The following is a 72,089-nucleotide window of genomic DNA, read 5'->3' as shown; positions in this document are numbered from 1 at the left end:
GGACGAGCGACTGCCGACACAGAGGTAGCTACAGCCCTGGACTACCGTACTGCGTCTGCTGCTAATATAGACTGGATGATAATGATATAAAAAATATATATATATCACTACTGCAGCCGGACAGGTATATATTATATAATGACGGACCTGCTGGACACTGTCAGCACTGCAGACTCCTAAAGTAAGCTACTAGTATCAAGAAGATAGAAAAAAAAAACACAACAGGTAGGTGGTATACAATTATGGATGGACGAGCGACTGCCGACACAGAGGTAGCTACAGCCGTGGACTACCGTACTGCGTCTGCTGCTAATATAGACTGGATGATAATGATATAAAAAATATATATATATCACTACTGCAGCCGGACAGGTATATATTATATAATGACGGACCTGCTGGACACTGTCAGCACTGCAGACTCCTAAAGTAAGCTACTAGTATCAAGAAGATAGAAAAAAAAAAACACCACAGGTAGGTGGTATACAATTATGGATGGACGAGCGACTGCCGACACAGAGGTAGCTACAGCCGTGGACTACCGTACTGCGTCTGCTGCTAATATAGACTGGATGATAATGATATAAAAAATATATATATATCACTACTGCAGCCGGACAGGTATATATTATATAATGACGGACCTGCTGGACACTGTCAGCAGAATGCGTTTATAGAATAAAAACACCACACGACGAGTGTTTAACTTTTTCAGGCAGACAATCACAATATACTGGTGGTCAGTGGTCACTGGTCAGTCACACTGGCAGTGGCACTCTGGCAGCAAAAGTGTGCACTGTTAATGTACTCCTGCTATAACTGCTCCCCAGTCTCCCCCACAATTAAGCTGTGTGAGCAGTGAGCACTCAGCACAGTCAGATATACATAGATGATGCAGCACACTGAGGCTGAGCACAGATATGTGTATCGTTTTTTTTCAGGCAGAGAACGGATTATATTAAATAATAATAAAACTGCACTGGTGGTCACTGGTCAGTCACTAGTAAACTCTGCACTCTCTGAGTACTCCTAAGCTCCAGTAAATTAAGTGTCTCACTCTCACTATCTATTTCTATTCTAAACGGAGAGGACGCCAGCCACGTCCTCTCCCTATCAATCTCAATGCACGTGTGAAAATGGCGGCGACGCGCGGCTCCTTATATAGAATCCGAGTCTCGCGATAGAATCCGAGCCTCGCGAGAATCCGACAGCGGGATGATGACGTTCGGGCGCGCTCGGGTTAACCGAGCAAGGCGGGAAGATCCGAGTCTGCCTCGGACCCGTGTAAAAAGGCTGAAGTTCGGGGGGGTTCGGATTCCGAGGAACCGAACCCGCTCATCACTAATGCGGTCACCATAATTCATCATACACTACCTCCAGCTCCCCCCTACAGAGTTTCCCCGTTTTATGAGTCACTCACCTGGCTGCACAAGAAGCGCTGGAGACTGTACCCAGCACCTCATCCGGATCCCTAAGAACTGCCTGAGAGGAGCTGCGAGCTGCCCCTGCAGCACCCCCTACAGGCAGCCAGTGTCACGGCCAGCCACTAGCTGTCAAAGTTAGGATGCAACAACAGCTGCCTGCATGGACACAGACTGCCTGTGCTCGGTAGTCTAGGTAAAAAATAAATAAATAATTGCTGCAGTTCCGATGGATCGGCGAATAGGGGGATTTTTAGGAGCTTGGAAACCCCCCCTTGCGTGCGCGTATGAGTACAGCAAATATAATAACAAAACCACACAATTTTCAAAGTTGATTAAAAGACACCCCACCACAAACCCTTATTCATCCATTTATTCAATTAAATTACTGTACATGTTCTTTCAAATCAAGGGGGTAATTCCAAGTTGATCGCAGCAGGATTTTTGTTAGCAATTGGGCAAAACCATGTGCACTGCAGGGGAGGCAGATATAACATGTGCAGAGTGAGTTAGATTTGGGTGTGGTGTGTTCAATCTGCAATCTAATTTGCAGTGTAAAAATAAAGCAACCAGTATTTACCCTGCACAGAAACAAAATAACCCACCCAAATCTAACTCTTTCTGCACATGTTATATATACCTCCCCTGCAGTGCACAAGGTTTTGCCCAATTGCTAAAAAAAATCCTGCTGCGATCAACTTGGAATTACCCCCCATGTCTGTCTTTGTTTTATTAACAACATTTTTGTTCTATTACATTTGGACCACTCCGGTGCCAGACACAGTGTTCCCTGTCTTGTTCACAATCTACCCCCACCCTCCACCCCGCACACCTTCCTCCTGAAAGTTTTGTTAAACCACAGCACCTTTCAACATGGAACTGATAGCCTCTTGAAGAGGAAATGATTTCATGTGCCCCACACATTTCCTGTTCAGGTAAATTAAAGATATCAGCCATGATTTAAGAGTGGATCCAAAACCAAAATACTACCGGATCTAGACACAATTTTGATGTGTATTGATTCATTGAAATACACCATAGGAAGAAATATGATAGAGAATATTTTCATTGTCCAGCAGCTGTATTTCAGCATGTAATGTGTGATACAGAGGGAGATGTATTAAGCCTTGGAGAGAGAGAGGTAAAGTATACACCTATGTGCTGTTTTACAGATTTTGCTTGAAAAATTACAGAAGCTGATTGGTGCTTTACCTCGCTCCACTTTATCTCTCTCTAAGGCTTGCTATACAGTCTTGAGAGATATTTGAGGAGTACAATCACTATTGTGGTATTTATGATCTTGGCTATGATGTCATTTACTGTATTTGCATTTTAAGTTCTTAAGCCGCCTAAAGACGGTGCAATATATCTAATAATATGGACTATATAGTCCATATTGGTAGAAAACACCGTGTATATCGCACCTTGTGGAAGCACCTTGCTTTGCCAATGCGTAGTCCCGTGGGATCAGCATCGCAAAGGCAGGGCCAATATTGACTATGGGGGTCATTCCGAGTTGTTCGCCTGCTAGCAGTTTTTAGCAGCCGTGCAAACGCTAAGCCGCCGCCCTCTGGGAGTATATTTTAGCTTAGCAGAAGTGCGAACGAACGGATCGCAGAGCGGCTACAAATTTTTTTGTGCCGTTTCAGAGTAGCTTCAAACCTACTCAGCGTTTGCGATCACTTCAGACTGTTCAGTTCCTGTTTTGACGTCAAGAACACGCCCTGCGTTCTCCCAGCCATCCTGCGTTTTTCCTGGCATGCCTGTGTTTTTTCGAACACTCCCCGAAAACGGTCAGTTGACACCCAGAAACGCCCACTACATGTCAATCACTCTGCGGCGAGCAGTGCGACTGAAATGCTTCGCTAGACCTTGTGTAAAACTGCATCGGCCATTGTGAAAGTACGTTGCGCGTGCGCATTGTGCCGCATACGCATGGGCAGAAGTGCTGTTTTTTTGCTTCATCGCTGCGCAGCGAACATTTTCAGCTAGCGATCAACTCGGAATGACCACCTATATCGGAGGTTCAGGCCTACGGCCACAATACAGTCAATGGGGGTAATTCTGAGTTGATCGCAGCAGGAACTTTTTTAGCAGTTGGGCAAAACCATGTGCACTGCAGGGGAGGCAGATATAACGTGCAGAAAGAGTTAGATGTGGGTGGATTATTTTGTTTCTGTGCAGGGTAAATACTGGCTGCCTTAGTTTTACACTGCAATTTAGATTGCAGATTGAACACACCACACCCAAATCTAACTCTCTCTGCACATGTTAAATCTGCCTCCCCTGCAGTGCACATGGTTTTGCCCAACTGCTATCAAAATTCCTGCTGCGATCAACTTGGAATTACCCCCAATATCGGCAATTAGCCTGCATCGCACTGTGTGTAGGTGGCTTTATCTGACCTGTGGTATCTGCAGTCAGGACATCTGCTGCACCCCTCCAAAAGCAATACGGGTTATGATTTTCAGGATAAGCCACGTTTACATCCTAGTTGGAAAAAAAGTTCCTAAGCAAAGTGCAAATGTCCAAATGGTATGAGAGTTGATAGATGCAGCGAATGTATTCTTATCCAGGTCTTGCTAATTAGATGATTTTTTTTTAACCAGTGTTTAAAAGAAACTAAGAGATACTTTGTATTTCAGGCACTGAAAGGACTTCAGAACGCCATTCTTCTGAACTGACAAGGATGGTTTTTGATCTTGTTTTAAGAAACTCTTTTATCCTGCTCAATCAAAAAGAAATGCACAATTAATAAAATGCTCCAACAGCTTTTGTGTCGCCTATGATGTCGCACTGGATGAAGGAAACATTTCCTTCCTTACAGTACTGAGATAAAATCTTTCCTCTCTGATATTTTGTTCTCAGAGGTCTGGTGTGAATGTGTGCACAATGTGTGCTGTATTGTATGAGTTTGCTGTAAGCCCATACATACACTAGTATTCCTGTAGATATTTTGACAACATACAGCACATAAAACTTTACAGATAACGATGACTCTAGAACAGAGCTGGCCAAACCAGTCCTCGAGATCTACCAACAGTTCATATTTTCCAGACCACCTAGCTGGTGCACAGGTGTAGTCATTACTAATTAAGATGTGCTACATTCATTCCTAATTGACAATTCTACAGATCTCCTGGAGGCCTGGAAAACATGACCTGTTGGTAGATCTCGAGGACCGGTTTGGCCAGCCCTGCTCTAGAACATGCTTATGACTTTCTGCCCCATGCGGAGCGTGCAGCCAGGTCAGTATAATAGGGGTGTAGCCTCAGTATGGGTGACCACGCCATTGTAGCCCTACACCCACTATTCAATGCCCAGCAGGGGATGGGTCTATGATGATGTGATTCTGCACAAATCACATCATAGTCCTCCCCGGACCTCCCACTTTCATGGATGGCTGTGTGGAGCTCCAGAGAGGGGTGCAGGGAGAGGGGTGTGACTCTAGTTCTGCTAGACTTGTCTGCCATTCCAAGGGGCTGGGAACACCACATGTTTTTCGGGAGCCTTCCAGCCAATCCGGGAGAGTAGGCAAGTATGCTCTAGAACAGAGGTTGGCAATAAACAGCCCTATGGCTGCTGTTGAACCACATATCCCAGTATGCCGTGACACAGGTTTAGCATGCCTTTATAGTAAATTTGTGGCAGGACAGGCTGGGATGTGTAGTCCTATAGTAGCTGGAGGGCCACTTATTGCCCACTCCTGCTCTAGAACAGCATGAGCACTAATGTGAAATAATTCTAGAGTGCATATTGTCTCCCCTTAGTGGCCATTCACATATGTACTTTTTAAGTATGGATACAAACTGTATATGGGATTTAGTTATGTGACCGACGATCAGGAGACCACCGGTCACAATACAGACACCGGGATCCTGCCCCCAACAAATCCCGATAGTCGGCATGCCGACTAACAGGAACTATTCCCATTCATGGGTGTCCACAACACCCATAGAGTGGGAATAGAACCTGCAGCGAGCACAGATTGCCACCAAGCCCGCAAGGGGGCTCCGTTGGTCCCCCACCAGCCATCTAAAGGCCCGGATCCTGGCATCGGTATAGCATTGATTTAACGGTTTGCTTTCCTTGTCAGGATGGCAGACAATTTTCACATTGGCTAGTTAATTTGTGCTGGGCAATCCTTAGCACAAAGCTACCATAGTCCAACTGACTATGCAGCCACGTGGTCCGGCATTGTTCAGCCCGCCTACAGAAAATATAAACCTTTTAGACTCCTCCCACAGCTCTAGCATTATTGACAGGTGTCATTCCCATGTTTTCCTCATTCTGAGTCTGCTAACAGCCTCCTCCACTGATAAAGATGATTAGAATAGGTGCTCTGTTCTATTTATTTGCAAGCCTTCGTTACAGCCACACAGGAGTCTAGTAGCTGTCAGAGGATATCTGCTAAGCTGGGAACACTATGCAATTATCTGGCAGATCATCTGCCAGATCTGGCTGGTTGGAATGGCAATTGACCATTTGCTCCCAAACACTGGAATATGGGCAAAAAAAACGTTTGTTCAGACAAATTGGTTAAATCAACGGCTATGAGGGCTGAATTAAAAAGGGCAATAGTAATAATTGCAAAACAAGTCTGATTTTTAAATCCAGTCCATCAAATGTATTTGTAGTAAATGTAAACCACAGCATTACATCGGTCATGGATCAATGAGTCAACTGGATTAGCTCGACAGCCACTGTTGGTTGACATGGACATGGTCGACATGGGTAAAAGGTAAACACCATGAAAAGGTCCTCACAGGACAAGTCGGCACATGAAATGGTCGACATTACTTTTTTAAATGTTTTTGTTGTCCTTTTTTTTTTGCGTAATATGACCAGGAACCCCAATTAGTGCGCTGCGTCCTCTTGCATGGCTCATTTCACCCAACATGCTGTGGGCAAGGTGCCTCGTTCTGCTAACGTTGCACTTGGCATGTGTTACTATTCACAATCGTAGTCCACATGGATGGTAAAGCATGAAAAGGTTACAAATAAAAAAATTGTAAAAAGTCATATTGGGCTTTTCATGTGTGTCCAGTGTCGACTTTTTTATGGTGTCACATTTTTTCCATGTTGACCACGTTGAGTGGTAATATACTTTATATTGATTATAAGAAATTGATCCCGGAAGCAGGTCTGGGAGCAGTGACTAGCCGTGCCTGGGCTAAGAAAGTCAGGCATTAATACTTTTCTCACTATACTCTGTTTAGTTCTTTGAAAACAATGCACCAGCGAAATCCCATGACATTGCAGCAATTTTACATATGCGCAATTGAGTGCATCAGATGCCAATCAATGAAGTAATCTTATTTAAGATTCTCTAATGCATTGTTACTCAGTTTTATCCCCTGAAAAAGTCCTATACCATGTCCTAAAGGATGAAACACGTTGGCATACATACTACCCCTGCATGCAGTTGTCAGATAAGCATAATATGTTTTTTTTAGAATTGTACTTATAACATTGTGGCACATTGAGTGGAGTGCCTTTTTTGCAATGGGTGTTGTTATTAAGTTTTTGATACCAAAAAGCTAGCACATGTTTCTGCACATGTGCACCAGTCACTACAGTATATATTTTTATTACATGATACAATTATATCCATTTCCCTCCTTGCCTTTAATCGACACTGCTCGTCGAGTATCTGCGCACCAAGAAGGATAACTAGAGGATGGGCATGAAAGATACTGCTACGAGAGTGAATTGTTTATTGTTTTGGTATGCGCATATGGGATCAGTACGAAATCCCGCCGGACGGAATCCCGGCGGTTGGAATACCGACACCGGAATTCCGACCAGCACAATCCCGACAGGGGGGCGAGCGCAACACAGCCCCTTGCGGGCTCGCTGCGCTCGCCACGCTGTGGTCACGGTGCCTCGCTACGCTCGCCACACTAATTTATTCTCCCTCTATGGGTGTCATGGACACCCACAGAGAGAGAATATGTCGGGATTGTGCCGGTCGGTATTCTGGTGACGCTATTCCGACTGCCGGGATTCTGTCCGGAAGGATCTTGACCGCATCCGGGCTCATATTATGTCAACAACGAAGGCGCATATATTGTGAGATAGAAGCACTAGTAAAGTGATAAATGGGAGATTTGATTGTGCCAGGTTTCTGTGATATGTATTTTAAACTGCCACAAAATGTCTGTTTCCACTATACAGACTTGATTAAAGATTGGGCTTTTACTAAAAGCCACATAAGGGGTCCCAGGGTACGGGTGTGAGAGAGAAGGGAGAGCTTCACCAATAAAACTCATTTTGGGGTTTTAGGTCTTCAGCGTGAGAGCAAGCTAATGAGTGCCTGCCACTGTAAGAGGCTTATATAATCTATGTCAGGGCTTGGCTCAAGGTCTCACTACCTGGGAAAACAGGCACCAGGCCTATTATGAGACACTGTGATTTAATGACTGTAAGTACTCTGCATATGCATGTGTTTGTGGTAGGTGCATTAGGTCCTACCACTTTGAGAGACGGAACCTATGATGTTTAGTTATTGTCCTAGATGGGCTAGGATTTATTTTGGTTTTGGTTTTGTACTGCACAATGATACTAGCCACGGCTAGATTGCACAAAGACCCATGACCAGTGTGCTGTTTTCCTAGCTGCTGTGTTTGGAGGTAGCCACCCACCCCTGTCCTGAACTCCTCAATACAGTATATATATATATATATATATATATATATATATTAAAAGAGAATAAGTAAAGACTCTGAAACGTTGATAAGCAACTTGGGATCCATTGTGTTATTTAAAAGTCATCAGAGTGCCGCCCTACAGACAATCTATCTATCTATCTATCTATCTATCTATCTATCTATCTATCTATCTATCTATCTATCTGTCTATCTAAGAGAGAGAGAGAGAGAGACAGGAATAGGAGTAGTTTTTCATATGCTGGAGTTATGTTTAATAACAACTAGCTGACTCTAGGATTTAATAATGTAGATGGACAGTTTGCTCAATGCAGCTGGATTTAATGTAAGATAGCAATATAATTTATTGTTGCTGTGAGCTCTTTGAATCAATTATCACTGGGATTTATTTCTGCAAATTTCCTGTCATTGTCTTTCTGCTTTTTACTAGATATTCAACCATGAATTGTGCCTCAAACTCTTCCACGTTAGTGCCAAAGATGCCGTTTCTTTCCCTGACACTCTGGTTTAAAAGCGTATTGGGGCCGTGTGAAAATTGCCATCATCTTATTATTAATAGCTTTCAGTTTTAATTTTTTTGGTTCAGCAGAAACATACCCGCCTGGATGAAGTTATAACATGACTTAAATCTTTGTACCTCTTATGGAGCTGATTCTTATTTTTCTTACTAATGGCAATGGTAGGAGACAAGAAATTCACCAGCATTTCACAGATGCTTAAATCAAGATCATGCAGTTTTAACTATTTTTTTGTGACATAAGTTAGTTTCACGGTTGTTAGTAATGATGCCACATGTGGAGTCGAAGATCTGAGTACTGTAAGTGTGTAAATCTTTATTACCAGGGCCGGTGCAAGGCTTCTCAACATCCTAGGCAAAATTTCAGCCTGCTACCCCCCCCCCCCCCCCCCAATCCCCAAACCACACACCGAGTCTTAATACATACAGGAAATGTGGTAAAACCCAGAAAGCAGGTTTTTTTTATCGTATTTTAATGTTAATACATCCCATCCAGCTGACTCTTAGTGGGAACTTCAGGACAGATTGTTGCTGTAATGCTGTAGGCGTTCTACCCAGGGTGCACGAGAACTGCTAGACCAGGGCTGGAGTAAGCCTTCAGGCAGCCTATATACAGTATATCTATACAGTGGTCGAAGTGCAAATTTTGAAGTGGGTGTATGGAAAAGTAAAGGTTGGAATTATGCGCGCCTCCGGAAAAGGCGAGTGGCCACTCAAAAGGGGGCGTGTCCTTCAGTGTAGTACCCCTTATACTAACTAGTACTGGTGCTCCTTTCACATTATAGCACACAGTATGAGCCAAAATCCACATTATAGCACACGGTATGAGCTGAAATTCAAATTATAGCACACAGTATGAGCCGAAATTCACATTATAGCACACGGTATGAGCCGAAATTCACATTATAGCACACAGTATGAGCCGAAATTCACATTGTAGCACACTGAATGAGCCGAAATTCACATTATAGCACACGGTATGAGCCGAAATTCACATTATAGCACACGGTATGAGCCGAAATTCACATTATAGCATACAGTATGAGCCGAAATTCACATTATACCACACAGAATGTGCCGAAATTCACATTATAGTACACGGAATTAGCCGAAATTCACATTATAGTACACGGAATGAGCCAAAATTGACATTATAGCACAAGGTATGAGCCGAAACATGGGGGACAGGGTGTCACATGCAGGGGGTGTACAGAGCACCATACATGGGCAGGAGGGTCATCACACAGGGCAACAGGGGTAGGGGAGCACTGGGTGACATACACACAAAGGCAGTGGGGGGGACAGGGGGGCACAAGGTGTCACGCACACAGAGGGAGGGTCCACACACATGGGGAATGGGGGGGCAGGAGGGCAGAGGGCTCTCCAGCAGTCACTCACTGCCGCCATGTCCAGTCAACCTTAGCTTGAGCTGTGGGCTGTCACTGTCAACAAGGGAGTCCCGCAGCGCGGACCCAGGCAGAGCCCGAAGAGGAGGCCGGCAGCAGGAGGATTCAAGCACCAGCGTCTATGCAGCCCCATGGTGATGTGGCCGCCCAGTTAAATAATTGGAGGAATCTTGGCACTGTCCATGGGTGTCTGCTGGAGGAGGGAAGGGGGAGTGTGTGTCCGCCGTAACTGCTGGGGAGTAGTGTGGTTCAGAGCTCCGGCACCGACTGCCGTGACTGGGAGCAGCGGTGGGGGGAACATGAGCACGCTCAGCCATTTAAAAAAAAAAAAAAACTTCCGGGTCTGTGGAGATGTGCCGGTATGCCATGCCGCCGCATACCAGCCCACTTCGACCACTATATATAGTATGTTGACTGTAGGTGGGGAACAATTGATGTTACCTCACTCTATACTTCAATACCACATGAAAAATGTCTATCTTGTTTGGAAGAGATTATGAAGAGTGACCTAGAGATGAATACGTCTAGAGTACAGTTCCTCTTAGATTGTGTCAAGTACATTTTTAAACATAATTACTTCACCTTTTTGGAAGAATCCTTTATACAGGTATGTGGTGTGGCGATGGGGACGATTTGTACCCCCAGTGTCGCCAATTTGTACATGGGTGAGTGGGAAAAGGGTCATATACTAGCTAATAATCCCTTTTTCGATAAAATCGTCATGTTCAAACGCTATATCGATGACGTCTTGGTCATTTGGCGTGGAACAAATGACGAATTCAATGAGTTCGTACAGTATTTAAATATCAACGAATTCAATCTTCGATTTACATCCAATTTACAAAAAGAAAAAAATAAGAATTTACTTACCGATAATTCTATTTCTCATAGTCCGTAGTGGATGCTGGGGACTCCGTAAGGACCATGGGGAATAGCGGCTCCGCAGGAGACTGGGCACATCTAAAGAAAGCTTTAGGACTATCTGGTGTGCACTGGCTCCTCCCCCTATGACCCTCCTCCAAGCCTCAGTTAGGATACTGTGCCCGGACGAGCGTACACAATAAGGAAGGATTTTGAATCCCGGGTAAGACTCAAACCAGCCACACCAATCACACCGTATAACCTGTGATCTGAACCCAGTTAACAGCATGATAACAGAGGAGCCTCTGAAAGATGGCTCACAACAATAATAACCCGATTTTTGTAACAATAACTATGTACAAGTATTGCAGACAATCCGCACTTGGGATGGGCGCCCAGCATCCACTACGGACTATGAGAAATAGAATTATCGGTAAGTAAATTCTTATTTTCTCTAACGTCCTAAGTGGATGCTGGGGACTCCGTAAGGACCATGGGGATTATACCAAAGCTCCCAAACGGGCGGGAGAGTGCGGATGACTCTGCAGCACCAAATGAGAGAACTCCAGGTCCTCCTCAGCCAGGATATCAATTTTGTATAATTTTACAAACGCATTTGCTCCTGACCAAGTAGCTGCTCGGCAAAGTTGTAAAGCCGAGACCCCTCGGGCAGCCGCCCAAGATGAGCCCACCTTCCTTGTGGAGTGGGCATTTATAGATTTTTGGCTGTGGCAGGCCTGCCACAGAATGTGCAAGCTGAATTGTACTACAAATCCAACGAGCAATAGTCTGCTTAGAAGCAGGAGCACCCAGCTTGTTGGGTGCATACAGGATAAACAGCGAGTCAGATTTCCTGACTCCAGCCCTCCTGGAAACATATATTTTCAGGGCCCTGACAACGTCTAGCAACTTGGAGTCCTCCAAGTCCCTAGTAGCCGCAGGCACCACAAATAGGTTGGTTCAGGTGAAACGCTGAAACCACCTTAGGGAGAAACTGAGGACGAGTCCTCAATTCCGCCCTGTCCGAATGGAACATCAGATAAGGGCTTTTTTAGGATAAAGCCGCCAATTCTGACACGCGCCTGGCCCAGGCCAGGGCCAACAGCATGACCACTTTCCATGTGAGATATTTTAACTCCACAGATTTAAGTGGTTCAAACCAATTGACTTTTGGAACCCAAAACTACATTGAGATCCCAAAGTGCCACTGGAGGCACAAAAGGAGGCTGTATATGCAGTACCCCTTTTACAAACGTCTGAACTTCAGGGACTGAAGCTAGTTCTTTTTGGAAGAAAATTGACAGGGCCGAAATTTGAACCTTAATGGACCCCAATTTCAGGCCCATAGACATTCCTGTTTGCAGGAAATGTAGGAATCGACCCAGTTGAATTTCCACCGTCGGGCCTTACTGGCCTCGCACCACGCAACATATTTTCGCCAATTGCGGTGATAATGTTTTTGCGGTTACATCCTTCCTGGCTTTGATCAGGATAGGGATGACTTCATCCGGAATGCCTTTTTTCCTTCAGGATCCGGCGTTCAACCGCCATGCCGTCAAACGCAGCCGCGGTAAGTCTTGGAACAGACAGGGTCCTTGCTGGAGCAGGTCCCTTCTTAGAGGTAGAGGCCACGGATCCTCCGTGAGCATCTCTTGAAGTTCCGGTTACCATATCCTTCTTGGCCAATCCGGAGCCACGAATATAGTGCTTACCCCTCTCCATCTTATCAATCTCAGTACCTTGGGTATGAGAGGCAGAGGAGGGAACACATACCCTGACTGGTACACCCACGGTGTTACCAGAGCATCTACAGCTACTGCCTGAGGGTCCCTGGACCTGGCGCAATACCTGTCGAGTTTTTCCCAACGGTTTATAATCATGTGGAAGACTTCTGGGTGAAGTCCCCACTCTCCCGGGTGGAGGTCGTGCTGAGGAAGTCTGCTTCCCAGTTGTCCACTCCCGGAATGAATACTGCTGACAGTGCTATCACATGATTTTCCGCCCAGCGAAGAATCCTTGCAGCTTCTGCCATTGCCCTCCTGCTTCTTGTGCCACCCTGTCTGTTTACGTGGGTGACTGCCGTGATGTTGTCCGACTGGATCAACACCGGCTGACCTTGAAGCAGAGGTCTTGCTAAGCTTAGAGCATTGTAAATGTCCCTTAGCTTCAGGATATTTATGTGAAGTGATGTCTCCAGGCTTGACCATAAGTCCTGGATATTCCTTCCCTGTGTGACTGCTCCCCAGCCTCGCAGGCTGGCATCCGTGGTTACCAGGACCCAGTCCTGAATGCCGAATCTGCGGCCCTCTAGAAGATGAGCACTCTGCAACCACCACAGGAGGGACACCCTTGTCCTTGGTGACAGGGTTATCCACTGATGCATCTGAAGATGCGACCCGGACCATTTGTCCAGCAGGTCCCACTGGAAAGTTCTTGCGTGGAATCTGCCGAATGGGATTGCTTCGTAGGAAGCCACCATTTTACCCAGAACCCTTGTGCATTGATGCACTGAGACTTGGCTCGGTTTTAGGAGGTTCCTGACTAGCTCGGATAACTCCCTGGCTTTCTCCTCCGGGACAAACACCTTTTTCTGGACTGTGTCCAGGATCATCCCTAGGAACAGAAGACAAGTCGTCGGAACCAGCTGCGATTTTGGAATATTGAGAATCCAACCGTGCTGCAGCAACACTACCTGAGATAGTGCTACACCGACCTCCAACTGTTCCCTGGATCTTACCCTTATCAGGGAATCGTCCAAGTAAGGGATAACTAAAATTCCCTTCCTTTGAAGGAATATCATCATTTCGGCCATTACTTTGGTAAAGACCCGGGGTGCCGTGGACCATCCATACGGCAGCGTCTGAACTGATAGTGACAGTTCTGTACCATAAACCTGAGGTACCCTTGGTGAGAAGGGTAAATTTTGACATGAAGGTAAGCATCCTTGATGTCCCGAGACATCATGTAGTCCCCTTCTTCCAGGTTCGCAATCACTGCTCTGAGTGACTCAATCTTGAATTTGAACCTCTGTATGTAAGTGTTCAAAGATTTTAGATTTAGAATCGGTCTCACCGAGCCGTCCGGCTTCGGTACCACAACAGTGTGGAATAATACCCCGTTCCCTGTTGCAGGAGGGGTATCTTGATTATCACCTGCTGGGAATACAGCTTGTGAATGGCTTCCAAAACTGTCTCCCTGTCAGAAGGAGACATCGGTAAAGCCGACTTTAGGAAATGGCGAGGGGGAGACATCTCGAATTCTAATTTGTACCCCTGAGATATCACCTGAAGGATCCAGGGGTCTACTTGCGAGTGAGCCCACTGCGCGCTGAAATTCATTGAGACGGGCCCCCCACCGTGCCCGATTCTGCTTGTAAAGCCCCAGCGTATACTGAGGGCTTGGCAGAGGCGGGAGAGGGTTTCTGTTCCTGGGAACTGGCTGATTTCTGCAGCCTTTTTCCTCTCCCTCTGTCACGGGGCAGAAATGAGGAACCTTTTGCCCGCTTATCCACGAAAAGACTGCGCCTGATAATACGGCGTCTTCTCATGTTGTGAGGCGACCTGGGGTACAAACGTGGATTTCCCAGCTGTTGCCGTGGCCACCAGGTCTGAAAGACCGACCCCAAATAACTCCTCCCCTTAATAAGGCAATACTTCCAAATGCCGTTTGGAGTACGCATCACCTGACCACTGACGTGTCCATAACCCTCTACTGGTAGAAATGGACAACGCACTTAGACTTGATGCCAGTCGGCAAATATTCCGCTGTGCATCACGCATATATAGAAATGCATCTTTCAAATGCTCTATAGGCAAAAATATACTGTCCCTATCTAGGGTATCAATATTTTCAGTCAGGGAATCCGACCACGCCAACCCAGCACTGCACATCCAGGCTGAGGCGATTGCTGGTCGCAGTATAACACCAGTATGTGTGTAAATACATTTTAGGATACCCTCCTGCTTTCTATCAGCAGGATCCTTAAGGGCGGCCATCTCAGGAGAGGATAGAACCCTTACAAGCGTGTGAGCGCTTTATCCACCCTAGGGGGTGTTTCCCAACGCACCCTAACCTCTGGCGGGAAAGGATATAATGCCAATAACATTTTAGAAATTATCAGTTGTTATCGGGGGAAACCCACGCATCATCACACACCTCATTTAATTTCAGGAAAACTACAGGTAGTTTTTCCTCACCGAACATAATACCCCTTTTTGGTGGTACTCGTATTATCAGAAATGTGTAAAACATTTTTCATTGCCTCAATCATGTAACGTGTGGCCCTACTGGTAGTCACATTTGTCTCTTCACCGTCGACACTGGAGTCAGTATCCGTGTCGGCGTCTATATCTGCCATCTGAGGTAACGGGCGCTTTAAAGCCCCTGACGGCCTATGAGACGTCTGGACAGGCACAAGCTGAGTAGCCGGCTGTCTCATGTCAGCCACTGTCTTTTATACAGAGCTGACACTGTCACGTAATTCCTTCCAACAGTTCATCCACTCAGGTGTCGACCCCCTAGGGGGTGACATCACTATTACAGGCAATCTGCTCCGTCTCCACATCATTTTTCTCCTCATACATGTCGACACAAAAGTACCGACATACAGCACACACACAGGGAATGCTCTGATAGAGGACAGGACCCCACTAGCCCTTTGGGGAGACAGAGGGAGAGTTTGCCAGCACACACCAGAGCGCTATATATATACAGGGATAACCTTATATAAGTGTTTTTCCCCTTATAGCTGCTGTATAGTTAATACTGCGCCTAATTTGTGCCCCCCTCTCTTTTTTAACCCTTTCTGTAGTGTAGTGACTGCAGGGGAGAGCCAGGTAGCTTCCCTCCAACGGAGCTGTGAGGGAAAATGGCGCCAGTGTGCTGAGGAGATAGGCTCCGCCCCCTTATCGGCGGCCTTATCACCCGTTTTTTTATGTATTTTGGCAGGGGTTAAATGCATCCATATAGCCCAGGAGCTATATGTGATGCATTTTTTTGCCATCCAAGGTGTTTATTATTGCGTCTCAGGGCGCCCCCCCCAGCGCCCTGCACCCTCAGTGACCGGAGTGTGAAGTGTGCTGAGAGCAATGGCGCACAGCTGCAGTGCTGTGCGCTACCTTGTTGAAGACAGGACGTCTTCTGCCGCCGATTTTCCGGACCTCTTCTGCCTTCTGGCTCTGTAAGGGGGCCGGCGGCGCGGCTCTGGGACCCATCCAAGCTGGGCCTGTGATCGTCCCTCTGGAGCTAATGTCCAGTAGCCTAAGAAGCCCAATCCACTCTGCACGCAGGTGAGTTCGCTTCTTCTCCCCTTAGTCCCTCGATGCAGTGAGCCTGTTGCCAGCAGGTCTCACTGAAAATAAAAAACCTAAACTAAAACTTTCACTAAGAAGCTCAGGAGAGCCCCTAGTGTGCACCCTTCTCGTTCGGGCACAGAGATCTAACTGAGGCTTGGAGGAGGGTCATAGGGGGAGGAGCCAGTGCACACCAGATAGTCCTAAAGCTTTCTTTAGATGTGCCCAGTCTCCTGCGGAGCCGCTATTCCCCATGGTCCTTACGGAGTCCCCAGCATCCACTTAGGACGTTAGAGAAATAGAGTTTTTAGACCTAGTCCTTGACACTAAGGACTATGTGTCTACTAATTCTATAGAAACTTTCACGTTCTTTAAAGAGGTAGATAGTAATAATTATTTGGATTTCAACAACTGCCATTTAAAAAAATGGAAGAGCAATCTACCTTTCTCTCAACTAATACGTTTGAAAAGAAACTATACTTCAATAGTTAAATTTGAGGAACAAGCTTTAGAGTACAAAAGGAGATTTTTAGAAAAAGGTTACCCTCTGTCCTTGATCGAAGCGGCCATCAAAAAAGCGAGGGCGCTGGATAGAACAGAACTTATTAAGTATAAAAAACGCGATGATAAGAATTTAGTCAAAAATGAGAAGATGTTTTGTCCGTTCGTGACTCAATTCAATTCATCTAGCTACGAAATCCAGAAGAGCCTTAAACGAAATTGGCATATCTTGCAAATGGATCCGGTATTATCACAACATATACCAGTAAGACCAGATATGGGCCCTCATTCCGAGTTGATCGGTCGCAAGGCGAATTTAGCAGAGTTACACACGCTAAGCCGCCGCCTACTGGGAGTGAATCTTAGCTTCTTAAAATTGCGACCGATGTATTCGCAATATTGCGATTACTAACTACTTAGCAGTTTCAGAGTAGCTCCAGACTTACTCTGCCTGTGCGATCATTTCAGTGCTTGTCGTTCCTGGTTGACGTCACAAACACACCCAGCGTTCGCCCAGGCACTCCCACCGTTTCCCCGGCCACTCCTGCGTTTTTTCCGGAAACGGTAGCGTTTTCAGCCACACGCCCCTGAAACGCCGTGTTTCCGCCCAGTAACACCCATTTCCTGTCAATCACATTACGATCGCCGGAGCGAAGAAAAAGCCGTGAGTAAAATTACTTTCATCATAGTAAAGTTACTTGGCGCAGTCGCAGTGCGAACATTGCGCATGCGTACTAAGCGGATTTTCACTGCGATGCGATGAAAAATACCGAGCGAACAACTCGGAATGAGGGCCATGGTGTTTAGACGAGCAAAGACTTTAAAAACTCATCTAGCACCTAGTTTGTTGCCTGTTTTGGACAAGAAGGATGACTGTCCATCCAATAGTACCCTATTGCCCAGAGTGGAAGGATTTTATACATGTGGCAAGTGTAAAGTGTGCCAGTATGGGTTAAAAGGTACGAAAACCTTCAGTGGTTCAAATACGGATAAAAAGTTCAGAATAAATAACTTTATTAATTGTAACACAACATATGTTGTATATATGCTGGAATGTGGGTGCGGGATGCGTTATATTGGCAAGACGAAGAGAGTGCTAAAGTTGAGAATTTTAGAGCACCTAAGAAACATCAGGAACAATGTAGAAAATCATAGTGTTCCACGTCATTTTAAACAGCATCACTGCAGCAATCCAGCCTCATTAAAATTTATAGGGCTGGAACACATACCACTTGACAAGCGTGGCGGAGATAGAGAAAACATATTGAATAAAAGAGAGACATTCTGGATATTTACATTGAACACTTTGCATCCAAAGGGATTGAATGAGGGGTATGAACTTACTCCGTTTCTCAAATAGGTTACATCTCTCCGTTAAGTGTGTAGCTGGCCTAAATAGCCAGTTTCATGTGGTGTCCCTATTAGTATCATTTGCTCTAATAACATGCTTCAAACGAAAAAAAATTCTTTATAAGTTGCTTGAACTGACCTTTTAATTTCCTCCTGAGTCGATATATACGATACAAACAAGAGGCTTTTTAGTATGTGCATAGTTGCTGTGCCATTATAATTAGTCCATCATCTAAACCTGTTGGTGTTGGGAAAAACTCCTGTCTGCTTAATTACCCTGCTGTGGTTGCCAATGGTAACAAGAGTACAATAAATATAGGGTTGGTCAGTATGTGATATATAGAAGTTTGGAATATTGCTTATTTTACTCTAATATAGTTATTGGTTTATGCATAACAATGTGTCTATGGGTAGTGTGAATATTACCTATTAGAGTGCATTAATATTTTTATACTGCATTTACATGATTACATTTCAACAAACAATTTTTTTTTTATATATGTTTTATTTTTTAATATTCCGTACATATTCATGTACTTTGATGCCTTTATGAATTCTCTCCTAATCGTTTTAGACACGTATAAAATGTACTATTTGATAAATGAATCCACTGGTTTAATATGGATCAGCTGCTGTATAGATGATTTGTAGCTGTTCTAAGACATCTTGCATAGGCCAATCAGAGTGCTGCAGGGTGTATATAAATAATGAGATTGTGACTTCAGACCAAGCCCACTGACGAAGTCTGATGACGAAACGCGTATGGGCGTGGTCTGACGTATGGATACTGAATCACGTATGCTGAGTTGTATTGTGGGATAATTTCATGCTGGTTATACAAGCGGTGTTTTAACCGCCTTTTATGGTACGGGTTTTATTTGATCATCGTATTTGGATGTGTTATAAATAAATTGTTACACTTTTAATGCACTATTGGCGCTCCCTGCTTCTTTCAAAATTTCTCGGCATATACATATATATATATATATACACACACACACACACACACACACACACACACACACACACACACACACACACACACACACACACACTATGTAATTTAAGACTCATGCTGCTCCTCAACTGTATGGGGGGAATTCAAGTGTTTTGTGTGCTGGCAGTGACTATATGGTGCCCGATCGAGTAGTTCAAGTGTTGCTCCGTTTGGGCGCACACAGTCACCAGCACTGACATTACTGTTACGATGTTCCGTCATTTTGACGGGCCAGTAACTAGTTTATTATATATATATATACATACTTAGTGATGAGCGGGTTCGGTTTCTCAGAAACCGAACCCCCCCGAACTTCACCCTTTTTACACGGGTCCGAGCCATACTCGGATTCTCCCGTATGGCTCGGGTAACCCGAGCGCGCCCGAAACTCGTCATCATCCCGCTGTCGGATTCTCGCGAGATTCGGATTCTATATAAGCAGCCACGCGTCGCCGCCATTTTCACTCGTGCATTGGAAATGTTAGGGAGAGGACGTGGCTGGCGTCCTCTCCGTTATTATTGAACTTGATTGTGCACTATTGCTTAATTGTGGGGAGGGCTGGGGAGCAGCTGTATAATATAGGAGGAGTACAGTGCAGAGTTTTGCTGATCAGTGACCACCAGTTATCCGTTCTCTGCCTGAAAAAAACGCTCCATATCTGTGCTCAGTGTGCTGCATATATCTGTGCTCACACTGCTTAATTGTGGGGACTGGGGAGCAGCTGTATTATATAGCAGGAGTACAGTGCAGAGTTTTGCTGACAGTGACCACCAGTATACGTTGTCTGCCTGAAAAACACTCCATATCTGTGCTCAGTGTGCTGCTTTATTGTGGGGACTGGGGACCACCAGTATAATATTATATAGGAGGAGTACAGTGCAGAGTTTTGCTGACCAGTGACCACCAGTATATAATATATAGCATTACGGTACAGTAGGCCACTGCTGTACCTACCTCTGTGTCGTCATTAAGTATACTATCCATCTACATTCTATACCTGTGGTGCATTTTAGTTTTGCAGTTTCTGACACAGTGACCACCAGTATACTATATATAATAGCAGTACGGTACAGAAGGCCACTGCTGTACCTACCTCTGTGTCGTCATTAAGTATACTATCCATCTACATTCTATACCTGTGGTGCATTTTAGTTTTGCAGTTTGCTGACACAGTGACCACCAGTATACTATATATAGCAGTACGGAAGGCCACTGCTGTGCCTACCTCTGTGTCGTCATTAAGTATACTATCCATCTACATTCTATACCTGTGGTGCGCCTCTTTTTTTCTTTGCAACATGTGCTGTTTGGGGACAATTTTTTTGAAGTGCCATCCTGTCTGACACTGCAGTGCAACTCCTAGATGGGCCAGGTGTTTGTGTCGGCCACTTGTGTCGCTAAGCTTAGTCACACAGCGACCTTGGTGCGCCTCTTTTTTTCTTTGCATCATGTGCTGTTTGGGGACAATTTTTTTGAAGTGCCATCCTGTCTGACACTGCAGTGCCACTCCTAGATGGGCCAGGTGTTTGTGTCGGCCACTTGGGTCGCTTAGCTTAGTCACACAGCGACCTTGGTGCGCCTCTTTTTTTCTTTGCATCATGTGCTGTTTGGGGACTATTTTTTTGAAGTGCCATCCTGCCTGACACTGCAGTGCCACTCCTAGATGGGCCAGGTGTTTGTGTCGGCCACTTGTGTCGTTTAGCTTAGTCACACAGCGACCTTGGTGCGCCTCTTTTTTTCTTTGCATCATGTGCTGTTTGGGGACAATTTTTTTGAAGTGCCATCCTGTCTGACACTGCAGTGCAACTCCTAGATGGGCCAGGTGTTTGTGTCGGCCACTTGTGTCGCTTAGCTTAGTCACACAGCGACCTTGGTGCGCCTCTTTTTTTCTTTGCATCATGTGCTGTTTGGGGACTATTTTTTTGAAGTGCCATCCTGCCTGACACTGCAGTGCCACTCCTAGATGGGCCAGGTGTTTGTGTCGGCCACTTGTGTCGCTTAGCTTAGTCACACAGCGACCTTGGTGCGCCTCTTTTTTTCTTTGCATCATGTGCTGTTTGGGGACTATTTTTTTGAAGTGCCATCCTGCCTGACACTGCAGTGCTACTCCTAGATGGGCCAGGTGTTTGTGTTGGCCACTTGTGTCGCTAAGCTTAGTCACACAGCGACCTTGGTGCGCCTCTTTTTTTCTTTGCATCATGTGCTGTTTGGGGACTATTTTTTTGAAGTGCCATCCTGCCTGACACTGCAGTGCCACTCCTAGATGGGCCAGGTGTTTGTGTCGGCCACTTGTGTCGTTTAGCTTAGTCACACAGCGACCTTGGTGCGCCTCTTTTTTTCTTTGCATCATGTGCTATTTGGGGACTATTTTTTTGTAGTGCCATCCTGCCTGACACTGCAGTGCCACTCCTAGATGGGCCAGGTGTTTGTGCCGGCCACTTGTGTCGCTTAGCTTAGTCACACAGCGACCTTGGTGCGCCTCTTTTTTTCTTTGCATGATGTGCTATTTGGGGACTATTTTTTTAAGTGCCATCCTGTCTGACACTGCAGTGCCACTCCTAGATGTGCCAGGTGTTTGTGTCGGCCACTTGTGTCGCTTAGCTTAGTCACACAGCGACCTTGGTGCGCCTCTTTTTTTCTTTGCATCATGTGCTGTTTGGGGACTATTTTTTTTAAGTGCCATCCTGCCTGACACTGCAGTGCCACTCCTAGATGGGCCAGGTGTTTGTGTCGGTCACTTGTGTCGCTTAGCTTAGCCATCCAGCGACCTCGGTGCAAATTTTAGGACTAAAAAATAAGATTTTACTTACCGATAAATCTATTTCTCGTAGTCCGTAGTGGATGCTGGGGACTCCGTAAGGACCATGGGGATATAGCGGCTCCGCAGGAGACAGGGCACAATAATAAAAGCTTTAGGATCAGGTGGTGTGCACTGGCTCCTCCCCCTATGACCCTCCTCCAAGCCTCAGTTAGGATACTGTGCCCGGACGAGCGTGCATAATAAGGAAGGATATTGAATCCCGGGTAAGACTCATACCAGCCACACCAATTACACCGTACAACCTGTGATCTGAACCCAGTTAACAGTATGATAACAACGAAGGAGCCTCTGACAAGATGGCTCACAACAAGAATAACCCGATTTTTGTAACAATAACTATGTACAAGTATTGCAGACAATCCGCACTTGGGATGGGCGCCCAGCATCCACTACGGACTACGAGAAATAGATTTATCGGTAAGTAAAATCTTATTTTCTCTGACGTCCTAGTGGATGCTGGGGACTCCGTAAGGACCATGGGGATTATACCAAAGCTCCCAAACGGGCGGGAGAGTGCGGATGACCCTGCAGCACCGAATGAGAGACTCCATGTCCTCCTCAGCCAGGGTATCAAATTTGTAGAATTTAGCAAACGTGTTTGCCCCTGACCAAGTAACTGCTCGGCAAAGTTGTAAAGCCGAGACCCCTCGGGCAGTCGCCCAAGATGAGCCCCCTTCCTTTTGGAATGGGCTTTTACAGATTTTGGCTGTGGCAGGCCTGCCACAGAATGTGTAAACTGAATTGTATTACAAATCCAGCGAGCAATCGTCTGCTTAGAAGCAGGAGCACCCATCTTGTTGGGTGCATACAGGCTAAACAGCGAGTCAGATTTTCTGACTCCAGCCTTCCTGGAAACATATTTTTCAGGGCCCTGACAACGTCAAGTAACTTGGAGTCCTCCAAGTCCCTAGTACCCGCAGGTACCACAATAGGTTGGTTCATGTGAAAAACAGAAAACACCTTAAGGAGAAATTGAGGACGAGTCCTCAATTCTGCCCTGTCAGAATGAAAAATTAAGTAAGGGCTTTATATATGATAAAGCCGCCAATTCTGACACACGCCTGGCTGAAGCCAGGGCTAATAGCATCGTCACCTTCCATGTGAGATATTTTAAGTCCACAGTGGTGAGTGGTTCAAACCAATGTGACTTTAGGAAACTCAAAACAACATTGAGATCCCAAGGTGCCACTGGGGCACAAAATGAGGCTGTATATGCAGTACCCCTTTTACAAACATCTGAACGTCAGGCACTAAAGCCAGTTCTTTCTGGAAGAAATTCGACAGGGCCGAAATTTGAACCTTAATGGACCCTAATTTTAGGCCCATAGACAGTCCTGTTTTCAGGAAATGTAGGAAACGACCCAGTTGGAATTCCTCTGTAGGGGCCTTCTTGGCCTCACACCACGCAACATATCTTCACCAAATGCGGTGAAAATGTTTTGCGGTTACATCCTTCCTGTCTTTGACCAGGGTAGGGATGACTTCATCTGGAATGCCCTTTCAGGATCCGGCGTTCAACCGCCATGCCGTCAAACGCGGCCGCGGTAAGTCTTGGAACAGACAAGGCCCCTGCTGGAGCAGGTCCTTTCTTAAAGGTAGAGGCCACGGGTCTTCCGTGAACATCTCTTGAAGTTTCGGGTACCAAGTCCTTCTTGGCCAATCCGGAACCACGAGTATCGTTCTTACTCATCTCCTTCTTATGATTCTCAGTACTTTTGGTATGAGAGGCATAGGAGGGAACACATACTCTGACTGGTACACCCACAGTGTTACCAGAGCGTCCACCGCTATTGCCTGAGGGTCCCTTGACCTGGCGCAATATCTGTCTAGTTTTTTGTTCAGGCGGGACGCCATCATGTCCACCTTTGGTTTTTCCCAACGGTTTACAATCATGTGGAAGACTTCCCGATGAAGTCCCCACTCTCCCGGGTAGAGGTCATGCCTGCTGAGGAAGTCTGCTTCCCAGTTTTCCACTCCCGGAATGAACACTGCTGAGAGTGTTATCACATGATTTTTCGCCCAGCGAAGAATCCTTGTAGTTTCTGCCATTTCCCTCCTGCTTCTTGTGCCGCCCTGTTTACGTGGGCGACTGCCGTGATGTTGTCCCACTGGATCAATACCGGCTGACCTTGAAGCAGAGGTCTTGCTAAGCTTAGAGCATTGTAAATTGCCCTTAGCTCCAGTATATTTATGTGGAGAGAAGTCTCCAGACTTGATCACACTCTCTGGAAATTTTTTCCTTGTGTGACTGCTCCCCAGCCACTCAGGCTGGCATCCGTGGTCACCAGGACCCAGTCCAGAATGCAGAATCTGCGGCCCTTTCATAGATGAGCACTCTGCAGCCACCGCAGAAGAAACACCCTTGTCCTTGGAGACAGGGTTATCCGCTGATGCATCTGAAGATGCGATCCGGACCATTTTTCCAGCAGATCCCACGGAAAGGTTCTTGCGTGAAATCTACCGAATGGGATCGCTTTGTAAGAAACCACCATTTTTCACAGGATCCTTGTGCAATGATGCACTGATACTTTTCCTGGTTTTAGGAGGTTCCTGACTAGCTCGGATAACTCCCTGGCTTTCTTCTCCGGGAGAAAACATCCTTTTCTGGACTGTGTCCAGAATCATCCCTAGGAACAGTAGACGTGTCGTCGGAAAAAACTGCGATTTTGGAATATTTAGAATCCACTCGTGCTGTCGTAGAACTACTTAAGATAGTGCTACTCCGACCTCCAACTGTTCTCTGGACCTTGCCTTTATCAGGAAAGCGTCCATATTTCTTTTAAGAAGAATCATCATTTCGGCCATTACCTTGGTAAAGACCCGGGGTGCCGTGGACAATCCAAACGGCAGCGTCTGAACTGATAGTGACAGTTCTGTACCACGAACCTGAGGTACCCTTGGTGAGAAGGCAAATTTGGACATGTAGGTAAGCGTCCCTGATATCCAGTGACACCATATCGTCCCCTTCTTCCTGGTTCGCTATCACTACTCTGAGTGACTCCATCTTGATTTGAACGCTTGTATGTAAGTGTTCAAATATTTCAGATCTCACCGAGCCGTCTGGCTTCAGTACCACAATATAGTGTGGAATAATACCCCTTCCCTTGTTGTAGAAGGGGTACTTTGATTATCACCTGCTGGGAATACAGCCTGTGAATTGTTCCCAATACTGCCTCCCTGTCGGAGGGAGACGTTGGTAAAGCAGACTTCAGGAACTTGTGAGGGGGAGACGTCTCGAATTTCCAATGTACACCTGGGATACTACGTGTAGGATCCAGGAGTCCACTTGTGAGTGAGCCCCCTGCGTGCTGAAACTCTTGAGATGACCCCCTACCGCACCTGAGTCCGCTTGTACTGCCCCAGCGTCATGCTGCGGACTTGGCAGAAGCTGTGGAGGGCTTCTGTTCCTGGGAATGGGCTGCCTGCTGCAGTCTTCTTCCCTTTCCTCTACCCCTGGGCAGATATGACTGGCCCTTTTGCCCGCCTGCCCTTATGGGGACGAAAGGACTGAGACTGAAAAGACTGTGTCCTTTTCTGCTGAGATGTGACTTGGGGTAACAAAAGGTGGATTTTTCAGCTGTTGCCATGGCCACCAGGTCCGATGGACCGCCCCTTTATACGGCAATACTTCCATGTGCCGTCTGGAATCTGCATCACCTGACCACTGTCGTGTCTTCGTCTGGCAGATATGGACATCACATTTACTCTTGATGCCAGAATGCAAATATCCCTCTGCGCATCTCGCATATATAGAAATGCATCTATAGTCAATAAAATCTTGTCCCTGTCAAGGGTATCAATATTTTCAGTCAGGAAATCCGACCAAGCCCCCTCAGCGCTGCACATCCAGGCTGAGGCGATTGCTGGTCGTAGTATAACACCAGTATGTGTGTATATACTTTTAGGATATTTTTCAGCTTCCTATCAGCTGGCTCCTTGAGGGCTGCCGTATCTGGAGACGGTAACGCCCCTTGTTTTTATAAGCGTGTGAGCGCCTTATCCACCCTAAGGTGTGTTTCCCAACTCGCCCTAACTTCTGGCGGGAAAAGGTATACCGCCAATAATTTTCTATCGGAGGAAACCCACGTATCATCACACACTTCATTTAATTTATCTGATTCAGGAAAAACTACAAGTAGTTTATTCACACCCTACATAATACCCTTATTTGTGGTACTTGTAGTATCAGAAATATGTAACACCTCCTTCATTGCCCTTAACATGAAACGTGTGGCCCTAAAGGAAAATACGTTTGTTTATTCACCGTCGACACTGGAGTCAGTGTCCGTGTCTGTGTCAACCGACTGAGGTAAATGGGCATTTTTACAAGCCCCTGACGGTGTCTGAGACGCCTGGACAGGTACTAATTTGTTTGCCGGCCGTCTCATGTCGTCAACCGACCTTGCAGCGTGTTGACATTATCACGTAATTCCTAAATAAGCCATCCATTCCAGTGTCGACTCCCTAGAGAGTGACATCACCAATACAGGCAATTTGCTCCGCCTCCTCACCAACATCGTCCTCCTACATGTCGACACACACGTACCGACACACAGCACACACACAGGGAATGCTCTGATAGAGGACAGGACCCCACTAGCCCTTTGGGGAGACAGAGGGAGAGTTTGCCAGCACACACCAAAAACGCTATAATTATACAGGGACAACCCCTTATACAAGTGTTTTCCCTTATAGCATTTTTATATATGTAATCATATCGCCAAATAAGTGCCCCCCCTCTCTGTTTTAACCCTGTTTCTGTAGTGCAGTGCAGGGGAGAGCCTGGGAGCCTTCCTCACAGCAGAGCTGAGCAGGAAAATGGCGCCGTGTGCTGAGGAGAATAGGCCCCGCCCCCTTTTCGGCGGGCTCTTCTCCCGGAGTTTGTGAGATCTGGCAGGGGTTAAATACATCCATATAGCCTCAAGGGCTATATGTGATGTATTTTAGCCATAAAAATGTATTATACATTGCTGCCCAGGGCGCCCCCCCCAGCGCCCTGCACCCTCAGTGACAGTTGGTGACTGTTGGTGAAGTGTGCTGACAACAATGGCGCACAGCTGCAGTGCTGTGCGCTACCTTATGAAGACTGAAAGTCTTCTGCCGCCTGTTTCTGGACCTCTTCAACTTCGGCATCTGCAAGGGGGGTCGGCGGCACGGCTCCGGGACGAACCCCAGGGTGAGACCTGTGTTCCGACTCCCTCTGGAGCTAATGGTGTCCAGTAGCCTAAGAAGCAAATCCATCCTGCACGCAGGTGAGTTTACTTCTCTCCCCTAAGTCCCTCGTAGCAGTGAGCCTGTTGCCAGCAGGTCTCACTGAAAGAAAAAAACCTAACTTAAACTTTTATTCTAAGCAGCTCAGGAGAGCCACCTAGATTGCACCCTTCTCGGCCGGGCACAAAAATCTAACTGAGGCTTGGAGGAGGGTCATAGGGGGAGGAGCCAGTGCACACCACCTGATCCTAAAGCTTTTATTATTGTGCCCTGTCTCCTGCGGAGCCGCAATATCCCCATGGTCCTTACGGAGTCCCCAGCATCCACTAGGACGTCAGAGAAATAATATTGGCCCTCATTCCGAGTTGATCGGTCGCAAGGCGATTTTAGCAGAGTTACACACGCTAAGCCGCCGCCTACTGGGAGTGAATCTTAGCTTCTTAAAATTGCGACCGATGTATTCGCAATATTGCGATTACTAACTACTTAGCAGTTTCAGAGTAGCTCCAGACTTACTCTGCCTGTGCGATCATTTCAGTGCTTGTCGTTCCTGGTTGACGTCACAAACACACCCAGCGTTCGCCCAGGCACTCCCACCGTTTCTCCGGCCACTCCTGCGTTTTTTCCGGAAACGGTAGCGTTTTCAGCCACACGCCCCTGAAACGCCGTGTTTCCGCCCAGTAACACCCATTTCCTGTCAATCACATTACGATCGCCGGAGCGAAGAAAAAGCCGTGAGTAAAAATACTTTCATCATAGTAAAGTTACTTGGCGCAGTCGCAGTGCGAACATTGCGCATGCGTACTAAGCGGATTTTCACTGCGATGCGATGAAAAATACCGAGCGAACAACTCGGAATGAGGGCCATTGTGAGGTGTGAGGTGTTCAGAATAGACTGGAAATGAGTGGAAATTATGGTTATTGAGGTTAATAAAACTATGGGATCAAAATGACCCCCAAATTCTATGATTTAAGCTGTTTTTTAGGGTTTTTTGTAAAAAAACACCCGAATCCAAAACACACCCGAATCCGACGAAAAATTTTCGGTGAGGTTTTGCCAAAACGCGTCCGAATCCAAAACACGGCCGCGGAACTGAATCCAAAACCAAAACACAAAACCCGAAAAATGTCCGGTGCACATCACTAATATATATATATATATATATATATATATATATATATATATATATATACACATACACAGAGAGGCGGCACTCACGGCTGGTAGTTTCAAGAACAAAAAACGCCACACAAGGGGCTTGTTTCAACGTTTCAATTCAACAGAATTTTCGTCAGGATACATACACATCATGAAAAAACTTACCTTATATCCCCTCACCAAATGTGTTCAGGTGTGTTCGCCGCCGGGACCCTGCTCCCCGGCCGCGTCACTCACAGATGACGTCATCGCTCTAAACGGTGCACGCCAGCATCACCATCACCATAGAAACCCGGGGTGTGTATACAACAAAAGGGGAGGGGAGTGCAGCAGCTACAAACATAAAAACAATCAAGAGCATGTATAATATATATACAATGAATTAAATACGTTTAATATCCCATTATTCGAATTGATTAAAGTTAAAAGCACCAAGAACAAATAATACATGATTAGTCACAATCGTTAAGAGACCGTGGACTAGTTAAAGCAAGATAACGGTATCATCTCATTTAAACCTCTAGGATGCACCGTATCCAAACGGTGTATCCAACGAGATTCACAACGTAGCAGGGCCGATCCACGATCCCCGCCTCGCAAACGAGGCGGGATGTGATTGATCATGCGGTACTTTAGACTGACCAAATTGTGGCGTGCCTCTAAGAAGTGGCGTGCCACCAGTTGGTCGCTAGTGCCATTATTAAGAGCCAGTCGTATCGCTGACCTGTGGGCCGTCATACGCTCTTTAAACTTGCGGTTCGTTTTGCCCACATATGCAAGGCCACAGGGGCACACAATCTGATATACTACGTATGACGATTCACAGGTAAGATGATGCTGAATCTGGTACTTTTTACCTGTGCGCGGATGATGAAATATTTCACCCGCAAGCAAAAACTTACAGGTGGTACAACTGCATTTGAAACAACCATTCTTTTTCTGTTGCAGAAAACCCGTGCGGGGTGCCCCTCTACCTGAAATATCAGTCCTCACTAGTATATCTTTAAGGTTTCTGGCACGTCTATAGCATGGCATTAATCTCGTGTCATTTAATCCCAAATCCTCGTACGATTGGATAAGGTTCCAATGTTTCTTTGCAATGTTTTTGATCTTATTAGAGGCTGAATTAAATGTATTAACCCACGGTAATGACAACGAGGAATTATCCTTCTGTTGTTTAGATAATAATGAATTCCTATCCATAGCCAAAACCTTCCTTTTACTTTCCTGAAGAGACTGATAATTATAACCTCTGTCCACAAATTTATTGATTAGATCATCAATTTGAGTTGCGGCTAGTCCAACATCACTGTTGATCCGCAAAATGCGGATCATTTGTGAGTAGGGCAACCCACCCTTCAAATTCCTGGGATGGCAACTGGAATTATGCAGAAAGGTATTCCGGTCAGTGCTTTTGCTAAACACACTGGTATCAATTCTGGGCCCATTCCGAGTAATCATCACATCTAAAAATGCAATCTGGTGTTGACTCATTGTGTAAGTTAATTTAATGGGGCTAGTAGTATCGTTATGACTATCCAGAACACCAGTCAACATCTCTCTAGGACCTTTCCAAAATAACAAAAGATCGTCTATATACCTGGTGTAAAAGAATACATTCGAGGCAATAGATGGATCTCTAAAAAATAAATCAAATTCAACATCAAACATATAGATATTTGCATAGGTCGGTGCGACGGCAGAACCCATCGCACACCCACGATTCTGTAGGAAAAATTTATTGTCATACAGAAAAAAGTTATTCGTAAGAATTAATTCTAATAACATCAATAGCATATCAATATGTGTAGAGGAAAGATCACTTTGAGTAGACAAATTTTTTTTAACAGAGGTCACACCCTCTTGATGAGGAATGACAGTATATAGGCTGGTCACATCAATAGTGACCAACCACAACTCATCCGGTAACACCCCTAAACCATTCAATTTGTTTAACAACATCGTAGTGTCTAACAGAAAATACGGTTGCTTCTGAATCAGGGGTTGTAATATAGAGTCTAGCAGAATGGCAGTAGGTTGAAATAACGACCCTCTCGCAGATATTATAGGACGTCCCGGAGGAGGGTTAATACCCTTGTGAATCTTAGGTAAAGTATAGATTAATGGCACTACTGGAAATTCAGGTATCAATAGATCATATACTTCCTCAGAAATAAAACCCACATCCTTAGCCATAACAAGTACTTCACGTAATTCTTTCAAAAACACTAAAGAGGGATTACCCCTCCATTTACTATAAACCCCAGGTTCATCCAATTGACGTTGTATCTCAGTTTTATAATCTGGCAGATCCTGTAGCACGATGGCCCCACCCTTATCTGCGGGGCGTATGATCAATAACTCATTGTTAGACAGAGATTTTAGGGCCAATCTCTCTAATTTAGTTAGATTCGAGGTGGTCGTGATTCCATTTAATGTGTTCACTTCCTGATCCACCATTCTGATAAAAGTTTTGATGCTGGAATTATTCGACAAGGGGTCAAATGAAGATTTTTTCTTAAATTGAGCTAATTTGCGCGGGATCTCAATAGAGGCAGCTGTAGGTTTGTTCAAAAAATATTCTTTTAGTTTGAGCTTGTGATGTAATTGATTTCTTTCAATTTGCCACTGAAGTGGATCAAATGATTTGCTCGGGACAAATGACAATCCTTTCACTAGTACACTCTTTTCACTGTTAGATAATTCGTGACTAGACAGATTAAAGATTAACTTTTCTTGCTCTTCACGCTTTTGGCTCTTCCACGTCCTTTCCCGTTTGAATTGATCGCCTCTCCTTGTGTGTCTACTTTTTGGTGCTTATTTTTCGCGTAGTCATCCCTAAAGGGATGTTCTTGGCACCAGATTTAGAACTACGAGGTTCTTGCTCACTGCCAGTACTACTGTTGTCAGCGGATGTTTCGGTGTCAGCGAAGGTTTTAGGGTATCTCCGTCTGCGGAAGAACGGGCGTTTATTCTCGGCTGATGTGGAGCCGACCTTGTGAATTTCAAAAAAGAGAAAATTACTAAGGTCGATAAGGACTATGAGAACCATCGGGTTTATCGCTGGTTGTCCGGCTCCACATCACCAAAAAAGTAGACACACAAGGAGAGGCGGGCAATTCAAACGGGAAAGGACGTGGAAGAGCCAAAAGCGTGAAGAGCAAGAAAAGTTAATCTTTAATCTGTCTAGTCACGAATTATCTAACAGTGAAAAGAGTGTACTAGTGAAAGGATTGTCATTTGTCCCGAGCAAATCATTTGATCCACTTCAGTGGCAAATTGAAAGAAATCAATTACATCGCAAGCTCAAACTAAAAGAATATTTTTTGAACAAACCTACAGCTGCCTCTATTGAGATCCCGGGCAAATTAGATCAATTTAAGAAAAAATCTTCATTTGACCCCTTGTCGAATAATTCCAGCATCAAAACATTTATCAGAATGGTGGATCAGGAAGTGAACACATTAAATGGAATCACGACCACCTCAAATCTAACTAAATTAGAGAGATTGGCCCTAAAATTTCTGTCTAACAATGAGTTATTGATCATACGCCCCGCAGATAAGGGTGGGGCCATCGTGCTACAGGATCTGCCAGATTATAAGACTGAGATACAACGTCAATTGGATGAACCTGGGGTTTATAGTAAATTGAGGGGTAATCCCTCTTTAGTGTTTTTGAAAGAATTACGTGAAGTACTTGTTATGGCTAAGGATGTGGGTTTTATTTCTGAGGAAGTATATGATCTATTGATACCTGAATTTCCAGTAGTGCCATTAATCTATACTTTACCTAAGATTCACAAGGGTATTAACCCTCCTCCGGGACGTCCTATAATATCTGCGAGAGGGTCGTTATTTCAACCTACTGCCATTCTGCTAGACTCTATATTACAACCCCTGATTCAGAAACAACCGTATTTTCTGTTAGACACTACGATGTTGTTAAACAAATTGAATGGTTTAGGGGTGTTACCGGATGAGTTGTGGTTGGTCACTATTGATGTGACCAGCCTATATACTGTCATTCCTCATCAAGAGGGTGTGACCTCTGTTAAAAATTTTTTGTCTACTCAAAGTGATCTTTCCTCTACACATATTGATATGCTATTGATGTTATTAGAATTAATTCTTACGAATAACTTTTTTCTGTATGACAATACATTTTTCCTACAGAATCGTGGATGTGCGATGGGTTCTGCCGTCGCACCGACCTATGCAAATATCTATATGTTTGATGTTGAATTTGATTTATTTTTTAGAGATCCATCTATTGCCTCGAATGTATTCTTTTACACCAGGTATATAGACGATCTTTTGTTATTTTGGAAAGGTCCTAGAGAGATGTTGACTGGTGTTCTGGATAGTCATAACGATACTACTAGCCCCATTAAATTAACTTACACAATGAGTCAACACCAGATTGCATTTTTAGATGTGATGATTACTCGGAATGGGCCCAGAATTGATACCAGTGTGTTTAGCAAAAGCACTGACCGGAATACCTTTCTGCATAATTCCAGTTGCCATCCCAGGAATTTGAAGGGTGGGTTGCCCTACTCACAAATGATCCGCATTTTGCAGATCAACAGTGATGTTGGACTAGCCGCAACTCAAATTGATGATCTAATCAATAAATTTGTGAACAGAGGTTATAATTATCAGTCTCTTCAGGAAAGTAAAAGGAAGGTTTTGGCTATGGATAGGAATTCATTATTATCTAAACAACAGAAGGATAATTCCTCGTTGTCATTACCGTGGGTTAATACATTTAATTCAGCCTCTAATAAGATCAAAAACATTGCAAAGAAACATTGGAACCTTATCCAATCGGACGAGGATTTGGGATTAAATGACACGAGATTAATGCCATGCTATAGACGTGCCAGAAACCTTAAAGATATACTAGTGAGGACTGATATTTCAGGTAGAGGGGCACCCCGCACGGGTTTTCTGCAACAGAAAAAGAATGGTTGTTTCAAATGCAGTTGTACCACCTGTAAGTTTTTGCTTGCGGGTGAAATATTTCATCATCCGCGCACAGGTAAAAAGTACCAGATTCAGCATCATCTTACCTGTGAATCGTCATACGTAGTATATCAGATTGTGTGCCCCTGTGGCCTTGCGTATGTGGGCAAAACGACCCGCAAGTTTAAAGAGCGTATGACGGCCCACAGGTCAGCGATACGACTGGCTCTTAATAATGGCACTAGCGACCAACCGGTGGCACGCCACTTCTTAGAGGCACGCCACAATTTGGTCAGTCTAAAGTACCACATGATCGATCACATCCCGCCTCGTTTGCGAGGCGGGGATCGTGGATCGGCCCTGCTACGTTGTGAATCTCGTTGGATACACCGTTTGGATACGGTGCATCCTAGAGGTTTAAATGAGATGATACCGTTATCTTGCTTTAACTAGTCCACGGTCTCTTAACGATTGTGACTAATCATGTATTATTTGTTCTTGGTGCTTTTAACTTTAATCAATTCGAATAATGGGATATTAAACGTATTTAATTCATTGTATATATATTATACATGCTCTTGATTGTTTTTATGTTTGTAGCTGCTGCGCTCCCCTCCCCTTTTGTTGTATACACACCCCGGGTTTCTATGGTGATGGTGATGCTGGCGTGCGCCATTTAGCGCGATGACGTCATCTGTGAGTGACGCGGCCGGGGAGCCGGGTCCCGGCGGCGAACACACCTGAACACATTTGGTGAGGGGATATAAAGTAAGTTTTTTCATGATGTGTATGTATCCTGACGAAAATTCTGTTGAATTGAAACGTTGAAACAAGCCCCTTGTGTGGCGTTTTTTGTCCTTGAAACTACCAGCCGTGAGTGCCGCCTCTCTGTGTATGTGTGTTTACTTAGTGTCGTGGAGGGCACCGGGCCCATTGAAATGCTTGTACGAGTGCCGGTCCATTTTTTCATTCTATATATATATATATATACATATATATATACACATATATATATACATATATATATAAATATACATATATATATATATATATATACATACATATATATGTGTCATTCCATTCCCCCTTCCAGCAACCCATCATCTCTACCTTTTTATATATTTAAATATACACCCTCACCCCCGCCCTTTACTATATAGATTTAATGATTCCCCCATCCCCTAAGTATTTACCCCCTCCCACCCTGACCCTTTATATATTAAATGGAGCTCTTACAATCGCACGGGGCGGGGTGTAATGTGCGGGGTGAGTTTGTGGCAGTTTCTTCACATGGTGCAGGGCGGGAGTATGACGTGCATTACCACGGCGAGGAGCGGAAGAACTGCAACAATATCCAGCAGCACGCTGCTTCCTCTTTGTGCCTAGAGTATTAGAGCCGCTGTCGATGGGTTACACTGACACTGCCCGTGCTAAAGGGATGACGCGGCCGCCCAACTGTTATCAGCCGGCCGCACAGACAGTGTCAGTGTAACCCATCGGCAGCGGCTCTAATACTCTATTCACATAGCGTAAGCAGTGTGCTGTCGGATATTGTTACAGTTGCTATAGCAACTGTCTTCCGCTCCTCACCGCGCTAACGCCTGTAAGGAAGAGGACGGAGAAGCGTTCATCAGCAGCCTGAGCTATAGTCAGCTGCCTAAAGCTGCCTAGTGGTGGCGCCGGCCCTGTTTATTACACTTTAATTTATTGAAGATTGACAATGGTCTTCACATGAGTAGTAGTGTGTCAGGAGGCCAGGATGGTACACTGGTTGCTAAATTCAGGTACTATTAATGTATATTGCACATGGTGTCAGGAACTCTGGAACTGCGTGGGTAGCAAGGTGTCAGAGACTTGTGATTGGACATGGATACCAAATCTTGTATTTTTGGGTTGCGCATGGGTAGTAGTGTGACAGGAATTTGGATTGAACACATGTTAGGAAGGCATATGTGTCAGGAACTCAGGATAGCACAATTCTAGGTGAATGTTAAGAAATCATGACTGGATGTGTATAGAAAGCCAGGAGAATATGTTTGCTCATTACATACAGTAGTGCGTAGAACTTTGCATTGCACATGGTTAGAGGAGTGTGAGGAACTCGGGATTGCACTTGAGTGCTACTGTCAGGAGCACATGGATAACATAGGACCTAATTCAGACCTGATCGCTGCTGTGCGTTTTGAACTGCGCATGCCAGGTGGCCGATGGCCATCTCAGCCCTGCGATCGCCTCTGCCTTATTGACAGGCAGAGGCGGTCGCTGGGTGGGAGGGGGCCGGCCGGCAGTGTTTGGCCGCCGTTTTAGGGTCGCGGTCCGAGCAATGCAGGCTTGCTCGGACCGTGCGGGGGGTGGGCCGCGGCAGCTGCGTGGTGTCACACGCAGACACTGTGGCCCAGAGAGCGATGAGTAGCTCCCTGCCAATGCGCAGGAGCTGCGCTGGTAGGGAGCTACTCTTCAAGCACAAAAGCATCGCCACTGTGCGATGCTTTTGTACTTGTGCGGCGGGGTAGGACCTGACATGCGGGGCGGACTAGCCCTGTGCTGGGTGTCCCCCCGCATGTCAGGGAAGCTGATTGTAGATGCGCTAAATTTAACACATCTACGATCAGGTCTGAATTAGGCCCATAGTCTCAAAAAACAACAACTGCACATGAGTAACATGTTGCAGCAACTCATGATTGCACATGGGTAATAAAGTGTTAGGAACTCAAGATTGGACTTTGGTAGCAGTGTCAGGAGCACATTGATAACAGAGAATCAGAATCTCAAGATGGTTCAAATTTGGCAGAGTTCCAGATTTTTATGATTTCACACAAGAGGCAGAGTGTCAGGAACTTAAGACAGTAGAGTGTCAGGTGCATAAGCTTAACAAAGAGGCCAGGATGTAATGGGTCCCGAGTCTAGCATCCAGGAAAAAGTCACACAAACTCGGATATTATAATGTGCCACTTTTTTCGCAGAGCTCGCCAAATGTAATGGTGTGCGTAAGTTACACTCCCAATGCAAATCATATCTGACTTTTCACGGGATGTAGACCAGGAAGCATCCGATTTTTTCAGACCAACCGGAATGCATCTTTTAGTATAACAGTGTGAGAGAAAGTCACCCATTGGCACCTAAAAGTCCCATGATTGAAGCATCACACATCCTATATAAACTAGAGATGAGCGGGTTCGGTTTCTCTGAATCCGAACCCGCCAGAACTTCATGTTTTTTTTCACGGGTCCGAGCGACTCGGATCTTCCCGCCTTGCTCGGTTAACCCGAGCGCGCCCGAACGTCATCATGACGCTGTCGGATTCTCGCGAGGCTCGGATTCTATCGCGAGACTCGGATTCTATATAAGGAGCCGCGCGTCGCCGCCATTTTCACACGTGCATTGAGATTGATAGGGAGAGGACGTGGCTGGCGTCCTCTCCGTTTAGAATTAGAATAGATTAGAGAGACACTTGATTTACTAATTTTGGGGAGCATTAGGAGTACTCAGTAGTGTACAGTGCAGAGTTTTGCTGATAGTGACCAGTGACCACCACTTTTATTTATAATCCGTTCTCTGCCTGAAAAAAGCGATACACAGCACACAGTGACTCAGTCACATACCATATCTGTGTGCACTGCTCAGGCTCAGGCCAGTGTGCTGCATCATCTATTATCTATATATAATATTATATATATCTGTCTGACTGCTCAGCTCACACAGCTTATAATTGTGGGGGAGACTGGGGAGCACTACTGCAGTGCCAGTTATAGGTTATAGCAGGAGCCAGGAGTACATAATATATTATATAGTGAGTGACCACCAGACACACAGTGCAGTTTATTTAATATATCCGTTCTCTGCCTGAAAAAAGCGATACACACAGTGACTCAGTCAGTCACATACCATATCTGTGTGCACTGCTCAGGCTCAGGCCAGTGTGCTGCATCATCTATATATATTATATATCTGTCTGACTGCTCAGCTCACACAGCTTATAATTGTGGGGGAGACTGGGGAGCACTACTGCAGTGCCAGTTATAGGTTATAGCAGGAGCCAGGAGTACATAATATTATATTAAAATTAAACAGTGCACACTTTTGCTGCAGGAGTGCCACTGCCAGTGTGACTAGTGACCAGTGACCTGACCACCAGTATATAATATTAGTAGTATACTATCTCTTTATCAACCAGTCTATATTAGCAGCAGACACAGTACAGTGCGGTAGTTCACGGCTGTGGCTACCTCTGTGTCGGCACTCGGCAGCCCGTCCATAATTGTATATACCACCTAACCGTGGTTTTTTTTTCCTTCTTTATACATACATACTAGTTACGAGTATACTATCTCTTTATCAACCAGTCTATATATTAGCAGCAGACACAGTACAGTGCGGTAGTTCACGGCTGTGGCTACCTCTGTGTCGGCACTCGGCAGCCCGTCCATAATTGTATATACCACCTAACCGTGGTTTTTTTTTCTTTCTTTATACATACATACTAGTTACGAGTATACTATCTCTTTATCAACCAGTCTATATATTAGCAGCAGACACAGTACAGTGCGGTAGTTCACGGCTGTGGCTACCTCTGTGTCGGCACTTGGCAGCCCGTCCATAATTGTATATACCACCTAACCGTGGTTTTTTTTTCATTCTTTATACATACATACTAGTTACGAGTATACTATCTCTTTATCAACCAGTCTATATTAGCAGCAGACACAGTACAGTGCGGTAGTTCACGGCTGTGGCTACCTCTGTGTCGGCACTCGGCAGCCCGTCCATAATTGTATATACCACCTAACCGTGGTTTTTTTTTCTTTCTTTATACATACATACTAGTTACGAGTATACTATCTCTTTATCAACCAGTCTATATATTAGCAGCAGACACAGTACAGTGCGGTAGTTCACGGCTGTGGCTACCTCTGTGTCGGCACTCGGCAGCCCGTCCATAATTGTATATACCACCTAACCGTGGTTTTTTTTTCTTTCTTTATACATACATACTAGTTACGAGTATACTATCTCTTTATCAACCAGTCTATATATTAGCAGCAGACACAGTACAGTGCGGTAGTTCACGGCTGTGGCTACCTCTGTGTCGGCACTCGGCAGCCCGTCCATAATTGTATATACCACCTAACCGTGGTTTTTTTTTCTTTCTTTATACATACATACTAGTTACGAGTATACTATCTCTTTATCAACCAGTCTATATATTAGCAGCAGACACAGTACAGTGCGGTAGTTCACGGCTGTGGCTACCTCTGTGTCGGCACTCGGCAGCCCGTCCATAATTGTATATACCACCTAGCCGTGGTTTTTTTTTCTTTCTTTATACATACATACTAGTTACGAGTATACTATCTCTTTATCAACCAGTCTATATATTAGCAGCAGACACAGTACAGTGCGGTAGTTCACGGCTGTGGCTACCTCTGTGTCGGCACTCGGCAGCCCGTCCATAATTGTATATACCACCTAACCGTGGTTTTTTTTTCATTCTTTATACATACATACTAGTTACGAGTATACTATCTCTTTATCAACCAGTCTATATTAGCAGCAGACACAGTACAGTGCGGTAGTTCACGGCTGTGGCTACCTCTGTGTCGGCACTCGGCAGCCCGTCCATAATTGTATATACCACCTAACCGTGGTTTTTCTTTCTTTCTTTATACATACATACTAGTTACGAGTATACTATCTCTTTATCAACCAGTCTATATATTAGCAGCAGACACAGTACAGTGCGGTAGTTCACGGCTGTGGCTACCTCTGTGTCGGCACTCGGCAGCCCGTCCATAATTGTATACTAGTATCCAATCCATCCATCTCCATTGTTTACCTGAGGTGCCTTTTAGTTGTGCCTATTAAAATATGGAGAACAAAAATGTTGAGGTTCCAAAATTAGGGAAAGATCAAGATCCACTTCCACCTCGTGCTGAAGCTGCTGCCACTAGTCATGGCCGAGACGATGAAATGCCAGCAACGTCGTCTGCCAAGGCCGATGCCCAATGGCATAGTACAGAGCATGTCAAAACCAAAACACCAAATATCAGTAAAAAAAGGACTCCAAAACCTAAAATAAAATTGTCGGAGGAGAAGCGTAAACTTGCCAATATGCCATTTACCACACGGAGTGGCAAGGAACGGCTGAGGCCCTGGCCTATGTTCATGGCTAGTGGTTCAGCTTCACATGAGGATGGAAGCACTCAGCCTCTCGCTAGAAAACTGAAAAGACTCAAGCTGGCAAAAGCACCGCAAAGAACTGTGCATTCTTTGAAATCCCAAATCCACAAGGAGAGTCCAATTGTGTCGGTTGCGATGCCTGACCTTCCCAACACTGGACGTGAAGAGCATGCGCCTTCCACCATTTGCACGCCCCCTGCAAGTGCTGGAAGGAGCACCCGCAGTCCAGTTCCTGATAGTCAGATTGAAGATGTCAGTGTTGAAGTACACCAGGATGAGGAGGATATGGGTGTTGCTGGCGCTGGGGAGGAAATTGACCAGGAGGATTCTGATGGTGAGGTGGTTTGTTTAAGTCAGGCACCCGGGGAGACACCTGTTGTCCGTGGGAGGAATATGGCCGTTGACATGCCAGGTGAAAATACCAAAAAAATCAGCTCTTCGGTGTGGAGGTATTTCACCAGAAATGCGGACAACAGGTGTCAAGCCGTGTGTTCCCTTTGTCAAGCTGTAATAAGTAGGGGTAAGGACGTTAACCACCTCGGAACATCCTCCCTTATACGTCACCTGCAGCGCATTCATAATAAGTCAGTGACAAGTTCAAAAACTTTTGGTGACAGCGGAAGCAGTCCACTGACCAGTAAATCCCTTCCTCTTGTAACCAAGCTCACGCAAACCACCCCACCAACTCCCTCAGTGTCAATTTCCTCCTTCCCCAGGAATGCCAATAGTCCTGCAGGCCATGTCACTGGCAATTCTGACGAGTCCTCTCCTGCCTGGGATTCCTCCGATGCATCCTTGTGTGTAACGCCTACTGCTGCTGGCGCTGCTGTTGTTGCCGCTGGGAGTCGATGGTCATCCCAGAGGGGAAGTCGTAAGCCCACTTGTACTACTTCCAGTAAGCAATTGACTGTTCAACAGTCCTTTGCGAGGAAGATGAAATATCACAGCAGTCATCCTACTGCAAAGCGGATAACTGAGTCCTTGACAACTATGTTGGTGTTAGACGTGCGTCCGGTATCCGCCGTTAGTTCACAGGGAACTAGACAATTTATTGAGGCAGTGTGCCCCCGTTACCAAATACCATCTAGGTTCCACTTCTCTAGGCAGGCGATACCGAGAATGTACACGGACGTCAGAAAAAGACTCACCAGTGTCCTAAAAAATGCAGTTGTACCCAATGTCCACTTAACCACGGACATGTGGACAAGTGGAGCAGGGCAGGTTCAGAACTATATGACTGTGACAGCCCACTGGGTAGATGTATGGACTCCCGCCGCAAGAACAGCAGCGGCGGCACCAGTAGCAGCATCTCGCAAACGCCAACTCTTTCCTAGGCAGGCTACGCTTTGTATCACCGCTTTCCAGAATACGCACACAGCTGAAAACCTCTTACGGCAACTGAGGAAGATCATCGCGGAATGGCTTACCCCAATTGGACTCTCCTGTGGATTTGTGGCATCGGACAATGCCAGCAATATTGTGTGTGCATTAAATATGGGCAAATTCCAGCACGTCCCATGTTTTGCACATACCTTGAATTTGGTGGTGCAGAATTTTTTAAAAAACGACAGGGGCGTGCAAGAGATGCTGTCGGTGGCCAGAAAAATTGCGGGACACTTTCGGCGTACAGGCACCACGTACAGAAGACTGGAGCACCACCAAAAACTACTGAACCTGCCCTGCCATCATCTGAAGCAAGAAGTGGTAACGAGGTGGAATTCAACCCTCTATATGCTTCAGAGGTTGGAGGAGCAGCAAAAGGCCATTCAAGCCTATACAATTGAGCACGATATAGTAGGTGGAATGCACCTGTCTCAAGTGCATTGGAGAATGATTTCAACGTTGTGCAAGGTTCTGATGCCCTTTGAACTTGCCACACGTGAAGTCAGTTCAGACACTGCCAGCCTGAGTCAGGTCATTCCCCTCATCAGGCTTTTGCAGAAGAAGCTGGAGGCATTGAAGGAGGAGCTAACACGGAGCGATTCCGCTAGGCATGTGGGACTTGTGGATGCAGCCCTTAATTCGCTTAACAAGGATTCACGGGTGGTCAATCTGTTGAAATCAGAGCACTACATTTTGGCCACCGTGCTCGATCCTAGATTTAAAGCCTACCTTGGATCTCTCTTTCCGGCAGACACAGGTCTGCTGGGGTTGAAAGACCTGCTGGTGACAAAATTGTCAAGTCAAGCGGAACGCGACCTGTCAACATCTCCTCCTTCACATTCTCCCGCAACTGGGGGTGCGAGGAAAAGGCTCAGAATTCCGAGCCCACCCGCTGGCGGTGATGCAGGGCAGTCTGGAGCGACTGCTGATGCTGACATCTGGTCCGGACTGAAGGACCTGACAACGATTACGGACATGTCGTCTACTGTCACTGCATATGATTCTCTCAACATTGATAGAATGGTGGAGGATTATATGAGTGACCGCATCCAAGTAGGCACGTCACACAGTCCGTACTTATACTGGCAGGAAAAAGAGGCAATTTGGAGGCCCTTGCACAAACTGGCTTTATTCTACCTAAGTTGCCCTCCCACAAGTGTGTACTCCGAAAGAGCTCACCTTGTCAGCAATCGGCGTACGAGGTTACATCCAGAAAATGTGGAGAAGATGATGTTCATTAAAATGAATTATAATCAATTCCTCCGCGGAGACATTGACCAGCAGCAATTGCCTCCACAAAGTACACAGGGAGCTGAGATGGTGGATTCCAGTGGGGACGAATTGATAATCTGTGAGGAGGGGGATGTACACGGTGATATATCGGAGGGTGAAGATGAGGTGGACATCTTGCCTCTGTAGAGCCAGTTTGTGCAAGGAGAGATTAATTGCTTCTTTTTTGGGGGGGGTCCAAACCAACCCGTCATATCAGTCACAGTCGTGTGGCAGACCCTGTCACTGAAATGATGGGTTGGTTAATGTGTGCATGTCCTGTTTTGTTTATACAACATAAGGGTGGGTGGGAGGGCCCAAGGACAATTCCATCTTGCACCTCTTTTTTCTTTTATTTTTCTTTGCATCATGTGCTGATTGGGGAGGGTTTTTTGGAAGGGACATCCTGCGTGACACTGCAGTGCCACTCCTAGATGTGCCCGGTGTTTGTGTCGGCCACTAGGGTCGCTAATCTTACTCACACAGTCAGCTACCTCATTGCGCCTCTTTTTTTCTTTGCGTCATGTGCTGTTTGGGGAGGGTTTTTTGGAAGGGACATCCTGCGTGACACTGCAGTGCCACTCCTAGATGGGCCCGGTGTTTGTGTCAGCCACTAGGGTCGCTAATCTTACTCACACAGTCAGCTACCTCATTGCGCCTCTTTTTTTCTTTGCGTCATGTGCTGTTTGGGGAGGGTTTTTTGGAAGGGACATCCTGCGTGACACTGCAGTGCCACTCCTAGATGGGCCCGGTGTTTGTGTCGGCCACTAGGGTCGCTAATCTTACTCACACAGCTACCTCATTGCGCCTCTTTTTTTCTTTGCGTCATGTGCTGTTTGGGGAGGGTTTTTTGGAAGGGACATCCTGCGTGACACTGCAGTGCCACTCCTAGATGGGCCCGGTGTTTGTGTCGGCCACTAGGGTCGCTAATCTTACTCACACAGTCAGCTACCTCATTGCGCCTCTTTTTTTCTTTGCGTCATGTGCTGTTTGGGGAGGGTTTTTTGGAAGGGCCATCCTGCGTGACACTGCAGTGCCACTCCTAGATGGGCCCGGTGTTTGTGTCGGCCACTAGGGTCGCTAATCTTACTCACACAGCTACCTCATTGCGCCTCTTTTTTTCTTTGCGTCATGTGCTGTTTGGGGAGGGTTTTTTGGAAGGGCCATCCTGCGTGACACTGCAGTGCCACTCCTAGATGGGCCCGGTGTTTGTGTCGGCCACTAGGGTCGCTAATCTTACTCACACAGCTACCTCATTGCGCCTCTTTTTTTCTTTGCGTCATGTGCTGTTTGGGGAGGGTTTTTTGGAAGGGACATCCTGCGTGACACTGCAGTGCCACTCCTAGATGGGCCCGGTGTTTGTGTCGGCCACTAGGGTCGCTTATCTTACTCACACAGCGACCTCGGTGCAAATTTTAGGACTAAAAATAATATTGTGAGGTGTGAGGTATTCAGAATAGACTGAAAATGAGTGTAAATTATGGTTTTTGAGGTTAATAATACTTTGGGATCAAAATGACCCCCAAATTCTATGATTTAAGCTGTTTTTTAGTGTTTTTGGAAAAAAACACCCGAATCCAAAACACACCCGAATCCGACAAAAAAAATTCGGTGAGGTTTTGCCAAAACGCGTTCGAACCCAAAACACGGCCGCGGAACCGAACCCAAAACCAAAACACAAAACCCGAAAAATTTCAGGCGCTCATCTCTAATATAAACCCCCAGTCCTCCATTTTGCCCTTTGAAAGGTAGTAGGCATTTTTGAGAGGAGAAGGCAGTGGTTTGTGATAGAGAGTGAGGTTGGTGTATTGTTTGGAGAGGTGTACCAGAGAGTTGGAGCAGGCATGGCATCCTGGAGAGTGGGCAGAGAGGAGAAGGTTGGTGGAGGAGGATTCCGAGTCCCAGCAGCAGCCTGTGTCTGACACAGAGCAAGAAGAGTGTGAGGATAAGTAGGTGCTGGAGAGTGGTGTGGAGGACAGTGATGCTGCATCTGCACCTGGCAAGACCAGGTCAGGGTGCAATGTGAGGTTTTCTTATGAAGAAAACTGCACCCAAGTCCATGCCATGGTGCAGGTGTTCCCATGCCTGCTGGGTGCCCAGGCATATAGGACCCCTGCATCCCAGAAGAATGCCATGTGGAGGTCAGTCCTGATTCAGTAAACATAGTCAGCTACTGCTGTTGAGACCTCAAGAATGTGTCGAAGTCAAATTGCATATTTCAATATTTAGAATACGCTATGGCATTTATTAATGGATGCATCTATGATGCATGCGTCGATACAGTAGGGCGCAAATGACCATAACGGCAAGTTACTGTGCGCACTACAGTAGAAGATGCATTTGTTAATAAATATTATATTGTGACAAAAATAGAAAATTATTCTTACACACACTCAAATGTAGTATCTCCAGGAATACACATCAAATAGTGTCTTAAACATATCAGATTGCTTGAACAGCATTGTGAACATACAATGTAGTGTTTAATACTCACAGGCTTTCCGTTGTTGGGAATGTAAATCGCGAACCATTGAGAGCTGTGTGTTGAGTCAAAAGATCCTGGACTGTCATTGGTACAAAAGAGGGCAGAACAAACAAGAAGCCAGATATGGTACAATAGCAAGGACATGCAGATTCTTGATTGTGTGCCTAACACACATTCATGCACTTCAGAATCCTATGTATTTATATTCAATAAAATATAGACCAGATATTGATACTTGAATTAAGAGTGATATGTCATAGGTATTATGTATTCTGGTTTTATGATTTACACAGCACTGACCTGTCCTTTACACAATGAGTTATACATAGAGATGAGCGCCTGAAATTTTTCGGGTTTTGTGTTTTGGTTTTGGGTTCGGTTCCGCGGCCGTGTTTTGGGTTCGAACGCGTTTTGGCAAAACCTCACCGAATTTTTTTTGTCGGATTCGGGTGTGTTTTGGATTCGGGTGTTTTTTTCAAAAAACACTAAAAAACAGCTTAAATCATAGAATTTGGGGGTCATTTTGATCCCAAAGTATTATTAACCTCAAAAACCATAATTTACACTCATTTTCAGTCTATTCTGAATACCTCACACCTCACAATATTATTTTTAGTCCTAAAATTTGCACCGAGGTCGCTGTGTGAGTAAGATAAGCGACCCTAGTGGCCGACACAAACACCGGGCCCATCTAGGAGTGGCACTGCAGTGTCACGCAGGATGTCCCTTCCAAAAAACCCACCCCAAACAGCACATGACGCAAAGAAAAAAAGAGGCGCAATGAGGTAGCTGTGTGAGTAAGATTAGCGACCCTAGTGGCCGACACAAACACCGGGCCCATCTAGGAGTGGCACTGCAGTGTCACGCAGGATGGCCCTTCCAAAAAACCCTCCCCAAACAGCACATGACGCAAAGAAAAAAAGAGGCGCAATGAGGTAGCTGACTGTGTGAGTAAGATTAGCGACCCTAGTGGCCGACACAAACACCGGGCCCATCTAGGAGTGGCACTGCAGTGTCACGCAGGATGTCCCTTCCAAAAAACCCTCCCCAAACAGCACATGACGCAAAGAAAAAAAGAGGCGCAATGAGGTAGCTGACTGTGTGAGTAAGATTAGCGACCCTAGTGGCCGACACAAACACCGGGCCCATCTAGGAGTGGCACTGCAGTGTCACGCAGGATGTCCCTTCCAAAAAACCCTCCCCAATCAGCACATGATGCAAAGAAAAAGAAAAGAAAAAAGAGGTGCAAGATGGAATTGTCCTTGGGCCCTCCCACCCACCCTTATGTTGTATAAACAAAACAGGACATGCACACTTTAACCAACCCATCATTTCAGTGACAGGGTCTGCCACACGACTGTGACTGATATGACGGGTTGGTTTGGACCCCCCCCAAAAAAGAAGCAATTAATCTCTCCTTGCACAAACTGGCTCTACAGAGGCAAGATGTCCACCTCATCTTCACCCTCCGATATATCACCGTGTACATCCCCCTCCTCACAGATTATCAATTCGTCCCCACTGGAATCCACCATCTCAGCTCCCTGTGTACTTTGTGGAGGCAATTGCTGCTGGTCAATGTCTCCGCGGAGGAATTGATTATAATTCATTTTAATGAACATCATCTTCTCCACATTTTCTGGATGTAACCTCGTACGCCGATTGCTGACAAGGTGAGCGGCGGCACTAAACACTCTTTCGGAGTACACACTTGTGGGAGGGCAACTTAGGTAGAATAAAGCCAGTTTGTGCAGGGGCCTCCAAATTGCCTCTTTTTCCTGCCAGTATAAGTACGGACTGTGTGACGTGCCTACTTGGATGCGGTCACTCATATAATCCTCCACCATTCTATCAATGTTGAGAGAATCATATGCAGTGACAGTAGACGACATGTCCGTAATCGTTGTCAGGTCCTTCAGTCCGGACCAGATGTCAGCATCAGCAGTCGCTCCAGACTGCCCTGCATCACCGCCAGCGGGTGGGCTCGGAATTCTGAGCCTTTTCCTCGCACCCCCAGTTGCGGGAGAATGTGAAGGAGGAGATGTTGACAGGTCGCGTTCCGCTTGACTTGACAATTTTGTCACCAGCAGGTCTTTCAACCCCAGCAGACTTGTGTCTGCCGGAAAGAGAGATCCAAGGTAGGCTTTAAATCTAGGATCGAGCACGGTGGCCAAAATGTAGTGCTCTGATTTCAACAGATTGACCACCCGTGAATCCTTGTTAAGCGAATTAAGGGCTGCATCCACAAGTCCCACATGCCTAGCGGAATCGCTCCGTGTTAGCTCCTCCTTCAATGTCTCCAGCTTCTTCTGCAAAAGCCTGATGAGGGGAATGACCTGACTCAGGCTGGCAGTGTCTGAACTGACTTCACGTGTGGCAAGTTCAAAGGGCATCAGAACCTTGCACAACGTTGAAATCATTCTCCACTGCACTTGAGACAGGTGCATTCCACCTCCTATATCGTGCTCAATTGTATAGGCTTGAATGGCCTTTTGCTGCTCCTCCAACCTCTGAAGCATATAGAGGGTTGAATTCCACCTCGTTACCACTTCTTGCTTCAGATGATGGCAGGGCAGGTTCAGTAGTTTTTGGTGGTGCTCCAGTCTTCTGTACGTGGTGCCTGTACGCCGAAAGTGTCCCGCAATTTTTCTGGCCACCGACAGCATCTCTTGCACGCCCCTGTCGTTTTTTAAAAAATTCTGCACCACCAAATTCAAGGTATGTGCAAAACATGGGACGTGCTGGAATTTGCCCATATTTAATGCACACACAATATTGCTGGCGTTGTCCGATGCCACAAATCCACAGGAGAGTCCAATTGGGGTAAGCCATTCCGCGATGATCTTCCTCAGTTGCCGTAAGAGGTTTTCAGCTGTGTGCGTATTCTGGAAAGCGGTGATACAAAGCGTAGCCTGCCTAGGAAAGAGTTGGCGTTTGCGAGATGCTGCTACTGGTGCCGCCGCTGCTGTTCTTGCGGCGGGAGTCCATACATCTACCCAGTGGGCTGTCACAGTCATATAGTCCTGACCCTGCCCTGCTCCACTTGTCCACATGTCCGTGGTTAAGTGGACATTGGGTACAGCTGCATTTTTTAGGACACTGGTGACTCTTTTTCTGAGGTCTGTGTACATTTTCGGTATCGCCTGCCTAGAGAAATGGAACCTAGATGGTATTTGGTACCGGGGACACAGTACCTCCAACAAGTCTCTAGTTGGCTCTGCAGTAATGATGGATACCGGAACCACGTTTCTCACCACCCAGGATGCCAAGGCCTCAGTTATCCGCTTTGCAGTAGGATGACTGCTGTGATATTTCATCTTCCTCGCAAAGGACTGTTGAACAGTCAATTGCTTACTGGAAGTAGTACAAGTGGGCTTACGACTTCCCCTCTGGGATGACCATCGACTCCCAGCGGCAACAACAGCAGCGCCAGCAGCAGTAGGCGTTACACGCAAGGATGCATCGGAGGAATCCCAGGCAGGAGAGGACTCGTCAGAATTGCCAGTGACATGGCCTGCAGGACTATTGGCATTCCTGGGGAAGGAGGAAATTGACACTGAGGGAGTTGGTGGGGTGGTTTGCGTGAGCTTGGTTACAAGAGGAAGGGATTTACTGGTCAGTGGACTGCTTCCGCTGTCACCCAAAGTTTTTGAACTTGTCACTGACTTATTATGAATGCGCTGCAGGTGACGTATAAGGGAGGATGTTCCGAGGTGGTTAACGTCCTTACCCCTACTTATTACAGCTTGACAAAGGGAACACACGGCTTGACACCTGTTGTCCGCATTTCTGGTGAAATACCTCCACACCGAAGAGCTGATTTTTTTGGTATTTTCACCTGGCATGTCAACGGCCATATTCCTCCCACGGACAACAGGTGTCTCCCCGGGTGCCTGACTTAAACAAACCACCTCACCATCAGAATCCTCCTGGTCAATTTCCTCCCCAGCGCCAGCAACACCCATATCCTCCTCATCCTGGTGTACTTCAACACTGACATCTTCAATCTGACTATCAGGAACTGGACTGCGGGTGCTCCTTCCAGCACTTGCAGGGGGCGTGCAAATGGTGGAAGGCGCATGCTCTTCACGTCCAGTGTTGGGAAGGTCAGGCATCGCAACAGACACAATTGGACTCTCCTTGTGGATTTGGGATTTCGAAGAATGCACAGTTCTTTGCTGTGCTGCTTTTGCCAGCTTGAGTCTTTTCATTTTTCTAGCGAGAGGCTGAGTGCCTCCATCCTCATGTGAAGCTGAACCACTAGCCATGAACATAGGCCAGGGCCTCAGCCGTTCCTTGCCACTCCGTGTGGTAAATGGCATATTGGCAAGTTTACGCTTCTCCTCCGACAATTTTATTTTAGGTTTTGGAGTCCTTTTTTTTCTGATATTTGGTGTTTTGGATTTGACATGCTCTGTACTATGACATTGGGCATCGGCCTTGGCAGACGACGTTGCTGGCATTTCATCGTCTCGGCCATGACTAGTGGCAGCAGCTTCAGCACGAGGTGGAAGTGGATCTTGATCTTTCCCTAATTTTGGAACCTCAACATTTTTGTTCTCCATATTTTAATAGGCACAACTAAAAGGCACCTCAGGTAAACAATGGAGATGGATACTAGTATACAATTATGGACTGCCTGCCGACTGCAGACACAGAGGTAGCCACAGCCGTGAACTACCGTACTGTACTGTGTCTGCAGCTAATATAGACTGGTTGATAAAGAGAAGATGTCTATGTAACTATGTATGTATAAAGAAGACTGAAAAAAATCCACGGTTAGGTGGTATACAATTATGGACGGACTGCCTGCCGAGTGCAGACACAGAGGTAGCCACAGCCGTGAACTACCGTACTGTACTGTGTCTGCAGCTAATATAGACTGGTTGATAAAGAGAAGATGTCTATGTAACTATGTATGTATAAAGAAGAATGAAAAAAAACCACGGTTAGGTGGTATACAATTATGGACGGACTGCCTGCCGAGTGCAGACACAGAGGTAGCCACAGCCGTGAACTACCGTACTGTACTGTGTCTGCAGCTAATATAGACTGGTTGATAAAGAGAAGATGTCTATGTAACTATGTATGTATAAAGAAGAATGAAAAAAATCCACGGTTAGGTGGTATTACAATTATGGACGGACTGCCTGCCGAGTGCAGAGACACAGAGGTAGCCACAGCCGTGAACTACCGTACTGTGTCTGCTGCGACTGGATGATAAATGATATAAAAAATATATATATATCACTACTGCAGCCGGACAGGTATATATTATATATTATATAATGACGGACCTGCTGGACACTGTCTGTCAGCAGAATGAGTTTTATTTTTATAGAATAAAAAAAAAAAAAACACACAAGTGAAGTCACACGACGAGTGTTTAACTTTTTCAGGCAATCACAATATAAGTATACTACTAACTATACTGGTGGTCAGTGTGGTCAGGTCACTGGTCAGTCACACTGGCAGTGGCACTCCTGCAGCAAAAGTGTGCACTGTTTAATTTTAATATAATATGTACTCCTGGCTCCTGCTATAACCTATAACTGGCACTGCAGTAGTGCTCCCCAGTCTCCCCCACAATTATAAGCTGTGTGAGCTGAGCAGTCAGACAGATATATAATATATATAGATGATGCAGCACACTGGCCTGAGCCTGAGCAGTGCACACAGATATGGTATGTGACTGACTGAGTCACTGTGTGTATCGCTTTTTTCAGGCAGAGAACGGATATATTAAATAAACTGCACTGTGTGTCTGGTGGTCACTCACTATATAATATATTATGTACTCCTGGCTCCTGCTATAACCTATAACTGGCACTGCAGTAGTGCTCCCCAGTCTCCCCCACAATTATAAGCTGTGTGAGCTGAGCAGTCAGACAGATATATATAATATTATATATAGATAATAGATGATGCAGCACACTGGCCTGAGCCTGAGCAGTGCACACAGATATGGTATGTGACTGACTGAGTCACTGTGTGTATCGCTTTTTTCAGGCAGAGAACGGATATATTAAATAAACTGCACTGTGTGTCTGGTGGTCACTCACTATATAATATATTATGTACTCCTGGCTCCTGCTATAACCTATAACTGGCACTGCAGTAGTGCTCCCCAGTCTCCCCCACAATTATAAGCTGTGTGAGCTGAGCAGTCAGACAGATATATATAATATTATATATTGATAATAGATGATGCAGCACACTGGCCTGAGCCTGAGCAGTGCACACAGATATGGTATGTGACTGACTGAGTCACTGTGTGTATCGCTTTTTTCAGGCAGAGAACGGATATATTAAATAAACTGCACTGTGTGTCTGGTGGTCACTCACTATATAATATATTATGTACTCCTGGCTCCTGCTATAACCTATAACTGGCACTGCAGTAGTGCTCCCCAGTCTCCCCCACAATTATAAGCTGTGTGAGCTGAGCAGTCAGACAGATATATATAATATTATATATAGATAATAGATGATGCAGCACACTGGCCTGAGCCTGAGCAGTGCACACAGATATGGTATGTGACTGACTGAGTCACTGTGTGTATCGCTTTTTTCAGGCAGAGAACGGATATATTAAATAAACTGCACTGTGTGTCTGGTGGTCACTCACTATATAATATATTATGTACTCCTGGCTCCTGCTATAACCTATAACTGGCACTGCAGTAGTGCTCCCCAGTCTCCCCCACAATTATAAGCTGTGTGAGCTGAGCAGTCAGACAGATATATATAATATTATATATAGATAATAGATGATGCAGCACACTGGCCTGAGCCTGAGCAGTGCACACAGATATGGTATGTGACTGACTGAGTCACTGTGTGTATCGCTTTTTTCAGGCAGAGAACGGATATATTAAATAAACTGCACTGTGTGTCTGGTGGTCACTCACTATATAATATATTATGTACTCCTGGCTCCTGCTATAACCTATAACTGGCACTGCAGTAGTGCTCCCCAGTCTCCCCCACAATTATAAGCTGTGTGAGCTGAGCAGTCAGACAGATATATATAATATTATATATAGATAATAGATGATGCAGCACACTGGCCTGAGCCTGAGCAGTGCACACAGATATGGTATGTGACTGAGTCACTGTGTGCTGTGTATCGCTTTTTTCAGGCAGAGAACGGATTATAAAGTAAACTGCACTGTCCTCACTAGTAAATTCTCTCCACTCAGTCTCTACACTTCTACAGTAACAGTACTCCTCCTAGTCAGCTCCAGTAAATCTCTCTCAGTCTCTTATAATCTAAATGGAGAGGACGCCAGCCACGTCCTCTCCCTATCAATCTCAATGCACGTGTGAAAATGGCGGCGACGCGCGGCTCCTTATATAGAATCCGAGTCTCGCGATAGAATCCGAGCCTCGCGAGAATCCGACAGCGTCATGATGACGTTCAGGCGCGCTCGGGTTAACCGAGCAAGGCGGGAAGATCCGAGTCGCTCGGACCCGTGAAAAAAAACATGAAGTTCTGGCGGGTTCGGATTCAGAGAAACCGAACCCGCTCATCTCTAGTTATACATAGCCTTTACACAACTGGTTAACTGTGTGTGTATGTATATATATATATATATATATATATATATATATATGTATTGTTCCATTAAATATCAAGGACACTGCATAAGGATACCATGTGTGGGATCAAATCATTCAGGGACACATAAGTAATAATTCAGTGGTTGCGAGGATATTGTCACATGTTGCGGCAACAAGTTTTCAGCAATACTGGATTCATGTATATTACTGTATGATATTGTGGTGGGTTTGACTGGTCTTGGGGCGGGAACTCAGATGTAAACAACAGTAATCACATCTCAGGACTTAATCATCGCCCACCGTTTGAGTTGACCAATGATCCCCAGTGTACTGGACATGACCCACCCCTGGACCAATAGCAGAAGACCCAGCCCCAGACATGTACCTTCTCCAATACACAGTACATAAGTATTTTCCATTACCCAGGAAGCTCAGTTGTTGCTGATTCTAAATGGAGATGACTGTCCACTGACCTAAGGGGGATGTATGCTGGCTGTAACTGTTTCCCATGTAACTATAACTATTTCTTATGTAACTGTAACTCTGTACTACTTACTTAGGCTTATTTATGTTATACTGAATGATAATTCAGTCCAATGGTGTAGGCTGTGCAAAGCCGTTTGGCTGTGCATTTTCAATCGAAGCGTGCTTTTTATCAAAGCGTGATAAAATTGACAAATAACAGCAGCGTTCAATCAGCGTTATCTTCAGCTGATATCGATTGTGAATTGACGTTTCTTCTCTTCTTGTCACCTACAGGTAATTACAATTGACTACAGCTACCATCATATTCTGCTGCCCTATATCTATACATGCAAAGCTAATTCTGCTGGGTAATTACAATTGACTACAGCTACCATCATATTCTGCTGCCCTATATCTATACATGCAAAGCTAATTCTGCTGGGTAATTACAATTGACTACAGCTACCATCATATTCTGCTGCCCTATATCTATACATGCAAAGCTAATTCTGCTGGGTAATTACAATTGACTACAGCTACCATCATATTCTGCTGCCCTATATCTATACATGCAAAGCTAATTCTGCTGGGTAATTACAATTGACTACAGCTACCATCATATTCTGCTGCCCTATATCTATACATGCAAAGCTAATTCTGCTGGGTAATTACAATTGACTACAGCTACCATCATATTCTGCTGTCCTATATCTATACATGCAAAGCTAATTCTGCTGGGTAATTACAATTGAAACATTATTGCATAGTATGTGATTTGGAAGTACTTTGTAAAGTTTTGAATGATATAGACCCAGTTTTATCTTTGTGGAATGCCTGGTTGTTGTTTTTAAGGTAATTTATTGCCTGGCATTTGAGGGGGTGGGGTGTGGTTACAGATTTCAATTATTGGTTTCACTTGTAATAGTCTTCTACTTAAGTCCAATGGTGTAGGCTGTGCAAAGCCGTTTGGCTGTGCATTTTCAATCGAAGCGTGCTTTTTATCAAAGCGTGATAAAATTGACAAATAACAGCAGCGTTCAATCAGCGTTCAATCGAAGTGAACAAGAAGGAAAACAGAAGCACATCAATCAAACAAAACAAACAAAAAAACTGAAGAACTAAAAACAAATGTGAGTCACTTACTCCTCAGATCACTCACCTCCTGATTGTTGCATCTGATGAAATAGCACGGAACAACCATACTTGGACAATTCAAAAACCATCCATTTCACCTACAAATGCTTGTATCTGTACTATTGTAATTTTGATTTTTATGCACAGCTGCACCAATGCAATTTTACCTGCAAACACTTAAAAAAATTAACATAATTACCATTGCTACTTAAACCTCTCACAATCCTTTAATTTCTTACACTCCAAATACATTTCTGCACCCACTTTATCTACACTTTTGACTCATTTCAAACTAAATCTACACCCCGTGAGCCTACACTGCTTTTCTCACCTGCATTTCTGCAATTCTTCTGCTCGGATTCCCTTACAGTCTCCTCTCCTACTTCCACTTTCCCTCAACCTATTCACCTACTTATCACTATGTCAAGGCTTTCCTATACTCCCCACATCACTCAGTGTCTACCTAATAATGTATCTTTATCCTTACCCCCTAGTCTCCTACACCTCCTCCTCTCTCCCCTCCTCTGTCTCCCCTCCATCCCTCTGTTTCCTTCCCCCACCTTTCCTGTTACCCCACTTTCATTCACCTCTGCCCCATGGTCCTGCTACCCCACAACTCAGCCCTGCTCCCTCTCTCCCTTCCCTGTCACCTCCCCACACCCCCATCCACATCACACTGACCTCCCTCCCTGCCCACCTCCTGCAGTTTCCCCTCCTAGCTCAGGCACTCGTACCATCACTACTCTCTCATCATCCCTGCCCTCAAAGTTAATCCCACCTCATCGCTACAGCAACCCTGATAATCTCATTCACATCTCTCCCACAGACTTATACCCCCTATCCTGTGCACTCTGGAATGCCAGATCTGTTTGTAACAAACTGGTCCCCACTCATGACCTTTTCATTTCCAAATCCCTACACCTACTAGCCATTACTGAAACTTGGATTACGCCCTCTGACACTACTTCTGCTGCTGCTCTCTCTGCTGGGGGCCTCACATTCACACACACACCCCGACCTGGGGGTCGCCATGGGGGTGGTGTCGGGGTCCTTTTACCTTCTAGTTACTCCTACCAACTCATACCACCAGAACCATCCCTTATATTCTCTACATTTGAGGTCCACGCCATACGCCTCTTCCAACCAGTCCATCTTAGAGTAGCTGTCATTTACCGCCCCCTGGCACTGCTTCCAAATTCATCGACAACTTTGCTTCCTGGCTTCCCCACTTCCTCTCTTCTGACATTCCCACCATTATCCTAGGTGATTTCAACATCCCTATTGACATCCCCACACAATCCCCTGCCTCTAAACTCCTTAACCTCACCTCCTCACTTGGTCTCTCTCAGTGGACCTCCTCACCCTCCCATGTGAATGGGAGCTCACTGGATCTGGTCTTCACTCACCGCTGTGATATCTCTGATTTTTCCAACTCCCCATTTCCCCTCTCTGACCACCACCTGCTCTCCTTTAACCTATCTCTCTCTGCTTCCCCATCTCTACCTCCTAAGGCTACCATCACTAAGCGTAACATTGAAGCTATTGACACCACATTCCTTTCCTCCCTGTTTGACTCACTTCTCTCTCCTATTCTCTCTCTCTCATGCCCTGAACAAGCCACTTCCACATACAATGCTTCTCTTACTTCTGCTCTTGACTCTGTTGCTCCACCAACCACTATTCACCCTCGCAAATTAACACCTCAACCCTGGCACACCAAATGCACCAGATATCTGCAAAAATGCTCACGTACTGCTGAGCGACACTGGAGGAAATCACGCTCTAAGGCAGATTTCCTCCATTTCAAACTTATGCTCTCATCCTTCAGTGCTGCCCTTTCTCTTGCTAAACGGTCATACTTCAAGAACCTCATCTCCTCCCAGTCTTCCAACCCCCGGCGCCTCTTTGCCACTCTCAACTCACTCCTCTGCCCACCTACACCTCGTCTCCCTTCCTCACTCTCTGCTCTTGACTTTGCCACTTACTTCACATCCAAAATTGACTCCATACGTCAGGACATCACATCACACCAGACCATCAGTAACCAGCCTTCTCCCATCCCTTACCAACCCTCCCCATCCCTCGCACCAACTCTGTCATCTTTCTCCCAAGCATCTGGAGAGGAAGTCATGGCCCTCATTCGTTCCTGTCCCCTCACCACCTCCCCACTTGACCCTATCCCCTCCCGCCTCCTCCGCTGCCTCTCTTCTTCTGCTTGTTCCCATCTTTCCCACCTTCTCAATCTCTCCCTCTCATCAGGCACTGTCCCCTCTGCCTTCAAGCACGCACTCATCTCTCCTATTCTTAAAAAACCTACCCTTGATCCAAACACTCTCTCCAACTACCGACCCATCTCTCTCCTCCCTTTTGCCTCCAAACTCCTTGAGCGTATTGTCTACAACCGCCTTACTTCCTTTCTTTCCTTCCTCACACTCACTACTTGACACATTCCAATCTGGCTTCCGTCCTCTCCACTCCACTGAAACTGCCCTTACAAAAGTATGCAATGACCTCCATGCTGCTAAATCTAAGGGACACTACTCTCTACTTATTCTACTTGATCTCTCTGCTGCTTTTGACACTGTGGACCATCCTCTCCTACTGCAAATCCTTCACTCCATTGGTCTGCGTGACACTGCCCTCTCTTGGTTGTCGTCCTACCTTTCTGACCGTTCATTCTCTGTCTCCTCTCATGACTCCACCTCCCCCTCACTTCCACTAACTGTAGGGGTACCCCAAGGTTCTGTCCTTGGTCCTCTTCTCTTCTCTCACTATACGTCCTCACTAGGTAAGCTCATTAGTTTTTTTGGTTTCCAATATCATCTCTATGCTGATGACACTCAAATCTATCTTTCCTCTCCAGACCTCTCCCCTACTCTCCTCACTCGTATCTCCAACTGTCTCTCTGCTATCTCTTCCTGGATGTCCCAGCGCTTTCTTAAACTTAACATGTCTAAGACTGAGCTGATCATCTTCCCTCCCTCCCGTATAACCTCACCTCCTACAATTTCATTATCTATTGATGGCACTACTATCTCCTCTACCCCCCAAGTGCGCTGTCTTGGAGTAATCCTTGACTTCTCCCTCTCCTTCAAACCACACATTCAGCACCTCTCACAAACCTGCCGTTTTCATCTAAAAAATATTTCCAGGATCAGACCCTTTCTGACCCAGGATGCTACTAAGACTCTTATCCACTCACTGGTCATCTCCAGACTGGACTACTGTAATCTCCTCCTGACTGGCATTCCTGACAAATACCTCTCTCCACTCCAATCTATCCTCAATGCTGCTGCCCAGCTCATTTTCCTCACCAAACGCACTACATCCACCTCTCCTCTCTTACTAGACCTTCACTGGCTCCCCTTCCCTTTCAGAATCCATTTCAAACTTCTCACACTTGCTTACAAAGCCCTCACCCACTCCTCTCCCATCTACATCTCTGATCTTATCTCGCTTTACACTCCCACCCGTCCTCTTCGCTCTGCTAATGCTCGCCAACTCTCCTGCCTACGGATTACTTCCTCCCACTCCTACCTCCAAGATTTTTCACGTGCTGCACCACTTCTCTGGAATTCCCTACCTCTCCCTCTCAGACTCTCCACCTCTCTACAAAACTTCAAACGGGCTCTCAAGACCCACTTCTTCACCAAACCCAGCCAAATCTCATCCTAACCCTCTGTTCTACACTCTCTATGTACCCCAATTGTGTCACCCCTGTCTGTCTACCCCTCCCCTTTAGAATGTAAGCTCTCACGAGCAGGGCCCTCCTCCCTCATGTGCTTACCCTTTTCTTACTTTAATAATCTTCAGCTGCACCAAATCCAGCAGTCTTCTGCCACCTGATACTTATTCCAGTGTCATCTGCTGATGTAGCTATGTTTATTTACCCTGTACTTGTCCTATATTGTAGCCAACTGTAAGTTGCTGTTTTCCTAGTTGATTATTTGTTTATGTACTCTGTAATTGGGCGCTGCGGAACCCTTGTGGCGCCATATAAATAAAGGTTAATAATAATAATAATAATAATAATATACTGTACATATGTTATTTTGTATGCATACCTTTTAATACCAAATACATATATATATATTCTGAGCGTTGGACCTCAGTATACCATGTGTGTGACTACTTGCCTTCTCTTAAGGGACAGAGTGCTGCGACATTTAGCGCACTATTATCATATATGGTAATAAGATGCACCTTGCATCTGCAGTATATAATAACGCTGGTATGTATATGTTTATTTAAAATAATGGAATTTCACAGTTGGGGGCTATGTCCGCGATATCACGTACATATGATATGATGATATGATATGATGATGTGCAGTACAGACACGCTGTGGTCTACCGGTTAAGGGTGGATGCATCTGATGCTGATGAACCATATCCATTTTGAGCTATCATTAAGGCGCTGATATGAATCAAGGGACAATAGATTTCTTTGTATAATTTGGGTGTGACAAAAATGCACAATATTAGAAATGTTACAGTGCACTCTTTATTGTTGCTAATGGGGTTCAATAAGTCATATTATGTGTGATTCAGATTGGATTGTTTATCTGTTAAGTAAATTTAAAGAGCGTTTAAAAGTTGGTGCATGTGTCTAATTCACATAGTACGGATATAGCTTGGTTACCATCCTGTGTCTTATTCACATAGTGCTAACACAGGCCTGAAGAAACAAAGCTTCGTTCTTGCTGAAAAAGATGCAACATGTGGAAACTTTGTTATCATGCAGTGGGAATTGTCTATCAGGGCGACATCCGGTGCTTGTATAATTTGGGATTTGCTTGTGATAAAAGAGAGAGCTAGTGTTTGTGTGTTCTGGCTACATGGCTTGGACTCCATTTTGTGTCCAAGCACATGGCTTGGAGGGGGAAGGAGCAGTGGCCATTTTAGGTCTAATGCAGTTACAACTGCACAATCTGCATTGGTCCTATCAAAACCAACATAACTTAAAGTCACTCCCTACCCATTTAGCTAACAGCTAACTTTAAGCTGTTCCTGAATTAAACACCATAATAAGCCATTGTTAAACAATCTGTTACCTTTGTCACAAGTAAACAATATATATGTACAAGTCCATCACCATTTAAAAGCTACCAATGAATTTAACTAACCGATGCCATAGTCAATTATAAATAGTGTTTCAATTAGACCTAGTGAGATTAATAGTGAGATTATTACTTAGCTTGATGTAAGAAAATTCCACTCAGATGAGAAAGTTTTTCATGATTTGTCTTAGAACTGGAGATAATGAGTGTGTAAAATGAGACCCTTTATCTGTTACAATAGCTAGGCAATTGTAATGCTAATGAACATGTTCAACTACTCTGGGGACAGGAGTAGAGTATGTGGACATCTGTTGAGATGCAAATTAGGTTGCTATGGAAGCTACATTCAGTATATGTATATAAATATATATGCTGTGTGAGGGATTCATAGAGTGTAATAAATTAATCTATATATATATATATATATATATATATATATATGTTATATTATTATTAAAATGTATGTATATTTATATCAGTGTATGTTCTGCAAGATAGCTATCCAATCTGAATCATAGCATTTAAATTATAGTCAATAACACATAAAATACCTCTATGGGGATGTTAGCAATCAATGGTAAATTATTACTTTTCTGTACAGAAAAATATTGTTTGTGTGAAGATTGAAAGTGAATTGTATGAGTGTGAACCCGAGCGGTACCGCATTGATTACACTGACACAAAGAGAGGTTCAGTGGCGTGGAGGATCGCTACCTCATGTTATATAAGGGTGTTGGAATTGTAGCCCGTTTCAAATCGATTATCCAGGTGCCGGGGCATAGCCTAGTCGTAGGGCACAGTACAGTACCTGTGTGTCGTGCGATCGTACCGCATGGTTGCGTATGATACAAATTACTTATCATAGGCATACGTGATTTGTGTAAAAGTGGAACACTGACGCTCTCTTCACAGTTGAAGTTCCGGTGGAAGTCTGCTAGATGGGGTGATCGATAAGGTGTTTCTCACCCAGAATTCTAGTGGAACAAAACCCAAGTAGGTAGGGGCCACACTAAAAAGGTGACTGGCTAATGGGGTGATCGATAAGGTGTTTCTCACCCAGAACATTGACAGGATTGGCATAATTAGTGTGTAGGAGTGTGTGGAGGACAGCTCATAATATTCCCCACCGCCATCACAAAGAAGTTATTTAGCGTTTTGGTAAATGCCGCCAAAGTTAGCGCTAAATGTACTCGTGGGATGGGTGACCCAACCTTGGTTCAGGTTGAAGAAGGTCCTAGAGGGTCTCTTGGATATATAATGCGGAAGATGGGTAAGTACGCATTGGCTTATGGTAATGATTGGGTAAAAATTATGATGAATGAGTGAATGTCATTTTCCAGTGATTGGTGGTTGTGATCCTGAGGTATTGCAGGTAGTATGAAAACAAATATGTTTGACCACAGTCATATAAGATAAGAACGAAAACATAATAACTGTTGGAACTTGTAGCAACAATAGGGAGAAGTAAAATGGGAAAGCAAGTACACCACCACCGCCATATTTGGATGTGGAAACAGTTACAGCCAGTATACAAACTATAGGAAAAAAAATATGAAAAAGAAATTTAATCTATACTATGTATGTACTAATGCATGTCATAAGATTTATACAGGAGGAGATGGTGACTCGACTCTGATTTCGGCCATTTCTCATGCACTCAGAGGAGTAATATCCAACAGGTAAAAGAGGATCTATAGCCTGCAGGGGAAGTGGCTGAGACCAGTGGAACTGGTAAGTATGATGCCATTCAAGTACTATATAGTGAGACCCAAAAATAAAAATCAGGAAAGTAATGACACAAATGGAGAATATTCTGTCCGCACATTAGTATTTCCCAGTAGGAAAGCGGACAGAGAAGGGGTAACCCCCAGGGTGCTTTTTTTGGTAAACTATCACTTAAGAAGTATTCATTTCTAGGAAATAGGTCATCGAGATGAGGGCAGCTAGGAATGCCCTTGTCTAGATAAGCTTGGTAACGTTTGTTGGACCATTTACAGACCCTTAATACGGGATGAGAAGGATTAAATGAATACTTTGCATGACCTAGAAGCTTTTTTTTTGTATTACTAGAAAATTCTCTGTTAGGAAAAGATCACTGGTAAACACTATTTCGGCAAATGGGAGTAATGAGAGAAGTGCAACATTACCCTTTGACAAAACCTGCAGAAATTACGATTGGGCCTCTATGATGCTAAACTCTTTTCTTTTTCTCCTGGCAGCAGTGGTCCCTGACTAACTTACTCGACAGAGATTTTGTTGTGTATATTGAAATGTGAAATATATATATTGTACTCCCACTCAGGAAGTACAAGGTATGTTAGATACTCCTCAAAGACTAATGTTGCATTCCTCTGTTCTAGATTCATGTCCGTCACAGGTAAAGGAAATTATCTCGCAGATTCCGGGTTCCCTATGAACTTAAGATGGACAGGACACTGAATTGATGGCTGATGTAGTCCCAGTAGTGACACAGAAAGCACAAGATTTAAGGAGGGTAAACCCAAGTAGTTAAGAATCAATTCCCCGTAGTGCCCAATCCAGCTGTCATTATAATAAAAATTCTCTCCACCTCTACCAACTTGCCTGTCACCAATCTCTATTCTGTTTCCTTCACTGTTTCCTCTTCATCTTTGCTTTCACAAAGGGTGTACAATACATGGACCCGACTCTCCCAAGTTTCATTGATGGCCATAAAGAAACCAGACAGAGTGGCTCTTATTAAGTGCCAGGCCCACACTTACAACAAAGACCCAGTCTCACTTGGCAACAAGCCGCGCAGACGAAGCTGCCAAACAGGCAGCAAGCAGCAACATACAAACAGATACCACACAACTGATGACATTCAATATGGTTACCACACAGAAATTGATTGAGATGCAAAATTTGTGTTCCCTACAGAAAAAGCAGGTCTGGAAGGTGAAGGGGTATGGTCAGGAGTCCTCAGGAGTCTGGAGAGATGGACAAGGTAAACCAGTAGCCCCCAGAGCATACCTCCTATGCTTAGCTGAAGCGACACGTGGTCTGACTCCCCTGGGGTAAGGAAGGTATGTGCAAATTGGTAAGAGCTTACTGGAGTGTGCCAGGGTTCTCTCCTCAGGCGAGCAGGAAAGCAATGTCCTGTCTTACTTGCATGAGGAAGAACATTTGGTAAGGTAGTACCAACAGAGCCATCCCATATTCCTCCTGCAGACGGACCTTTTCCGGTAATACAAATCGACTTCATACAGTTAACACCCTGTAGGAATTTGAACTATGTAATGATGTGCACTGATGTTTTCTCAAACTGGGTAGAGGCATTCCCTGCTGCTACAAATACTGCTGTGTTTACCGCAAAGAAAATTGTGCAGGAATTTGTGTGTAGATATGGTATCCCTAGGATTAGAAAAAAAGTGATGGCTGAAACTGGACTATTGTGGTCATAGACATTGCCACTAGTGTTATGTAGCATGGGAACCACTCCCAGATCCCCACTTTACTAATCACCCTCTTTGAAATAATTTTTTTTTTTTTAAAACAACCTCATGTCATGATTGATCTGCACCATGATCTGAAATACACCAATGAGGTGACAGTACAGTACCTAATCAAGATGAGCCAGCATTTGAGAACTTAGCAAAATAACTTGAAACTGTTGATTCCTGATATGCCAATTACTAACTGTCTTGATTGTGAACAAAGAGACTATGTGATTATTCTTATGCTCAGGTTGCCTAATAGACAGGTGGGAAGGACCATATCAAGTTTTGTTGACAGCACGATTTCAGTGAAAGTAGCTGAGAGAGAGACTTGGGTTCCCGATTCCCATCGCAAGAAAGTCATTAGTCCGGAAGGAACTCGTAAAGAGAGTGAAATCTCAGAAATATCACTCGAGAATCTGTTCCGTGAAGACTGAGAGGGGGCAATGTTGAACACTACCTGAGCATTCTAAAGGATTACAAAAAGACCAGTTGTTGTAATGGATTTGCTATAAGCAAGATTTGTTTTGTTCTATCTTTCTTTTTCTGTTGACAAACATTATTTTCAGGACATTCTATTTTTGTAAGGGTTCCTGAGGTGCCGAGTATAGGACTGGAACTTGTTCTGGAGAAAATATTGATGTCTTTATAGGATCCCAGGATCAGCCTATCACTTTGTTTAAAGCCAGAGTATGTTACCTTGGAAGCACACTACCTGTAATAATAACCCTTGTTCAATGATGAAACAGATTTGGTATACGATCCAGAAATTGAAACAATGTTCAGGGAGTGATAGGAATATATACCATGCAAAATTTCTATGTCTCTTTCATGACTTGTTTGTGTTTACTCCCTCTACCCAGCAAATCCTCTATCGAATCCAAACATCAGTGTGATCGTTCAGATCAGACATCATAGGCTGTAGCACTGTCCCAGCATACTCTATAGGTTGAATGTCATCCCACATCCAACCAGTGGTCTCACGACTGCCGAGCGCATATAGAGGATGTCCCGTCCTCTTCCCTGTCTTTCCCAACTATAGTCAATGTCTGATTTGCAAAATGAATACATACGTGTGTCTAGGTCACCAATTATTGTTTTAAATATTTTTATTATGTTAAGTGTGACAGTTATGTGATAGTTTTGGTTACTATCAAAGGGTGATCTGTCAAAGTCAAATTGCATATTTCAATATTTAGAATACGCTACGGCATTTATTAATGGATGCATCTACGATGCATGCGTCGATACGGTAGGGCGCGAATGACCATAATGGCAAGTTACTGTGCGCACTACGGTAGAAGATGCATTTGTTAATAAATATCATATTGTGACAAAAATAGCAAATAATTCTTACACACACTCAAATGTAGTATCTCCAGGAATACACATCAAATAGTGTCTCAAACATATCAGATTGCTTAAACAGCCACTGTGAACATACAATGTAGTGTTCTATACTCATAGGCTTTCTGTTGTTGGGTATGTAAATTGCGAACCATTGAGAGTTGTGTGTTGAGTCAGTATCTGCTGAATGACATTTAGCTACCTAACATTTTTTTTTAAACAACCAACATCTTTTTGTTAAACAAAACATACCCACATACATTTTCTTTATTTTTTACATTTTATTTGTGCACTACACACATAAACATATGTTGAAGAACAGCAACACCATCATTTTATTTCCAAGTTTTACAAATTCTGCTCCATTTGTATACTTATTGAAACAAATATTTACACATAATTCCTTAAAGTAAGGTACTGTATGTAAATAAAAGCAAAGAAACAATAATATGTAATTTTTGACCACTTCACAATAAAAAAAAACACAATTTTTTAAAATAAAAATGTTACTGTTGTTTCCGAATTAAAATATTTCGACTCCAAAAAAAGTGTGTTTGTTAAAACATATACCAATAATTGCTGTTGTGTACGGTTTAGAGGCTAGAATTCACACTCTCTCTAGTTGAATATATTTGAACACAGTTATGGGCATTAGTCAATGTTTGAAGAAAATAATTGCTAAATTACCACAAGATCATTTGACCAATTAAGTGATGAATGAATTGATTTACAATTGTTGAGTAGTTTCTTTAATTTGGGTGCAGGAAGGTAGGTTGTGCAATTTTTAAGGGAGAAACACTTTTGTTAGCAAAAAATGCAAAATCAGAAACATGTACACAAAAATTGCGTACATTTGTAATATGTACTCAAAAGTTGTGATTATTAGGATGGTTTTCGCAATATTTGCACATTTCACAAGGCCACCTTCTTTTTGTTAAATTAAATTAGTGTTGCAGTTTTTCCGTTTGGGCGTGCTTTCACAATTTTGCTTTTGCTCGCAATTTTTGCTAATTTGTAATTTTTGCAATCCTTACTGAATTTGGGGCCTAATTCTGAGTTGATCGCAGCAGGAACTTTGTTAGCAGTTGGGCAAAACCATGTGCACTGCAGGGGGGGGCAGATATAACATGTGCAGAGAAAGTTAGATTTGGGTGTGGTGTGTTCAATCTGCAATCTAAATTGCAGTGTAAAAATAAAGCAGCCAGTATTTACCCTGCATAGAAACAAAATAACCCACCCAAATCTAACTCTCTCTGCACGGTATATCTGCCCCCCCTGCAGTGCACATGGTTTTGCCCAACTGCTAACAAAGTTCCTGCTGCGATCATCTCAGAATTACCCCCTTGCTTCCTAGTGTGGATTAGTAAATGACCCTTAATATCTACGCTAACCATGCATACATATATTGCATCCCTTTCCACAAAGTACTTTGAACTGGTACTGTTCAGCCCCAAAGTGCTCTCATTGTGTGTGGTCCTTTATCAGTAACTCTGCATCTCTGCTTCATTATTTGTCTCTATAAAATAATTGTAAATATTAAATAAAGGTTTGGAATATGAACCTTCCTTTCAGAGACTTTGGCATGATTCAAATTTTATACGTTAATGTTTTGCACAGGGGCATAAGTTCATACCAGGCATTAGAAGGAAAAATAGGGGGAGGTGCAAAGCCCCCCAACCCCCTGTCCCGATGCATGCACAGTAGCAAAGCTGATGGGGCAAAGGAGGATGTAGTGTGCCAGTCGTGGATAATCCCCAGATTTCTTCAGCCTCATCCCCCTTGTTTTTCTCCAGCCTCATTCCCTTGAGTTCCTTGAGCTCCAGACCCTCAGTATCTCTCCAGCCTCCAAGTGTATTTCCAGCTTCAACAAGACAGGCCCCTTCTGTCTCTACAGTCCCCAGTGTCCCCCCAGCCAGCCCTGTTTTGTGTCTCCAACTCTAAACATGTCCCCTTCTGTCTCACCAGCCAGTCCCCTTCTGTCTCACCAGCCAGTCCCATTCTGTCTTACTAGCCAGCCCCTCCTGTCTCACCAGCCAGTCCCATTCTGTCTTACCAGCCAGTCCCATTCTGTCTTACCAGCCAGTCCCATTCTGTCTTACCAGCCAGTCCCATTCTGTCTCACCAGCCAGTCCCATTCCGTCTCACCAGCCTGCCCCATTCTGTCTCACCAGCCATCCCCTTTCTGTTTATCTCTGTGATCATCAGAGCACAGTCAGCGGTTATAGATGGATTTATCTGTGCTCTGACAGCTGGTGGCCAGACTCAATGATTCCCTTGCCTCTGGGACATCCGATACTGCTTTCGCAGCTGCTTCTTTGTACACAGTGACTGTGCGATTATATACAAATGTGGAAGCAGACAGGGTATGTATAAAGATGCCCACTGGTAGCTTTGCAAATCCATTGCAAGACCATTGACCATTGCAGCACATTATGTAGTGTGACTTAGATGCCTGCACATGCCACCAATAATCAGTCAAATGCAAAAACAAATTAGGTGTGCATACAACTATGAAATATCAATGTTGCAGAATTTACAATACATACAGATGTTTCCGTTTGCAGTGCAATGCGCATCATGGTCCAGCTATAAAATGCTGATATACGCAGCAACAATGTAGAGGGACACATCTTTAGAGATGTGCGGCGGACACTTTTAGGGTTTTGTGTTTTGGTTTTGGATCTGGAACCCTACTTGTGTTTTGGATCTGGGGTGTCTGGATTGGTTTTGCCAAAACCACCCTTTCGCGTTTTGGTTTTGGATCTGGATGATTTTTGAAAAAACCATAAAAACAGGTAAAATCACAGAATTTGGGGTTAATTTTGATCCTATGGTATTAACCTCAATAACATTAATTTCCACTCATTTCCAGTCTATTCTGAACACCTCACAATATTGTTTTTAGGCCAACAGGTTGCACCGAGGTGGCTGGATGACTAAGCTAAGCAACACAAGTGGGCGGCACAAACACCTGGCCCATCTAGGAGTGGCACTGCAGTGTCAGACAGGATGGCAGTTTTAAAAACTAGGCACCAAAGATCACATAATGCAAATAAAAAAGAGGTGAAAGATGGAATTGTCTTGGGCCGTCCCACCCACCCTTATGTTGTTTAAACAGGACATGCACAGTTTAATAAACCCATCATTTCAGTGACAGGTGGTCCCCCTGAAAAAAGCTTGCCAAGTTCTCAGAATCATAGCTAGCTACAAACATCCCACCTCCATATTTGATGACTTTTCACATTATGAGAAAAGGCAAGTGGAAGAGGACAGTGGGGGTAATTCAGACCTGATCGCTGCTGTGCGATGGCTTTGTGCGACAGATCCATTCGCACGAGCGCCCACAAGGAGATTGACAGGAAAAAGTCGTTTGTGGGTGTCAACTGACCATTTTCAGGGAGAGTCTGGAAAAATGCTGGTGTGTCCATGCCTTTGCAGAGAGGGCTCCTGACGTCGATTCTAGTCCTGGAGAGGCTGATGTGATCGCAGCTGCTGAGTAAGTTCTGTGCTGTGCAGAGTCTGCACAAAATCTGTATGTACAGCTCTGCTACACATGCGTTCGCACACTTGCACAGCTAAAATACACTCCCCCTGTAGGCGGCGACTATCTGATTGCAGCAGTGCAAAAATTGCTTGCTAGCGATCAGGTCTGAATTAGGCCTAGTGTCAAGAAGGTTATTCAAAATTAGAGAGGCACATGCAATCAGGGAACAACACACAGGCTTTCACCTCCACTCCTATATTTGGGTGGTATTCATGTGACTGGCAGTCAGCAGACCGACGGTCACATGACCTCCCCCAAAATTACAGCCCCTCACTATCCCGACGGACGGCATGCCAACCAACAGGTACTATTTCCACTCATGGGTGTCCACGACACCCATAGAGTGGGAACAGAACCCATGGTAACCGCAGGTCGACACCGAGCTCGCAAGGGGCTTGCTGCAATCACATCTCCCCGCCAGGATCCCAGTGTCGGTATGCTGCTAGGATCCCAGCATCGGTATGCTGACCGGTGGTCAGGAGACCATTGGTCAGCCATACCACACCCCCAAGCAAATATTTGATTATTATTTACCACATTACTTGACAAACTGAAAAACTAGGGGCCTAAGCCTCCTTCTCCATTTTCAGGGATTAAGATAATCTTGGATTTAATGCTGTGATGCAAATAAACTGGTGTACACCACAGCATCAAGATTGGATATTTTGAACGCCACAGAGTCTGGGTACTTATTTTGTGAAAATCTTGTGGGTTTCTTTTTTTCCCCCATTTTTTTAATTGCATTTTTATTTACATATTTTGTGGCAGATGCCTTATTTTTGTTTTTTACAGCTCCCATTTACACACATGTGAGCATACCTGTGTGTCCCAGTTACACGCAAGTGAGCATACCTGTGTGTCTTGTTTATTTTATTCATATTAAGCACTAAGCACGACTGAGCAGTACATTTTTTGTTATTGAGCCCCTGCCCTAGTGGAGCTTACCACTCTACAGTCCAAACTCATTTCATACTATAAGTAGGACTGTGGAGGAAGCAATGCTAACCTCCGTGCCCACACCATGCCTCAGCCTGGCAAGCCAGACATCTTCATGGCTGTAAGTCACCATGAGACTCCATACTGGGCCTTATACAGTAACTGTTTGTGCCTCACAGGAGCTCCTGGCCCATCTAGTGCTGCAGTGCATAGGAAAGCTGATGCAATGCAAGATCACTGAAACTCTGTTCTTCTAACACCGCGAGGTCTTGTAATACCCTACGCAGCCCTTAGGAAAAGAAGATTCCTGTACAACAAATGCACATCTTCTAAATAAATAATCCGAAAATGTGGAACACCAATAAAAAATCAAAATTAAGGATGACTAATTGGAGCCATTCATTTGAGTGAGTCCCTAACATGAAATAATTAAGAAGAACCTCTCTCTAATGCTACGGCAGAAAACATTACATTTACCTCTCCGGCAGTTACGCTTGATTATGATTTAGTCTCTTCTGAGTCATACTGACTTTGGCCATAAATGTGGTGTCTCCCCACTTTATTTAAAAACACTTCGGCAATTTCCATCTCCACCTTTGCGGCTAGTTTTCACAAATCTGTTTGTGATGTTGAACCTTGTTTCATATCTGCTCTAGGGTTTTCTTTTAAACCTAGGATCAAGTACAGTATCACCCTTGGACTTAAAACAGCATAGGCAGCATTCCTGGAGAATTACACAGCACAGAAGACAGGCAATAGCACCCTTGGACTTAAACGGCAGTGGGTCAGCACCCCTGGACTGATAGAGCACAGGGGCAGCGCCCCATATAGGGTAGCACCTATGGAATGATATGGCAAAGAAAAGACATGCAAGATGGAATTGTCCTTGGGCCTTCCCACCCACTCATATGTTGTATAAACAGGATATGCACACTTTAACCAACCAATCATTTCAGCGACAGGGTCTGCCACACGACTGTGGCTGAAATGATTGCTTTGTTTGGGCCCCCACCAAAAAGAAGCAATTAATTTCTCCTTGCACAAACTCACTCTACAGTGGCAAGATGTCATCCTCATCCTCAGATTCCCCCCTTTCCGTGTTTACATCCTCATCCTCACAGTGAAATAATATTCAAACAAACAAACCCCATCATTTAGGTGTTAAAAAGGAGAACATAGGTTCAATAAAAGATGAATTTGGAGTATTGATAAATGATGACAAATCAAAAGCGGAAATACTGAATACATTTATTTCATCAGTGTTCACCAGAGAAGAACTGATGGTGGGAGTAGTGCATAGCGATAGTGACAGTAAGGATTCGTGGTTAGATACTTGTTTAAGTGAAGAAGTAGTCAGGGAGAGATTATGGTAAAAAAAGATTAATAAATCACCTGGCCCGGATGGACTTCATCCGAGGGTTCTTATGGAGCTTAGGTCACAACTAGCAAGACCCCTACACTTGATTTTCAATAGCTCAATTAGATCTGACATGGTACCGAAGGATTGGCGTATAGCAGAGGTAGTTCCATTATTTAAAAAGGGATCCAAAAATCATCCGGGTAACTACAGACCGGGTAGTTTGACATCTATAGTGAGGAAAATATTTGAAGGAATTCTAAGGGATAGCATACAGGAGTATCTGCAAACTACTAAGATTATTAGCAAGAACCAGCATGGGTTTGTGAGGGACAGATCATGTCAAACTAACTTAGTGGAAGTGAGTGACAATCTTGACCAAAGAAAAACAGTGGATGTGGTCTACTTAGATTTTGCAAAAGCCTACAATACAGTGCCTCACAGGAGACTAATCATCAAATTAAAGGAGCGTGGCCTAGGAAAAACTGTTTGTACATGGATAAGTAACTGGCTGGACAACAGGGTACAGCGAGTAGTGGTCAACGGGAAGTCTTCAAGCTGGTCACCAGTAGTCAGCGGATTACCACAGAGGTCCATACTCGGGCCATTACTGTTCAACATATTTATTAATGACCTAGAAATAGGCCTGGAAAGCACAGTTTCAATCTTTGCAGATGATACTAAACTGTGTAGGGTAATTAATTCAGAAATAGATGTGGAGTCTCTGCAGAATGACTTATCTAAACTGGAAATCTGGGCGTCTAAATGGAGAATTAGCAAGGTTATGCATTTCAGGACTAAAACAAATTTGCATCCTACATATTAAACAGGGAAAGTCTAGGAGTAACAGTTTTGGAAAAAGATTTGGGGGTACTCATTGATAATAAGCTTAATAACCGTATACAATGTCAAAGCGCAGTAAAGAAGGCAAGTAAGGTGCTAGCATGCATAACACAGGGAATTGAGACAAGGGGGGTAATTCTGAGTTGATCACAGCAGGATTTTTGTTAGCAGTTGGGCAAAACCATGTGCACTGCATGGGAGGCAGATATAACATGTGCAGAGAGATTTAGATTTGGGTGTGGTGTGTTCAATCTGCAATCTAAATTGCAGTGTAAAATAAAGCAGCCAGTATTTACCCTGCACAGAAACAAAATAACCCACCCAAATCTAACTCTCTCTGCACATGTTATATCTGCACCACCTGCAGTGCACATGGTTTTGCCCAACTGCTAACAAAAATCCTGCTGCGATCAACTCAGAATTACCCCCATGGGACGATGATGTAATCCTGCCGCTGTACAAATCATTGGTACTTCCGCACCTGGAATATTGGCGGTCTTTCCGAGTTGATCGCTAGCTGTCGTTGTTTGCAGCGCAGCGTTCAGGCTAAAAAATGGCTTTTCTGCGCATGCGTATGCACCGCAATGCGCATGCGCGTCGTACGGGTACAAAGCCCGTTGTTGTTTTGCACAGGTTCTAGCGAAGTTTTCAGTCGCACTGACGCCGCAAGAAGATTGACAGAAAGGGGGCATTTCTGGGTTTCAACTGACCATTTTCAGGGAGTGTTTGCAAAAACGCAGGCGTGTCTGAAAAACGCAGGTGTGGCTGGGCGTTTTCTGGGCGGCTGTATGACGTCAAATCCAGACACGAATAGGCTGAAGTGATCGCAAGCGCTGAGTAGGTTCAGAGCTACTCTGAAACTGCACACACTGTTTTTGCAGAGCTTGTCTGCACATGCGTTCGTACTTCTGCTAAGCTAAAATACACTCCCCAGTGGGCAGCGGCATAGCGTTTGCACGGCTGCTAAAACTAGCTAGCGAGCGATCAACTCAGAATGACCCCCATTGTGTTCAGTTTTGGGCACCACTGTATAAAAAAGATATCGGTGAACTCGAAAGGGTTCAAAGGCGAGCTACTAAATTGATTAAAGGCCTAGAGGGACTGGATTATGAGTAAAGGCTTAATAGGTAGCATATGTATACACTGGAAAAGAGGCGTCTAAGAGGAGACATTATTAATGTCTTCAAATATGTAAAGGGGAACTACAAAGAGTTCTCAGAGGAATTATTTATTAAAATAACTCTATTTAGGACACGTGGGCACTCGTTGAGGCCGGAGGGAAAAAAATTCCGTACGCAACGGTGGAAAGGGTTCTTTTCTGTTAGGGCAATAAGGATTTGGAATTCCTTGCCAGGGAAATTGGTAATGGTAGACTCTGTAAATGCATTTAAAAAAAGAATTAGATGAATTTCTGATTGAAAAGGATATCCAAGGTTACAAGATTTAAAATATTGACATTGTTAATCTGGGTGTAACATGATTTATAGTTGTTAACTAGTCATAAAACATTCTTCAGCAGGTACAGTAAAATCAACTCAACTTAATACAGAATACAGGTTGAACACGATGGGCATTTTGCCTCTTTTCAACCTCAATTACTATGTTACTATGAGGGTCATTCCAAGTTGATCGCTAGCTTCCGTTGTTCGCAGTGCAGCAATCAGGCTAAAAAATGGCATTTCTGCGCATGTGTATGCACCGCAATGCGCACGCATGATGTACGGGTACAAAGCATACAGGGCCAGTGTAATGTTATTTGAACAGCAACACTCCTATATTTTATAGCATACAACAGTGTGCTTTTAATTTTTAACAACTGCACCCTTGAATTTTTTATAGCATACAAGGCCAGTGTATTGTTATTTAAACAGCAACACCCCCTATATTTTACAGCATACAGA

This window comes from Pseudophryne corroboree, chromosome 6, assembly GCF_028390025.1.
Source record: "Pseudophryne corroboree isolate aPseCor3 chromosome 6, aPseCor3.hap2, whole genome shotgun sequence".
Classification (NCBI taxonomy): domain Eukaryota; kingdom Metazoa; phylum Chordata; class Amphibia; order Anura; family Myobatrachidae; genus Pseudophryne; species Pseudophryne corroboree.
This window is presented reverse-complemented; position numbering follows the sequence as displayed.